This window comes from Rousettus aegyptiacus, unplaced genomic scaffold, assembly GCF_014176215.1.
Source record: "Rousettus aegyptiacus isolate mRouAeg1 unplaced genomic scaffold, mRouAeg1.p scaffold_m13_p_4, whole genome shotgun sequence".
Taxonomy (NCBI): Eukaryota; Metazoa; Chordata; class Mammalia; order Chiroptera; family Pteropodidae; genus Rousettus; species Rousettus aegyptiacus.
The window spans coordinates 4,230,879-4,302,967 of record NW_023416307.1 but is presented as its reverse complement, the minus strand read 5'-3'; the positions used below and the strand labels follow the sequence as shown (position 1 = coordinate 4,302,967).

At 46.9% G+C, this 72,089-nt stretch overlaps 3 long non-coding RNA genes across 4 annotated transcripts; all 3 read right to left on the bottom strand.

The window, feature by feature from the left end:
* Positions 1-5,332: 5,332 nt before the first annotated feature.
* Positions 5,333-8,876, bottom strand: LOC107499353. The gene is made up of 3 exons (XR_001594238.2): positions 7,548-8,876; positions 6,645-6,869; positions 5,333-6,069 (listed from the first exon to the last, which is right to left on the bottom strand). It is a non-coding gene; the product is annotated as an uncharacterized LOC107499353 (long non-coding RNA).
* A 6,180-nt stretch (positions 8,877-15,056) lies between these two features.
* On the bottom strand, positions 15,057-28,089 carry LOC118601764. Of its 2 annotated transcripts, none has more exons than XR_004950584.1 (3): positions 27,946-28,089; positions 16,231-16,381; positions 15,057-16,111 (listed from the first exon to the last, which is right to left on the bottom strand). It is a non-coding gene; the product is annotated as an uncharacterized LOC118601764 (long non-coding RNA). The 2 variants fall into 2 exon arrangements; XR_004950583.1 differs by lacking the exon at positions 27,946-28,089 and adding an exon at positions 16,473-16,605.
* A 12,214-nt stretch (positions 28,090-40,303) lies between these two features.
* Positions 40,304-69,457, bottom strand: LOC107499366. The gene is made up of 3 exons (XR_001594241.2): positions 69,169-69,457; positions 68,760-68,931; positions 40,304-41,841 (listed from the first exon to the last, which is right to left on the bottom strand). It is a non-coding gene; the product is annotated as an uncharacterized LOC107499366 (long non-coding RNA).
* Between the last annotated feature and the right edge of the window lie 2,632 nt (positions 69,458-72,089).

The window sequence follows — 72,089 nt, the reverse complement described above, 5'->3', positions numbered from 1 at the left end:
TTCCCTGAGTGAGGTTCCAACTGAGGGCCGGGAGGGGTGTCGGCCACTTCACATGGAACTCGGTACCTCATGCCTTCTCCCCCGAGCTCGCCCGACCCCTGTGACTCTGACGTTTGGGAGAGAAGCTCGGGTTCCCTTTTGGGGGAGATGGCCAAAAAAGCATATCTCTTCTTAGCCAAGCAAAGGCCTTGAAGTCACCAGTTCCTATTTGAAGCTTTTTAAATGGCTCAAATTCTTAAATGTCAAGGGCCATTGTTTAAAACTTTCTGACTTTAGGTTGTCACCTTAAAAACTGCAGGCTTGGCTTTCCTTTACGGGGAGAATATTCTGGATGTGCTTTTGTTTGCTTCAAACGAAGGCTCTGCATCTTTAGATTCATATCTTCACCAAAAAAAAAAAGAAAAAAAAAAAAAACATTTGCTGATGAGTCCGGGAACCTGGGGGACACTGAGCTGCAGTCCAGGTAGCCCTCCTGGAGGAGGAACTAGCAGTTGGCCGTCGCCTGTTTCTTTTAAGAGATTAAATCATAAATGCCCCCTAGGCTATCACAGTGACTTTAATAAAAGATCTCAGTAGAGAAATAAGGGGGAGACCTTGACCCAAAAATCTCTGGCTCACATATTAAGAATGGGACAGGGATAAGTGAGGATAAGATCGGACCTGGAGGCCAAGAACAAGACCCTTATTGCCTCTCTGAATCAAGTTCCCAAAGAATCAGAACCTTAAACTAGACAGTCTTTAAAAAAAAAAAAAAAAATCAGCTCTAAACTGGTTTATTTTAAAACCCAGAAAAACACAGATCATGGGTCATTTTCAAAGTCCAGTAAAAACAATTCAATCGTGAAGTTCCTGGGACTTAGATATGTGTACTTTTTTGAAATTCTCTTTTATTCTCCTCAGTACCGTGTATAAGATTCCTATGTTAACAAGCAAAAACGAACAAACAAACAAACAAAACACACAGAAATAAAATTGTCTATTCCCATGGTTTATACCCCACACACTGATACAGACCAGGGAGCTCTCTATTCCTTTCCCTTTCGGCATCACCTCACAGAACCTCACCGGCCAAAAGGCCCAGCAGGCAGGTGACAGTTATCAGGGGAAAGACACAAACAAGCCACAGCTGTGGTGGCCCCACCGCTGCAGCTCCACTCCACCCGCCCCCGACTCGGGTCCACGGCGCCGGCACTGTGCAGATGACCTCCTCCTTCCTTCTGTCTTCCCTCGTCCCTTCTGTGGACTGTGTCCTCGAGAGTCCCCCCTCCCTGATCTTAGAACCATCAACCGACTTACGATGAGGGAGCCGTCGGCGCAAATCCAAACTCCAACACGTAAAAGCTGTCGGACCCTGAACCAGCTACTCACCCTCTGAGCCTCAAGTTTCTTGTCTATCGCATGAGCTTATGACAAGCACAGCTCAGGGTTCCCATGAAGACAAAATGAGATCGTATATGGAGAGCACCGGGCATCAGGCGGTGGTGCTCCACAAACCTATATTCCTTTCCTTTCCTCCTCAATTTACTTATAAACTTATGCTAACTCAACACTCAAGGAAAAACTGCAAAGAGCTTAAGGTAGTTCTCGTCCCCCAAGAAATAGAGAATGAGTTACAGAATGTTACGGAAGGTTCAAAGGAGGAGAGGACAGTGCTCGAGGGGATGCAGAGGTTTTCACGAGGAATAAAGGGAACCATAAACGTCCAATCTGGAAGGTAAAGGAGAGTGCACGTGTGGACGTTACCAACATACGAAGACCAGGCACAGAGCAAACACAACGCCACCATCGAGTCCGAGTACACCAGAGCTTCCTCTCCCAAGCTGCTTCCTCCTCTGCAGAAGCAAAACAGTATCTGCCTCAAAAGACTGAACAGAGAAGATTAAACTTTAGATAATGTGTATAAAGAAAATAACACAATACGTGTGCCTTGGCGTCCTTTTGTTGCTGTAACGAATTACCACACACTCAGATGCTGAAACAACGCAGATGCGTGATCTTACAGTTCTGAAGATCAAAGCCCCAAAGGGGTCTCGCTGGGCTGAAGTCGAGCCATCAGGGCTGCGTCCCTTCTGGGATCTGTTCCCAGCTGCTAGAAGCACCTGCGCTCCTTGGCTCGTGGGCCCGTCCTCCGTCTCCAAATCCTGCAGTGCAGCATCTTCAAATCTCCCTGACTCTCCTCCTCCCGTTCCTCTCATAAGGACCCTTGTGGTTACACTGAGCCCACCTGGCTCACCGGGACAGTCTCCTCATCTCAAAGTCCTTGAATTAATCACATCTGCAGTCTTTTTTGCTATGTAAGGTGATGTGTTCACAAGTGCTGGGATTAGCATGCGGCCATCTCTGGGGGCCATCGTCCTGCCAACCCCAGCTGAGTATGTTCCCAACACGCAGAGGGTGCAACGCGGGGGCGGGGGGGAGGGGGGCTGGCCAGAGGCAGCGGAAGTGGCAGAAGGAACCTGGTTCAAAAGAGTTCAGATAAAACCACAAGTGACCCATTCGGAAAGGTCTGTAGAGGAAAGCTAGGGATGTTTGCTCTATGCCATCAACTTGTGAAGGAGGATGTTAGGGATGACAGACAACTCTTCAGTAACTATGTTGGTGCCATTTAAAATCATGAGAACCTTGAAAAGGTCAGTAAAGCTGAGGGGGGAGGGGTGGTCCTGGTTCAGGATGGCGACGTAAGAGGGTCCTCATCGCACCTGGCACGTCAAATCTACACACCAAATCTACTCACACGCATAAAACAACTTCTTCGGGGGGACGGGGCGGGCAGGGAAGGGTAGGTGACACCCAGACTCCGTCAAACTGGACGGATAAGAGGCGGTCCGCGTGGAAACAGCTGAGAGAGGCCGGGACCCGATCCCGCCACGAACTGGGCCCAGCGCGGCCCACCGTGTGGGGGAAACTCGAACCAGAGCCGCCTCCCGGGGAGCTAGGGCTCTGAAGCTCACATAGGGCACCCCGTTCTTTGAAGAACTGTGCCAGAGAGACGAGCCCCCAAAACCCCTAGCTGTGGAAACCGACAGCGACCGGCGCGCCCCCGGGGCGAGGACTCACCGGCGGGCGGGCGGCCGAGCGGCGCGGACGGAGGGGCGCCCGATGCGGGGGCGCCCGATGCGGGGGCGCCCGGGGCGCCCGCCGCCTCCAGGCCACAGCCAGACGCCACAGACCCGGAGGCTCAGCTTTTCCGGGAAAGAGGCCCCTTCGCTTGGGATCATGGCTGCAGCCTGGCGCGAAGCCTCTGATTAAACCCACCTGGGGTCCGACCTTAACCCCTCCGGAGACCTCACGGCGCAGGCGCGGCCCTCCCTGCCGCCCGCCCTAGGGGGCGCTGCGCTCCCGGGGCGCCGCAGAGGGAGGCTCCGGGGCGCCAGCTTTGGCACCAGTCTTTGCCGCTGTCGCCCAGCGGACACCCCTCAATCGCCTGTCTCCAGTGGCCAAAGGGCGCTTATTCCTGAGTCCCACAGGACTGTAACGACCCGAGAAAGTTCTCGGCCGGCGACCGCTCCCAGGACACAGGGAGCAGAAGGAGGCGCCTCCCAGTCTTCCTGTCAAAGAGCTTCAGCCTGAAGCAGCCTTCAGGTCTGGCGCATGTGGAGAGGCCCATGGATTTCAAATTATATCACAAATCTATAGCGATCAAAACAGTGTGGTATTGGCATAAAAACAAGACACCTAGGTCAATGGAACAGACCAGAGAGCCCAGAAATAACCCTGTGCATATATGGCCACCCGATTTATGACAAAGGAATCAAGAATATGCAATGGGAAAAGGACACGCTCTTCAATAAATGGTGTTGGGGAAACTTGACAGCCATATGAACAGCAAAAGAATGAAACTGGACCGCTATCTTACACCACACACAAAGATTAATGCAGAATGGATTAAAGATTTGAGTATAAGACTCAACCATAAAATTCCTAGAAGACAATAAAGGTGGTAAGCTCCTCAACATGGGTCTTGATTTTTGGGATTTGACACCAAAAGCAAAGGCAACAGAAGTAAAAATCAACAAGTGAGACTATATCGAACTCAATAGCTTCTGCACAGCAAAGAAAGCCATCAACAAAATTAAAAGCCTAATACATGGGAGAAAATGTCTGCAAATCATGTCTGATAAGAGAGTAATATCCAAAAATACATAAAGTACTCACATCTCTGTAGCAAAAAATAAGTAAGTAAATAAATAAAATCCAGTTAAAAAATGGGCAGAGGATCTGAACAGACGGTTTTTCAAAGAAAACATACAAATGGTCAACAAGTACATGAAAAGATGTTCAACATCACTTATCATCAGGCAAATGCAAATCCGAACTTCAGAAGCTATTCATTCTAAAACAAAAGTCATTCCCACTGGGCATAAATCATTAAACTTTATGAAACTTCATCTTTATTACTATCGATCATCCTCCATGTCTCGTGTCTATATTCATGTTCTGCAAGCTAGTTGTATGCTCAAGATGAATACAGAATAGTTTTTATACTTTTTAGGCCCAATTTGCATACATACTCTCATTTGTCATTTTCTTAAATGTAGAGTAAGAATAGTTAAAAATGAAAATAGAGAGTTTTCACATAAAAACCCACGTCCAAATAAATAAATTGAGAAACAAGAAAGAAAAAAAAAAAGACCAAAATAAAAAATAGCGACAACGCCAAATGCTGGCAAGGATGCAGAGGAACTGGATGCCTCATACATTTCTTGTGGGCATCTAAAATGGTACAAACACCTGAAAACAGTTTGGCAGTTGGTTACGAAAACTAAACATGCAATTACCGTACGACCCAGCAATTGCACTCTTGGATATTTATCCCAGAAAAATGAAAATTTATGTTCACGGATAAATGAAACTGTATGAAAACCTGTAGATGAATGTTCATAACAGCTCTATGAGTAATCACGAAAAGCCAGAAAGAACCCAAATGTTTTTCGGTGGATGAATGATTGAACAAGCTCTGGTATATCCATATCACAGAACACTATTTAGCAATAAAAAAAAAAGAGGGAATTATTGATACATACAACCTCAATGAATCTTCAGGGAATTATGCTGAATTTTTTAAAAGCGAAAAGGTTGCATACTGTATGATTCATTTACATAAGATTTTTGAAAAGACAAAGCTTAGAAATAAAGACCAGATTAGTGGTTACCAGGGCTGGATAGGAACTGGGAGATGGGAGGAAGATGGGCATGGTTACTTAAGGGCAACAGGAAGCATCCTTGTGGTTACAGAACTTGATTATGATGGTGAAGATGTGAACTGACATGTAATAAAATTGTATAGAACTGAATATACGCAAACACACATACACATAAGTACCAGCGAAAGTAGGGAAATATTCGCTTTTAAAAAGAAGTCAATATGCTGAGGATAGCAGAACAGGAAAATGGAAAGCGTGTGGGTCTTTGTTCATATTATTTAGCTGTTAATTAATTAGCCTTGGAAATGTCCTAACTGTACAACTCTCAATGTTACATGAGATAATAAATTTGCTTATATTTAAAGAAGTAAAAAATAAATAAAATCATGAGAATCTTAGGGGTGTTTTTCAGCTGACACTGGCATTTTTAACTAGAATATCAAGTGGTCTATGAGCCACAGATTGAGAAAACCTAGCCCATGGGCACCATCACTATTGCTTTAGGAAACATTCTGCCCATGCCTATAGGTTAAGAAATGCTCAAGGCATGGTTTCACATCAGGACAGCAGGAATGTAGTTTTTTCTGAGCTGAAGCAGGATGAGGTGGGTCTGGCACTCTGGCCTGACAGTGACTCAGGCTCTTGCCTGAATGCTTCTGGTGATGAGCGAGTCAGTTCTTTGGGAGTCAGCTCATTCCTTGATATGTGCTCTAGGTCCATCCGATAGTCACAGTCTCGGAGGAGGATTAGCACATACCTCAAATCGGCACTCACAGCTCCCGCGGTTGCTAGAAGGTCCACACTTGTGGAGAATTATAAAAGTTTATCTCTGCCAAAACTGATGACATGGGAAGCAAGATCTTAAAAGCTCCAGAGAATAATGGTTTTGCCATTTCTTTCATACCTTCGGAATTAAGGAGGGAATCTAAAAAAGATGACATAGAGGTGGGAGGAAGCAAGGTACAGGATAGTTAACAAGATGATGTGCTCCCCTGAGGATGGTTACACCTTCGAGGGTCTGGAAAAGAGGGTCACTCCTGGCATTTCAAAGGTGTGCTAACCTAGATGCCTAGGGTGGCTTAAGGCAAAGATCAGCCTTTTACTAAAGAAATTGTAGGCTTGGCATGACTACCCGCCATGACCTGTCCACTCAGGACTTTATGATCAGATCCCTCTGTGAGGTTACTTTTTGTCACCAAACTTGTCAGTTTTAATACAGTACCTGCTTTTATATCCACAGGCCCAATTTAACATTTGGCCAGTCCTCTGCCAAGATTAGGGGCACTAAAGAACAGCAGATGGGCAGGTTGTCTCGTTTCTTAAATTAAAACAAATCCATGTGCTTTGAATTCCCCAAATGCAGGTATAAAGTTAACTTTCAAAGTTATATTTGGTGATATAAATTTAAGAACCTGGGTGCCTGCTCTGTTGCTCCCATGGGTGTGTGCTAAAGCACATACTGCAGATCTGATCTCAGGATGTGACTTTGAATTTACTCACGTGTCAGTGATGAGCTCCAATACAATTGCCACGTTCTGCTCTGAAGACATAGGAAGGGGAGGTCTTAAATTAGAAAATGTTTGAAGGCAAATGGCCACGGCCACCAGCCACTACTACAGAGCTGTTTCGTGTGGCTCCCTGAGGACCGCTGAACTTGAGGAGTCCTGATGGGCTTCCAAGATAAGCCAGGGGCCAAGGTTCCCCCAGGAAACAAGATGCATTGACCTGTTGGATGGAAGTAATTAATATGTATCTCTCTCTTTGCTGAAGAAGCCTGGCTAAGAATTATCTGGGCTAGCTTTCCGACTAACATTCATTTGTAAGGAAAGATGATGATGATGTTGAATAAAAATAGCTAATATTTATTGAGCACTTACTTCCTGCCCTTTATTAATATTACATTAACTCATTTACTTCTCAATAATCAAATGAAGTGTTATTATTTTGCATCCCAGAGAACTGAAGAACACAGAAGTTAGAGTCCTTGCTCAAACTCTCGTAGCAAAACAAAGATTCAGCCCCAGTCTCTCCAGGGCCTAGGCCTAAACTCTTAACCACTCGACTCTATTCCTCTCCATAATTAACGGATCCATTTATAGTGGTCTTACTTACATTTCTATGCATAATCATTTTTTCCTGAGGTATTTTGACCCTGTTAAAGTTAACAGTACCATGCATGGGATTTTCTTATGATTTCTCTTTCAGAGCAAGGACACGGACTCATTCCATATTTTAGGTAGCATAATATAATGCTACCCAAAATCAAAGAAATAAGGTCTTATTCATTTTAACAAATGGCAATGCTTCACACTAGAAATAAAAAGTCGACTTGTTCATATACCGAACCACTGCTTTGCCAGTCTACGCATCACCGGCCCTGGGCCTCAGCCATACTGAGGTTACCTGAGAACACGAAGACAGCACCTTCGTCTTCTAGGTGTCTTTCCAAAATGCCTCCAGCATCTGACCTTGCTCAGGCTAGACTTCTCCAAAATATGCATGTTGGGAAATTTCCAGATATCTCATGGATTACATGTTTGGTGGGAGGAAAAAAAAAAAAGGAACTTTGATCATAGAACACACCCCAACAAAAAATTTTCATTCTAAACCCTCGGCTAGAATATCGTTAAAAACAAAACTATAAAAAGGGTTTCCTCTCACAATGTTAACCAAATGGAGGTTGAAGGAGAAGAAAACAGTTTTGGAAACTGGGCTGTAAGCCTGGGCCGCACAGCTAGGTTGGACTGGCACCAATTTACACGAAGGATTATATAAATCTTTGGAGACTGTTCCGGACAGTCTTGCCATGGTTTCAGTTGTCAGCATCTTAACTCTTTCTCCATGTTTGGAGACTTCAGCTCACAAATACTGCCCATCACGATAGCTTATCATGACAGAAGCTAAAAACACCCCCACCCAGGCTCACTCCTACACCTACTGAGAGGCTGATCACATGACCTCTTGTGGCCAATCGGAAGCTCTCACTGAGATTTTTGCCCCTAGACTGAGAGACCCAGCTTTATTTTTCACCTTTATTTTACCACTATATTTATGGGTTCATAGATTGCTTTTCCCTCAAATGACTATAAGGTTCCATGAGGGCAGTAAAATTTGTCCGCTGCTATATTCCTACAAAAAGAATACAGTGAATTTCTTATATGAATGATTAAATGGGTGGATATATAGATGTATATGCAAAGAACAGCTAATATCCTATTTCCTTTCTCATAGTGTCATGCATAATAAAGTCATTCGTGCCTTCCTTCATCCAATCATTGTTATTAAGACAAAGACACACTGGGGCGAAACAAGATCATTTTAGTGTTTCACGGAAGGGTGCATTCATTCCTTACAGATTCCAACCTGTTCTTCTGAGCAAAACTCTACCCCTCATCGTCATTCTCTATTATAGGTCCTACTTAAAAAGAGAAAAAAGAAATAAAAGGTATGAATGTGGACCAAAAACTTCCCTACACATATAGACAAATTTTTATCCCAAGAGCATTGACAGAAATAGTATTAAAAATAATATCAGATAAAAAACAATAACTTTCTTATGTGCAAGCAATAACAAATTGATACTTCTCATAGTTTCTTCTAAGACTTTTATAGTATAGTTTTTTATATATATTTAGTTCTTTAATCCATCTGGAATTCATTTTGGCATGAGGTATAAAGTAGGAGTCTAACAAACTTTTAATACTTTTAGGAATATTGTTATTCATAGCGAAAAACATACGTAATAGACCTAGAAATAAGCCTAATGAACTAATTTTATATATATATATATATATATATATATATATATATATATATATATATGTATATAGTTTTGTCCCCCGGGTGCATATTAGAATCACAACAAAACTAATTAAATCAGAGTTTGTAGGTGGTGAGACACAGAATTAAAAATCTCTATTTTAAAATGTAATGATCTATTTAAAAATAACACCAGAATGCAATAAAAGCAGTCATTATGGATGGGAAGATAAAAAGTTGTAAAGACGTCAGTTCTCCACAAATTAATTTACAAATTCAACACAATATAAATCAACATCCAGCAGAATTTTTTGTGAAACCGGCAAGTTGATTTCAAAGTTTATCATGAAGAGAAAATATATAAAAACAGTCAAATGTTTTGAAAAGATTAACAGGAACTACTATTAAACATCAAAACACACTTTGAATATGAGTTAATGAAAAGAGTGTGCTATTGGTGCAGGAATAGAAAAATAATTCAATAAAATAAAACACAATCCAGAAAAGTCCCAGATATATATGTCATTTTCAAAAAAGCTTCCATTCAGTGGGGGGAAAATGGATAACTAAATAAATGGTGTTAAGACAATAAAATATTTGTTAAGAAAAATTAAGTTTGACCTCCTTTCCTCATAGCATGCTCCAAAATAAATTCCAGATGGATTGAATAATTAAACTTTAAAAAAGGAAAAAAATACTATAAACACTAGAAGAAAGTACAGAGAATATGTAACCCTGGAGCAAGTCATTCTTAACCAAGACAACACCAGAGGCTCCAAAAAAACAAAATTAAAAGATTTGTTCTCTTGAAAATGTAATGCCTCCAAAAGAAGGCTCCTTAAGCAAAATTAAAATATAAGCTACAGTCTTGGAGAAAGCCTTTGCAACAATTAACAAGAATAATATCTATAATGTTTAAAGAATCATGCAGATCCATAAGAAAAAAAGATTTAAAAAAACAGAAAGCTGGAAAGGCTGTAAACCAGAAATTCTCAAATATATATATATTGGATATGTGTGTGTGTGTATCTATAGATACAGATATAGATATAGATCTATATATATCCAAAAGCCAGTCAAACGACCTCATAATCATGAAACTGCACATCGAAACAAGAATAACACGTGATTCTCCCATCGGCACGGCAGGACAGCCTGTAGCAGTCAGTGTTCACAAGGGTGCAGACAGGGGCAAACCTGGCCCTTTCACGTCTTCTTGGTAAAAGTAGAAATTGATAAAGCCTCTCTGGCAATAATTTTTAAAAATCGCCATCACAACCTTTGATCCAACAATTCCTAGAGAAATACTCACTCACACGTGTGCTACGTATAAAGATATCTGATGCGACAGTGCGAGCAATAGTAAAAAAAAAGAAAAAAAAAAGAAAAAATAGGGACAGCTGAGAGGGGAGTGGTTTAACAAGCTGCAGTCACCGATTTAAAATGGTAGCGCCTTGCATGTGATAGGCGAAGATGTGAAAACGGTAAGTCGTAGGATATACTTATCTTTTTTTTTTATTAAAATACGTACGATCTCTATGCAGGGAAACAATTCGCAGAGAAAGAGCTGGGAACAGCTGTGTCTCTTCGTTTTGGCTCTCGCAGGACATCGTACTGAACCGCGCTGACTCCCTTTCAGGGCTGTCTCCTCCCCTACACTGCCTCTTTGGGGCAGACTGTGTTTTGTTTGTTTTCTCTCTACGAAAGGTACTCCGTAGGTGTCTGTTAAACGGCTGTGTGGCTCTCTTACCCTCGGCCCTGTCCTCCTCGATGTTTCAGAGGCTCGAAGGATGATACGCTGTGGCCCATTTTCAATCCCAACGCTGCCATTCACTACCAGGCGTGTTACGAAGGTCGTGGGGCCTGGGCTTTCTCACCTGGCACGAAGAGAGATGGCGCCTCCATCGTGGTTTCGATGGGAGGAGTCAATCGCACAGTGCATGAGAAGTTGCTAGCACAGCGCCCCGTGTCGTTCTGTGACTGGCTACTGTGAAACGAATCGGCCCACACTGAGTGGCTTAAAACAACAGCAATGGTTTACCGTGAACATGAACCTGACTTTGAGCGGGGTGTGGTAGGGCCCCGTCGGCTCTGCCCCACGCGGTCTAAATGGGGCAGCGGCGCTGGGGCTGAACCATCACGTCCGCGGTGGCTCTCTCACGTGGCCGGTGACTCTTCTGGGCATTGGTGCCTCCCCCGCGAACGCCTCTGCCCAGGGCAGTTTGGGCCTCCTCGCAACGTGGTGGCTGGACTCCGGGAACCAGCATTAGACAGACAGGAAATAGAAGCTGCCGCTTCCTAAGGCCGGGGCCTGAAAACCCGCACGATCCCTTCACCGTACTCTGCTGGTCAAACGGTCACAAAGCCCAGGTACACCCTGCCTCTGGACACACGTGATTTACATCGCTTACACATGCAAAAGACACTCACCCCTCCTGAGACCCACCCGAAGTCCCGCCCCGATCCACGTCCAAGTATCACGTAAGCTCCCCGAGTGTGACTGTTTGGGTCCGACTCACTGAGTCCGGTCCATCACCATCTGAACACTGCGAACTCTGGAGACAAGTCATCCGCACCCCCCACAGGCACACACACACTACACACACACACACACACACACACACACACACACACACACACGCTGCTGCAGGCGCAGGATAACTGCAACAGACGCTTGCACTCAGAGAGGGGAGGACCGAGCCGCGCGCTCAGCCCTGGTCCAGCGCGACCCGCGCCCCGCCGCACCAGACTGGCGCGGGGCCCTCTGTCGCGCCATGCGGGCCGTTGGTTCTGCCTCGGAGCTCCCTTCCTTTTCTTTAAGAACAGCTGGTGATTCTGTGGCCTTCTCGGCCTATTTTCTGCCCATGGAAGCTAGGGCTCTATTTCTGTCCGTTTCAATCCGATTCTGTCAATACGTGTTTACAGTTCATCAATAGAGGCTGTTACTGTTACTGCTGCTCATAGCACGGGGAAAGACAGGAAGGCGCCGTACCAAACACGCAATCCTTACCAGCACTTGTGGAGGGCAGGACTAAATAGGTAAACCCAAGACGACGAAACTTTAATAAGGGTAAATAAAAGTCCTGCATTCAGACTTTAAAAATCAGTTTCATAATTACAGGATGGGGAAGCTTTGGTTTGCTGGCACGCGCGTCTCCCCGACTAAGCCGTAAGCTTTTTGCGGGAGAAAATTGAGGGGATGGAGCGGACGGCAAGCTCACGGTGAGACAAAAGCGTGAAGAGAGACTCACCGTCAGCGACATCCAGACAAGACAGCTTCTGATCAGGATGGTGAGGGGGAAAACCACATCACAGAAGTAACTTTCGAGAAAATGAGTGAATTTGCCTGGAGAAGAAAAAGCCTTAGGGAAGTGAGGGGCAGGTTATCAACTTCGGTATGTCTGAAAGGCTGTCACATAAAAGAGGAAATGGATTAGCTCCAGAGGACAGAATTGGCAGGGAGGGGCAGTGGCTCCAGGAGAGCTGACTTCCGTCAGGACAAAAAAAAAAAAAAAAAAAAAAGCATCTCTAACACCAGAACCACCCTTTCAGCCTCCGTTGCCCATTAATATCAGGTGAAGAGTTTTAAATAATAATAATAATGCCAGTACCCTGCCCCAGAACAATTCTATCAGAGCGGGTCCCAGGAAACAAAGATTTTGTAAACTTCTCCAGGCTACATTGTACAGCCGTGACAGTGACCATCGATTGGACCTAGAGCACACATCGAGGAATGAGCTGACTCCCAAAGAACTGACTCACTCATCGCCAGAAGCGTTCAGGCGAGAGCCTGAGTCACCGTCAGCATTATTGTTACGAGAGATCCTGCATCCGGTGAGAGAGGAGATGAGCTTTAAGATCCCACCGGGACCTGCAGACTCAAGGGTGGAGGACGACTCACTCCCATCAAACCACGGAAGAGGACTCAGAGAGTCCTAATAGCTGTGGGAGCTGTGTCCACATGTTCAGACCCTGGTCCTTTTCCTCTCGCCCTCCTGGGACAGACAGCTGGATCCCCTCCTCGCCACAGTGGGACGGTGGTGGGGGGTGGGGGAGGGGGATCTCTCAGCATGGACTTTCTTGCCCAAATGGCAGTTTGAATCAGTGAATAATCTGTTTGGAAGAGTCAAGAAAATGGAAAGTTTAGGGTCCAGAGAGAGGGAAAAGGATCTCTAAGCCCATGACTTGGGCCTTCTAATTTGAAATTCCATGACCTTATTTTCACAAGGAGGCTCTCCCATCACCCTAACTGCTACCCATTGAGTTCCCACCCCAATTCCAGCTCTCATGTCAAGCTAAATTGTTCTTTGTTTAAAAAAAAAAAAAAAGAAGAAATCTCATTCTTTTCAAGTATGTGCTGATAGCTAGTGTTTCCCATCATTTGCTGTTGGTAAGGCCAAGTCCTCAGAAGGTATTTAGTTCTCGTAAATAAAAATCAGAGCCCGAAGGCTCACATACCTGATTCTCTGCCCCCCTCTGAACTCTCTCCAGTTCTATTTCTACACCTTTCTATTACTAAAGTGCCAGCTGTGCTACCAGCTGCCCCAAAGAAGAAATAAACCACACTGATCTTACCCCGGCAAAATGGTGTTTCACAAACAGAATCCTTCCTCGTTTTCTTATACCTCCCGTCATGGGAAAAGACTTCACTGCGGCCCTGTATCCCACACACCAAGAGTCAATAACTAGCATATATCTGGTGGATATCTTGTTTTCCCACCTGAAATCATGTTTAATTGTTTAGTTCTTTGCAGATACAGGGTCTCCTTCACACCTGCCATGGATGAAGGCGTGTGACCAACAAGAGAGATTTTCTTGTAAGGCAAATACAGATTAAAGAGGAAAAAAATTGTTATAAATCACAACACTGTCTTCTGAAGGCCAAGGGCGCATTTCAAAACTTTCCTATTCGTTTCAAGCAACTGTTTAGTTCATCAATGCTTTATTTGTAAAAGTAAATGCTTGGCCTTACAAAACATCTATTCAGACATCAATGACTCAGAATTCTGGGACTTTCCTGCTTGTCTGGGAATTATGTTTATGATACAAATGCCTAGTTAATAAAAGCCTGCCTTCCACGCGTCAAAGACCTTTACGATCTTAAAGAAAGCGGGGAGAACAGCTGCCCTAGCCACTTCCCTTTGTTCTTCTGCTGTGTAACTGACATTTGTGAGGTTTCATTGTAACTTGAAAATAACCAATCAGAGGATTTTTAGGGTAGTGAAACCATTCTGCGTCCATTGTCATGGTAGATATATGTCATCATGCATTTGTCCAAAACCCACACAGAATGTACACCACCAAGAGTGACCCCTAATGTCAACCCTGGACTCTGGATGATGGTGACGTGTCACTGTAGGGTCACTGAGTGTAACAAATGGTGTGTGGGGAGGGGCTGTGCACGTGGGGACATTTGGGGAATCTCTACCATTTCTGCTCAACGTTGCTGTGTATCAAAACTGCTCTAGAAAAAGTAAAGTTGATTTTAAAATAAAGAAGTAACCCATCCTGGTGGAAGGAGGCCCTCCCCGGGCACTCATGGACTCTGAAAGAATTCTGAGAGAATGTTTTCCTTGGAAACACGAGAAGGTATGGGTGTGACATTAAAGGGCGCCCTTGGAAGTTGGAGTTTTTAAGGGAGATTGTTGCTCCCCGGGGATGTTCACACCTGAGGGTCCCCCGACCTGGAAAGCTCTTCCCCCAGGCTCCTGGATAACCGATTCCTCCCCATCGTGCAGAACTCAATTCAGTGTCACCTCCTCAGAGGAGCCCACCTCGCCCCTTCTAAAAGAGCTCGACGATCAGCGCGCACGTCCATCACTGCACTCCAGTTCTCCCTGTGCGTAGCAGTTCTGTATCTCTCTCCCCCACCAGAAAGCGTCCCCAGTGCTTAGAAAAGTGTCTCTCTGTTTCATACTGTTTACCCAGAGCCAACAAAGAGCTGTGCAGTGAGGAGGTGGCCCGCCTTGCCAGGACGCTGCGCGGCTGATGCCGAGGAAGACAGGCTGCGCTGGCTGCCACATGCTGCTCTCGTGGTGCCTCCAGGGTCCTCCTCGTTGCACGCTACCAACCGGGGCTCTGGCGAAAGAAAAGAGAGATGCCGGCAGCCCCGTCACTCCCGGAGGAGGTGGAGACAGAGATCGCTGGCCCAGCTGCAGTACTGTTTTCTACCTGGAAACAAAATGTCCTTACTTCGAAGAGTTCCAGTGAAAGACCCCCATCTCTAGCTTAAATGCAGGCTGGCTCCTCCAGCTCAAACCAGCAGGATCATACCTGAAAACCACCGAGGTTCCTGACCCAGGAAGCTGGCTGGCATGTGCTGGCAGCCAGAGAATCAAAAACAAATCACAATAGCAAAGGTTAAGATGCTGTTTCTTTCCCAAGGGAGATCATCATGTAACAGAGGAGCTATAAACACCGTAACCGTATCACAGCGGTAGAGCCAAAAAGAACTCTGAGAGAGCCAGACACGAGCCTCGCCACTGCAATCACACATACACGTATGTCGCAGAACCACATATGGAATCATACGTGTTTTATTATGTACCGTATACACTATGCACTATATTCATTATATACTATCCATGGTACATAATGTCATAAAGTGATTTACATTATTATATTATAAATTTCACATTTACAGAGATGTGATTTTATATGTAGAAAGTCATCTCTTGACGTATGTTAAGATCGGCCAGATCTTCACCCCTTTCCGCATCCACGCCCTTGCCCAGTCTCTTTGCGACCAGACTGTATTTTCTCACCTACTGGCTTTGTGCTCAGCCACGCGACTCTGCCCTGGCTGCGCCATCTGAGTGGCAGGAAAGTGTGCCACTTCCCGGCCTAGGCGGACTTGCTTGTTTCCGTCTCCCTGCTGCATCTCCGCCACTGCCCGGAGAACACGACCCAGCTAACCCCGTGGTTAACCTCCCAGCCCCAGGGGAGGGCGAGCGGTTCCTGAGACAGGACTGCCCTGGACACCCAGTCACACCCACGGACACATGAGCAGTCACGGCTCTCTGTAGCTTCTAGTCACTGAGCTTTGGGGTGCCACTACGCAAGATTATGCGGCAGAATAAAAACTAATACACGGGGAATGTGGCTATTTCTTTGTAAAGACCCGAAGACACCCAGCGTACATTCGCTGGAGCCGTTTCTTACGGCTCTCCACGTCGGCCTTCCAATCCCTCAACTGACATTCGTGTGTTCTGAAATTAAAGATGAGTACAGAGAATTAGCAAACAGCCATGTCCCCAATGTCCATAATTGCTTATTATTTTAAAATCTGTCACATTCACTTCAAATCATTCTTAATATACAAGATTACCCATGAATTTGAAGTCTGCGCCACGGTTGGGAGTGCCCCTCGAGACCACCGAACATGAACCAGCAAAGTCCAATGTCCACGCTTTCCCAACATGTCACGTGGTCCACGTCTTTCGTCTACATGAAGGAAGTTGGCAGGAGATGAAAAAGGACTGAAAAAGAGACAAAAAAGAAGGGGAAAATATTCAGAAATTAAGACCGCGTGCCGCCACTTGAGTCGGATCAATAGAATCTACTCCTTACAGAAACGTCACGTCCTGAGAAATCTGGGAAGGTTGCAAAAGGGCGTGAACACCCACACTCCCTTGCGAAAATGGCTTAAAACTCAGCGAGGCCGTTTATAAGCTCACAGGTTTCCCAACCAATCAGGGGACATTTCTTTGGAGGTTCCATGATTTGTTTGCCAACTCCCAAGAATAGACAGAGAGAGAGAGAGAGAGAGAGAGAGAGAGAGCTGCATCCACACCCACAGCTCTCGACTTTGTCATCTGAGGCAATCTGGGGCACGCTCACCAGCCCCTTGCTGAGATGGGCCTCACCTCTAACACGCTCCTTCCCGACATCCATTCTCAGTGTCCCCTCCCCTTCTCACATTCTACTCCTCACCACCAAGCTATCAACAAAGTATGCAGCGGCCGCAGCTGTGGTGGAGAAGCCAGCAGACTTACACATTCCCGGGGAATATATTCGGTTTCATTGATGCATTAGACGGCACACATGAGCAAGTGCAAGAGAAAGGGTTCTTTGATCCTAAGTCTAAAAACAAATCGTGTCGACATAAAGCAATGCAAAGCCAGAAACGGCAAACAAGAAACGACGGGTTGGCTCTCAGAATCAAACATCGTGATTGAGTTTTCGCATGTCCCCAATGGCTCCTGTATGCTTCATTTAAAAACACACCAAAACCACGGCTGGAGCCGACAAGCCTCCTGTAAACGCTGAGCCCAGGGCCTGGGCGAGAGCAGATCTCCCCTCCCGCTCCCCTCACCCAGGGGCACTAACACCTGCGAGCTCCGCGCGTGCACGACTCTGCAGCCGCCCTTTACATCTTGGCAGCCTCCGGGAGCTTCTCGCCAAGGTTCTGGGCTCTTTCAGTCAACATGACCAATTCCACATCCTTTTATTAATTGCTAACCATTTCCCCTTGTAGTCAGCCCCGAAATCCCAGCTTTGATCTGCTTGACACGGCACATGGTATGTGCTTCTGAAGGCCGCCCGTCCCGTGGCCGGCTTAGAACGGGCGAGCCTGGCAGACACACCACAGGCGAGGAAGACATTTCCTGTAGACGGCAGAAAAGGGGGAGCTCTACCAGGAAGTCGACGGCCGTAAGCGGAGAATTCGTTGTATTTATTCACTCGGCGGTTATTTATTGATAAATTATTGGTGTATACTGAAGATCAAAAAAAAAAAAAAAAGTGGCCTACATCCTGCCCGCTTTGAGGGACCATAACTTATTTAGCTCAAGAAAAGGCCATGATTCCAAAACCAGTAAATTCTGATGAGCCAAATTAAGTGCTTGACAGAGCAGACTCACAGACAGGCCTGCAGCTCCCATTAGCCCTTTCTGAAGGTGCCAAGTCATCCTCAGTCCTGATCAAGTCAGAGTGGCTGTGACGAGATGCTTGTCTTGTAACCAGAGCAAAGGACATGAGCAGATGCCCTCCCATCCAGGCTCACTTTCTGTACAAACCACTCTCTATATAAACAGCTTTCCCACTATTTCAAATTATCATAACGATAAGCCAGGATCATTTCCAAAGGCACACGGACAGATCTGTTCTCTCCCTAGAGATTGACAGTGGCTGCTTCGAGGGAAATCTGAAGGCAAACACTCTACTGATTCTGACAAAAATGACTGCATGCGAGCAGTCCATCCAAGGATCAAAAAGAAAATACCCATTACCATACTCGAGTTGCCTGGCAAGTATCCGATCGTACATGAGCTAAAATTGGCCACGTCATTAAAAACATGAAATAACAAACGATCGGCCTCTATTGAATATCCAGGCCATTTCTATTTATCAAAAACGTGAACCTTTTTCATTGCACAGCTTAAGATGCATGTAAGCCAAAAATCATCTCTACTTCCTCCTGGCAAATCGGTAATGCCCATCCCAAAAAAAAATACCATGTCAACTCTACTGCTGAAATTGCTGTCTGGTGCAAAGATCAAAGGGGCCTTTTCCCCGAGCAATCAGCAGATTACTCGTCTACAGGTCCCTAGCCGCTCAGCGTGGTCTCAACTGCTGCCACTTGTCCGCTCAGGAGTATGCAGCCCCCTGGATCTTCCAGCTATGTGATTGGGCTTGTAAATGACAGTTAATTGCCAGACTGTTAAGTCACTTTTAACCAGGGAGGGAAACGCCCTCCAGACACACTTCTCAGACACGCATAAAGAGATAAGAATGAATTCAGAAAATTATCCAGTCCGGTTTATATAATGCCACTAAAACCAACAGGCTTGTTTTTTCTTTTTTATTAATGGTTTTCCCATAAAACACTGCTGGGCCACAAAGTAGGGCAAAGGCCTTACGTCCGTTTCCTCAGATCTCTACGGTCTTGACTTGCTTGGACCACCAGCAGCCCACCGGGAGGCAAGAGGCTCTTGTAGCAATTCGCCCCTCTCCGGGGTATTTCTTGGGCCGGGTTTGCCTCTAGAACTATATCCGCCCAGGGAAGAGGCTGCCTGGCTTCTTCTCTGAAGCAGGAGTTATATGAGGTTTAAGCTGAGTTTCATCTCATTTCTTCACTACCATTTCTGTTTAAATTTGATCCTTTTCGTTATCGTAGACAGATAGGATTGGCACAGCCAAGGTGTAGGACGTAAATGACAGCTTTGGTCTTGTTTCGTACCAATAAAACCAGTCGGATAATTAGTCTGAACAAATATTAACATGAACATTTTGAATATAATACCCACGAACGTCCACGCAACTTCAGAACTGTGTATATATGCCAAATTATAATTTTATATGGATGTAATTTTACATGGATTTAAAGGGGTGATTATCTCATTCCGTAATCAAGCAATGAGCATCTACTTTAAGTTTATACAGCACATGTCCTTGAAAAGATTCGAGTGCTGCATAGTCTCTTGTTCTTCAGCTCCTTTCTAATCCTGGGGCGGATAGCCTGGAAACTACATTTCCCAGATTCCCTTGCCAACTGGACTCCTGCTGGGTTCTACCAATGGGAGCGTCGGCAGCAAATTGGAAGGTGGGAGTTAAGAGAGATGCTATTTTTCCACCTTCTACTGGTGCCTCTGGCGACGGCGGCGGCAGCAGCAAAGGCTGGCAATGTGGCTTCTAGGTTTCTGCAGAGTTACCTCCGTTTCAGTAGCAACGACTTTAATGGCTCAGCAAGCCTGCTCTTGGACTTCTTCCAGTGTGAAGGGGACAGTGGATCCCTGCGGTGACTAATCTTTGGGTAACGCTGCCTCCCCATTTTTACTCCCTCATCCTCTCAAATCAGGGACTGCGGCGTCTCTGTATTAAATTCCTTCTTTGAAATACCTACAGTGGTTTCTAAACAGAGGAATGCACTGATTGGGCACTGCCTGGTACGACTTGTCATACAAATAATTTATCCCCATAAGCTAGATTTGCACTGAAGCAAATTTCATCAGCTGGCTTAAAGATGATGCTAAAGTTATTTCATCACGTCTGCCATATCCGTGGCAGAATTAGGAATAAAGGTTAGTTATATAAAGTCTCCTTCTAAGACTCTACAAAAGATATAGTGAATAATGCAATCTCTTCTCCAAATACCTATGGTTTGCACTTCACATTTATTGGGTTTGGGTTTGTCTGTCTGGGTCATGTGGTGGCTCGGTGTGGGCTCTCGGGCATGTCACTGGGGTTGCACGACTGTTCCCTGACTTAACGAGGCAGGTATTGAATGATGGCATTTTGATCCATGCGCATGCACCGAATGTGGACATGAGAGCTTCCCAAACCAACTGGAGAGCGTCCCGGTGGGAATACTCCACGACGTATTAATCAAAGTCAAATGGCAGAGCAAATTGAACGGGTTCATTAATTATGAAAATTCTCTCACCAAGTGACATCTCGTTAACTCTATGGAAGCTTAGCACATTTTCGCATGGTCCTTTTTGTCTATTCAGATCTAAAATGTCACATTTAGTAATTGAACTGAGGTTTTTCTTTCCTTCATTTAGGAAGAAAAAGCTATTTTATGCCTAACTCACATCTAAGTATATACTTGTCTGTTTACATATGCCCGCTATGTGGATGGAGGTACCGTGTTGGTAAAATGACATTTATAATGTCAGGATTTGTTTTACAAAGATGTGTAGAAGGAATTAGAAACATAAATGTTGATTACTTTAAAGCCTTTGGATCCATATCAAGTGTCTGCACTCCCTGAGCTAACTGGGAAAATTCAGCCGTATAACTTAAAGCCGCCCTTATTTCTCTGTGTGTCAGCTAAAACAGCGAAGAGAATCGGTGCCTCTCTCTACTGTCACTTAAAGGAACTCCAGTCCCTTGGGTATTTTCTTCCTTCAGCATCTGAGAGTGAAAAGAGTAAGAAATCACTAACTGTTCCCTTGCTATATTCAGGCCTGTTACGTAAACAGAGATGGTCGTTCGGTACCACGTGACTTACAGAGTTCCTCCTACATGTGTCATGGACCCAGTCTTACGACAACCCCTGATAACTAGAAATCCTTCCTGGATCAGTGAGGTTAGTGGTTTAGCTGCCATAACAAAGGCCAAAGTGACAGCGACTTAAACTGATAGAAGTTTATTTCTTTCACACAATGGTCTAATTGTACATATTTAAAGTCTGTCGTGGCATTCCATAGCATCGAAGTCCCAGATTCTTTCTGTTTTGTTGCTCTGCCACTCGAAATACATGGCTCCCATTCTGCCGGCTGTTGACACGTGTACGCCTAGGCCAGAGCTCAGAGGCCCAAAAAAAGGCCCTCGAGGTCACAACCCACTGGCCAGAACTTAGTCACATGGCACACCTCACCGGAAGGGAAGTTGGGAAACAGTTTTTGTCCTAGATGGGCCCAACATTAGGATAAACTAACACCCTTTAGTGGGAAGGAGGCCGGTGACTAGCCACCTCTGCCACATTATCCGTTCTGTCAAGGTGCGCAGTATCTCCCCGAGTATTGGCACAGAGAAGGCACAAAACAGGCATCTGTTATATGAGCAAATAAACAAATGAGCAGACGACATTCTTAAGGGAGATCTGATTTCACAACAGAAATGAAGACCGGCCGCCAGGACGTTCGCGGTTGGCTTTTCTCATCGGTTTCTCAGAAGTGAAATTGAGTTTTAATTTAGACAACGTAAGTCCCAACCAGAATGGCGACATAAATGTCCTGTCGATGAGTCTGTCATTTCCTCAAGAGCGTTGCCCAAACCCAAATGGCCATGGAACCCTCTTATCAAAGAATTTACACTAACCATTCATGGGACAGTCATGAAAAACGTTCTCCTGCCTAAAATCTTAGCAGAAAAATAGAATGCGATCATTCATCTTCCCAGGTAGACCCTTAAAGAAATCAATCTACACAGAGGCAAAATATATTTCTTGTTAAAAGCAGCAACGCAGAATAAAGCTGCTCTGCGCGACACTGTAATGGAGGATACGTGTCATTACAGCTTTGCCCAAACCCACAGAATGTACAACATGAAGAATAAACTCTGGCGTAAACCGTAGACTTAGGGCGATAATGATGTGTCGATATGGGTTCCTCGGTTATAACAAATGCCCCACCTGGGGATGTCGATGAAGAGGGGGTCCGTGCCCATGTGGGGGTACGAGGTGTATGGGAAATCTCTCTATCTTCTGCTCGGTTTTGCTGAGCACTAAATCTTCTCTAAAATATAAAATCGATTTTTAAAAATGCAATGGTGGAAATGTTTTCAAAGCACCCTCATAAGCGCCCCCACGGTTCCTTCCCACGTCGGTGAATAACTGGACAGGTTGACCTGCCACCCTAAACGTCCTCATTTCTCTAGTGATTTCCCAACAACTACGGAAGGTGAGAAACGGCAGGGACCTCGAAACGTCATCAAAGCCATCCATCTGCTCCAGACCCTGGTGTCGCTACCCTTCCGAGACATCACAACATCTGGACGAAACCTCGTGATTCGACCTCGCTCATACCCAGGCCTGGATAACATCACTTCCGCTTTCTGTAAACAGTGAAAAGGGAAGATTATCCAGACAGACGGTCTCAGACGCACTGTATCTGTGGACCCGGGGGTCGTAACCGGCCGTCCCAGGAAATCTGGCATTTGTTCAGAAAACCTGTCTGGATTCTGAAAGGCCTCTGCCTGACACATTGGGGCTCGGTCCAGAGGTCTTTGAGGAAGTGCGCTCATAAAGAGGATACGACTGCGTTAGAAATTGTGACTGAAACTACCTTCATGCTACACCTCTTGCTTAAAAGGGAAATAAGTCCAGTTCCCCCTTTGAAACAGCTTCTCAGCGGCAGCCACTCAGAAAGCAGGCGAATGTAGCGGTCCTGAAATTCCACTCTTGTGTAATGATTCTCTCTTTATCCATTAAAAAGGGGTGAGAGCGAGGGCAAAGAGGGTAGAATTTTTAGTTTATAATAGACTCTGCAATTATAGAACTCAATACATTGCCAAGAGACTGACCCGTTTGTCCCATTTCGAAGAAATGTTGTAAAATATCAATTAAAAGCTCGATGTTGGAGACCAAGTCGCATGGTTTCAGGGCGGATCGCTGAGGGGGACATCAAAGGAAAATAGTTCACAGAAATCTATCAGCCAACTATCTACGCTTTCCCGCCATGGTTTTCATTATTTATCAATGAATTCTGAGACTTCAGAAATTAAAAAAGGCTATTTTTCAGTCTATCTAGGCAGGAATCCACTTTAATGAAGCTAAGTGCAAAGACAGAGGGAAACTAGATAATAATAGGAATAATAGTGCTAAATTTTTAAATAAAAGAAAAGGAGCAAGGTTAAGGTTAATAACAGTAAATATTAATGAAAATGTGTGTCATTCCGTGTAATCACTAAAAGGACAGAAATATTTTCCAATGTGACTCTTTCCATTTGAAACAGGAAGGGAGGTGAAAACATCAGCATCTGACAAGAGAGTTAAACTCACTGAGTCAGAGCCACCGTGTCCCTGGGGGAGGGAATCTGTCCTCTTTCCAGTGGGAGCTGAGCCAGCTCTGTCCAGCCAGAGAGAGTCATTGAATACACACACACACGCACACGCACACGCACACACACACGTACACAACAACAGCCAGCCAGAGAGTGAGAAAGAGGCAAGGCTATACCAACCTCTTAAGGACCAAGAGAGCCAAAAGACATCCTTCAAGAAGGAAAGGAGTCAAGAAAAAAAGTTGATGGATGACTTAGGTCAAAATTTTGTTGCGAGGAGGTTGCCCAGTTCCCTGGACTCAGAGGTCCTCAGACAAAGAGCCTAAATGTCATTAGTAGGCACTTCAAGTAGGGAAAGCAGAGTGGACTTGGAAGGAAAGGGAATGAGGCCTTGAAGGAATAATACACTACACCTGGTCAAATTTGCAGCTTGAAGAAAATGGCCAAAAGTTATTCCCAAAGGCTGGAAAAACATACAGAAACTGCATGTTTCTAAAAAAGAGTTGTAGAGTGAGAGAAAGAATGGCCTTGGCTTCTATGAATCTATGCTCCTACTTCAATTTCCTTAACTAGAAAAATATTTTTGTGCACTGATCCTTTTAAGATCCATAACCAGGAACCTAGCTGAGAAATAATCAGCATGAGCTAGCAGAGAATAAATACTCTCATAATTCACCTAACTTCCTTGTAGGAGCCATGGGCTCCACATGACAGAAGAGTAAAAGGGACACCAATCATTTTATATCTTTCAAGATATCTAATCAAGATATCAGGGGGGAGGGGCAACTACCCTAGGAAAGAAGATACAGGTACAGCCATGAGATGCAACACAAATCTAGACATTTGGCTTGCCCACCGTTCAGCCTCACCCATCCAGCTGCCCCTGGACACGCCACCAGGAGGCCCCATAGGTCCTCAATCTTAGCAGAGCCACGTGGAGCTCAGTACCTTCCTTTCCATCACTCTGTTTCCTCTTTCACGTTCATCTCCCCTTTTCCTCTCAATCTTCTCTGTCACTCTCTTCTAGATCTGTTAGTGACGTTGCCATTCATCCAAATTCCAACACTTGGACTATTTGGGCACACTGCTGCTTAAACTAACTCTGTAACCTCCTCACCTACAGGATGAAATTCAAACCTTTCCAGCTTGATGAGAAAAGCTTTTCATGTTCGAGTCTCCATCTACCTTTCAAACCCGTTTCCCCTCCCTGCCCTTTGCTCCCAACACACCGAACTATCCTGCCAGCCTCCACGCCCAGTCACGTTCTCGTGACCTTGGGCATATTCCTTCATCTAGGGAGCCCTCCTGCTCTTCTTTGCCTAGGGAACCACCGCCCCACTTTGAGGCTCTGTGGAAACATCACCTCTTCTGTGGAGACCTCCCTGACTCCCCAGGCAGTCAATCAGTCTCTCTTCCTTCCTCCCATGGCCTTAGATTTATACAACAACACTTACTCTGCTGCCTGGTCATGGTTTTGTTCTTAACACCCTCTTCCCCAATGAGCTACTGGAGGACAAGGGGGCATCAGTCTGTAGGTGAGCACTAGGCACTGCAGTTGCCCGACCTAAAACTGCAGCATACACATACACGCGAAACCCACTGCGATTTTTTCCAGAGCACTAAGATATACTCTGTCTGTTTATCTGTCTGTCGCCTGTCTCCCTCCATTAAAATATGAGCTCCACAAAAGTAGGTATGTTTGTCTATTCGGTTCTCCCCTGTATCACCAGTTCCCAGAATAATGCCTGGCATGTGGTGAGCACTTAATAAATATCTTAATGACTGTGCATCCAAAATGACTGGAACAGGATCTAGCACGTCCTACACATTAGCTGTCAAGTGAATGCTGGAGTCCCGCCTGCCCCTGAGAACCTTCTTGGTCTTCTTCCACCTTCTTTTCCACATCCTCTGAACTCCTACAATAGCTACAATGAGATTCCACAGCTCTCAGCAGCTTGTTCCATTAATGTGTTTTAATCTTATCTCTCTACGATTATAAAAATCCCTAGGTAAGGTGCCATGTCTTTTAAGAAAGATAATATTAGACAAAACCAGTTCCAGATGCTCCCAAACTTGTTGTATCACTTACTTTCCTCCCAAACATCCTACAGAATTATTTCATTATTCCAATTTGGCATATAAGGTAACTGAGGCAAGGACTTACCCAAGTTTACACAGTCAGGATTCACACCAGGTTTGATTCTAACTTCCATATTCGTTCTATTACCCCACACTGTCTCTTGGTTAATATAGCTCATTGTTAATTTTTCCAAAAATATAGACAACACAAAAGAAGAAAAAAAATCACCCACAAACTCATCACCCAAAGGCAATTGCTATTAACTTTTATCCCATGATCTGGTCTTTTTCACTCTATGTATTTTCAAATAATTGTAATCATATTATACACACAAATTGGTTATACCAATTTTTCATTAATATTTTAAGATTGTGTCCGAGGTTTAAAGTTAATATAATGATGTGATAGTCTGTTTACCCATGAAGATAAACCCTTCTTTCATGCATTTCTTAAATATGTATTTTTCCTTTGTGAATCGTTTGTTCTATCTCTACTCATCTATTTGAAGTCTTCATAATTTTCTTGTACATTTTATAAAAAATACTCTTTCTTACTCCTTTTCTGAATTATTTCCCATGCTACTTCTCACTTATCTCACCCAGTAAGTGCTTAGCATCGTGTTGCATACAAAATTGGTGTGACATAATACTGTTGATTAATTTCAGATTATTCGCCCAACCAAGTGGTCAAGGTTAATATTGCCATAAGTCATATCGACATCAAGTATTCCTAACATGAATACAATAAGGAAGGCACTTCGTCTCTGTGGTATTCTTCCCAAAAATACTTCACCGCATTCTAATCATGAGAAAACATCAGACAGACTCAAGTTGAGGGACAGTCTACGAAATACTTGACTGGTACTCTTCGGAAATGTCAGGGTCATAAAAGACGAGGAAAGGCTAAGAAGCTGCCATGGACTGGAGACTAAGAAGACGTGATGACTAAATGCAATGTGGCACCCTGGATTAGATTCTGGACGAGAAAGAGAACATTAGTGGATAAACTAGTAAGATCAGAATAACGCCTGTAGTAATAGCCAGCGTACCAACGCTATGTTCTTAGTTTTGATAAGTATTCCATGGTTAGATAAGATGTTGACCTTAAGAGAAGCAGGGTGAAGAGTTTATAGAAACTGTACTATCTTTCCAAGTCTTCCATAAATCAAAAGTTATTTCAACGTTAAAAGATTTTTTTTCTTTAAAGGATCCACTCTGGATACACGACTAGTGTCATTTCAGGGAAGATCACACCCTTACCCAACACAACATTAGCTCTTTCTTCGATGACCTTAAATGACAGAATAAAAGAACCGCTTATTGGCTTCATAATACATTAGAAGATAGCTAAGACCCAGAAATAGATATGATGTGCTGGACGTGAGTTTGCCAAGTTGGAAAAGAGGGCATCTACGACAAAATGAGGCCAGTACGACTGATCGAAACCACCTTTCTAAGGCAGAAAAAGGACCACGTGAATGACAGAGATGCGCGCTCCCTCAAAGCAGCGTGGTGCCCCGCAAACAGCCTGGTTCAAAGGTGAATCCTGGCGTTGACCGTCTCCAGCCGGCTGGGGACCACAGGAAAGGAGATACCCTTCCAGAGTCTTGGCTTCTTCCAATTTGAACTTGAAATAGTAAGATTTCTCCTATGAGGCTCTAGAACAAAGATCGTTTTCCGTAAGATAGGAAATATTTTCGATTTTGTGAATCGGACCGTCGGTTGCCGCTATTCGCCTCTGCCAGAGCAGCTTGACAGTGGCCACAGACGATACGCAAACTGGAGCCTTAAAGAAGAAGCCAGCTGGGGAGGAAGAAGGAGGAGGAAGAGAAGACGGAGACCTCCCGCATGCCGCGGCACTGTCTACACGGCAACACGGTCTACGGAGCCCTCTGTTTCCGAACGTAAATGTGACAAACATATTAGCACCCTGGGAACACAACAGCTGTAACGTGCATCTGCTGTATTATTCTTAAATATTCAGTGCAATTATAGAAGACAAGAAAAAGAAATGGAGTGGATAAAACTCAAAGGGCATCTTGCTTACACAGATAGTTAGTCAGCTAGTTAGTACCTTGTGCCATGCAGGTGAAATTCGCTGATGTGTTCGGTGAAGCAGTGTGTTCAGACAGAGAGTGAGTAAGCGTACAGCACAATCCAGAAGCTATGCTGTGTTGCACAGAAATAGTAAATTAACCACATAGGAGGAATAAAAGAGAGAACAAATTGAATTTATCATTTAAAAAAGCGATGCAACAAACAAGAGTGTTACTTATAGACAGAATGGAGCACAAAGATCGGTTCATAAGCTACATCTGCAACATGCAGGCCGATAGCTTTGTCATCCCTAAACTGGCCACGCATAGATGATCCCCATTATGGTCTCATTCTGCCCTCGCCTGTGCTCTGCCCTAATAAAACACACATAAAACCCCTGGCCACTGTATGAGCTTCCTATGATTTTTATAACAAATTACCACCTACTGAGTGACTTAAAAGAATATGAATTTATTACCTTACACTTCTGGAGGCCAGATGTCTGATGCAGGTCTCACTGGGCTGAAATCAAGGCGTCATCGGCATGGCCACATTCCTTTATGGGGCTCTAGGAAAGAATTTATTTCAGGGGGGGTGTCAGTTTGCTCAGGCTGTGATCACGAGCACCACAGACTGGAGGCTTAAACCATGGAAATGTGTGTATCTCACAGTTCTGGGGGCCGGGTGGGCAGGGAGGGCCCTTCTGAGGGCCTGAGGGAAGCACCTGCCCCAGGCCTCTCTCCCTGGCTTGCAGACGACCGTCTTCTTGTGTGTTCCCTCTGTCCATGCTTGTGTCCAAATCTTCCTCCTCCTATAAGGACACCCGTCATGTTGGGTCAGGGTCCACTATTGACCTCGGTTTAACCTAATGATGTTTATGAAGAGCCAATCTCCAAACGTGGTCGCATTCTGAGGTGCTGGAGGTTCGGGGTTCAGCAGGGAGGGGACACAAGTCAGCTCATAACACTTGGATTTGCCAGTTTCTAGAGGCCCCTAGTGAATTCAGGTTCATGGCCCCATCGCCCATCTTCAGCACCAGTGGTAAAGAATCTTCCAGCAGGCATCTATCGACCTCTGCCGTCATCTTCACATCGTCCCTAACTCGGACTCCCCCTGCCTCCCACCTTCTTCAAAGGACTTTGTGATTACACTGGGCCACCAGATAACCCGGGATTATCTCCCCATCTCAAGGTCCTCGATCAGAACTGCAAAGTTCCTTTCGTCAAGCAAGTTCACATAGACGCATCCTAGGGACTAAGATGGCATCTTTGGAAGCCATTGTTCTGCCTGCCACGGCCCCTCGGCTGGTGAACTGGTGACCCAAAGCTACTGACTGGCCCTCTCTACACTAAAGCGGGTGTGTGTTGGTTACAGGCACCTTTCATCTGCCAAGCCCCTTGCTTCACCTCTAGATCTTGTATGACTGGCAGTGAAGGCTAATGCAGCAGATAGACAGACAGGTCATAGGCAGCCCAGGATTCTAGAAACCTGGAAGTACGGTCCTCCCACCCAGCAGGCACCCGAAGTGCATTCATTACCCCTCAATCTCTTACTGCTTTCCATGGTAGGATCCGAACCGATTGCATCAGCTGTGTGATTTGAGCATTTTAACTTGGCCAGTGAGACTTCCTGTGCCACGGCGGCTGAGATGTCCTGGCTGCTGGGACACTGGAAGCTACCCTTGCCTCGGAGTCATTTTCCACACATCTGCTATCGGACAGAGATTTTTGAGTCAACAGAACACAGTGAAATTTGATGGAGGAGGATAAGGTCCAGGACATGGGACTGAGGCCCAGGGAAGGCAGACTAGGGCGGAACCCAGCCAGGAGCAGCCCGGAGTCCCACAAAGTCCTCAGCATCTGAGGGCTGGGAAGTGACAGAACATTCGCCATCAATCAAAGAGGAGGACACTGCAGGCCACCGTCCCCCTCGTCCCCCTCCAGCACTGCCTAGACCAGCCCTGTCTGCTAAGTGCCTAAGGTGTGTGGCAGGACACATTCCAGGAGCATCGTGTCAGCTGGCCTTGAGCCAGGGAGCCACACCGATGAACTTGGAATAACGCAGGAGACCTGACAGTCGGGACATGAGTTGGAGGGCCGGAAAAGGACCAACAAACCAAATTCTTGTTTCCTCTTTTGGCTTGTTTCGGAGCTATGACTTCCATCATTTGTGAAATCCAAGGCATAAAAAGAATGTTAAAGACTGTGTACGCATAGCTTTAAAAAATATTCTGCCCTTTTCCCAAAATACCAAAAATAGAAGCATTCCAGATTTTAGGAAGGAAATACATATTTAATTTTTAAAAAAGAAACACCATGCGAAAAACCTTAAGAGGTCCTCTTACATACCAAAAGCTGACTTCTAGAAATAGGTTTTTACTTCGAGAAGCCCGTAAAATGCTAAATTAATATCCTTTTAATGCAATGCCAATCTTTTGAAAATTAAAAAAGGAGCTTTTCTCAATAGTAATTGTCACTGAAATGCTTTCAAACCCCTGCATTTTGGATCTTATGAGGATGAGAATAAAACGTGCCCTGCCTGGGAAAAGACTGTAGGGAGCTACGAGGAAATGCCAAAACCTCTTCCGTTTGGATCCCAAATTCTAAACCAGGACAGTAAGGTTCATGTGGGTCGTCTACATAAGCTCGCCACAGTGACTGAAATAGAATGTTTTCTCGAGCAATGGGTGTTCTTAATAATGCACAGGTGACCACTCACAGGTCTTTCCAGGTAATAGAAGAACCTATTCAGGGATCCCCAACCCCCTAGGCTATGGACCGGTGCTGGTCCATGGCCTGTTTAGAGCAGGGCCACACAGCAGGAGGTGAGCGGCAGGTGAGTGAGCAAAGCTTCATCTGTATCTGCAGCTGCTCCCCAGCACCAGCATCACCGCCTCAGCTCTGCCTCAGATCGTCAGGCGTTAGATTCTCACAGGAACACCGGTCCCTGGTGCCAAGAAGGTTGGGGACCACTGCAATAAATGGCCAATAATTGAGCTTCAGACACCAGGGTTATTAAAAGCAGCCTTTTCTGATGGAGTTAAAATTTAGAGTTAAAATTTCAGGATATAAGTGATACTGGTCTAAGAAAAGGAGAAAATAAGCTCGTTTGGAAAGCAGAATAATCTGGGATTCATACCACTTGACATTGTCTTCTATGAAAAGATGCTATGGGAAAAATACTTCCCGAAACTCTGATACTCTCCTAGTTGCAGAGTCTCCTGCTCTATCCCTGAATTTATAACTATAAGGGTGAAGAATTCTTCCTGGGAAAGGCTGCATTTTACTTCCAATATCAAGAATACATTGTCCTCCCATTAATTCCAATTACAGAAATTTATCCTAAGGAATTAGTCAGAGATGTCAGAAAAATGAATATATAACTATATTTATTTCAGCACCATTTCTGAAAGTAAGAAATTTCAAAGAACCTAAGTGCCCATCAATAGGGAAATGAGTAAATAAAGTGAAGCTCAGACAAAAGATGGAGCAGCACGCTGCCGTTAAAAATGGTTTTTGGAGAGCGACAGTATGGCGTGTGCTCATGGTATGATGTAATACGAAAAGAAGGGCATAAAATTATATATGCATCATGATTTCAGTGGTGTTTCTAAAATGGTAAGAATGATTATTTTCATGATACTTTTCCATATTTTCCAACTTTTCTACGATGGAAACATACCGCTTCCAAAATCAGGGGAAAGAAAAATAGTTTTCAAAGAAATGACTTTGTCCCAAAGGAAACGCCGCCGTCTCCGTGCTGCCGTTTCTGCGGGAGCCCCGCAGAGGGGTGTGAGAAGAGGCTACAGTGAAGGCTACGGAGTCCACAACCGTCTACACCGCTGTCTTCCACGCCCCAGCAACGTCCCCCCAGTCTGAGACTGCGTCCACACCCCAGGGGAGACGCTGCTGCGGACACGCTGAGAACCAGCCCAGCCACAGCTGTCCCCTTACACGGATGGGTCACTCTAACGCAGCGGCAGCAGAGCGGGTTCCGTGGATTCGGCAGCAGATGGTCCTGCCCCGCCGCCCCGCCCCCACCCAGCGCCACAATCACAGAGCAGCAGCTCGGCGAACCGACCATCGGCCTAAACGACGCTTGCGGGGTTCTAGATCTCCTCCAGGATGGCGCATGGAGTGCTGTCAAAGTGTGTGTCCGGCACGTGTGGGCGAGAGAGAAGGGGGGGGAGGGGAAAGAGAAGGGAGCGAGCGTGGGGGAGGGGAAGGGAAGGCAGAGGGAAGAGAAGGGGAGGGGAGGGTGGAGAAACGGGGAGGAGGGCAAGGGAGGGAAAGAGAGGGAGAGTAGTCGCACAAATAACTGAAGTCTGTGTTGGCTAATTTAAAAATTCGCCGACTATAACGTTTTTCTAGCATTTCCAGGACAGGGGAGAACACATCTCTATTCTTGGATAAAGGAGAATAGCCCGTCTGTTTCTTCTTCCAAAGATTTCACACGGACATCACCAGCTTTGTCTTATTGATGCCTCTGTGTACGCAAGTAGGCTAGAGTCCCTGAAACTGGTGAAAAGAAAGAATGGAGCTGGTCGAGCCTGGACTGATCTGCGCACAGGGACGAGGATGCGCGTTACTGGAGATTTAGACTGGATACAGAGAGACACCTAGTGGCCAACTGAGTGAAAGACAGAGCGACACAGACTACGAGGAGGAAGCAGCGTGTTATCCACCTGCAGTTGTACTTTATTTGATAAATAATAACTGAATATCCAATGTGTCCTAGGCACCAAACTAAGCTCAGGGAGCTACAAAGAAAAAGACCAAAAAAAAAAGGAAGAATTTTCCATAATTTGTATCATCTTTGTATCAGAACATTCCATAATTTGTAAATAATCTCATTAGAAAATGTCTGTCTTCTCTTGGCTCTATTTGTGAAAGACAGAATGAAATCCCACGTTTAAAACAGAGGAGCCCTCAAAGAAAAAACAAATTGTGCGCTTTCCTATTATAAGACGATGATTTTCCAAAAGCTCGAGAAATAAAATAGTATCCAGTCAGCAATTCCAAGTTTACGATACTTACAACAGACTATTTTCCTTCTTTGATTTTTGTAACGATTTCCACATATTCCCTCTCTGAACCCGGAGGGCTGAGCAATATAAAAATAGTACTTTTAAAGTGAGTTCAAATGAATTTGGTTCTAACAATGTCAAATATCCTTTTCATGGCCTGCTTCATATTAATCAGTTCCAACCTCAGGCTCACAAACTAACCAGAAGCAAATAAAAAACTGCAGAATTCTAAATTCACTATCAAAAACTTACATACAAAACTCTCTTTTTTATGCTAGCAATGGAAATCAGTCTGTGTGTGTCTGTGTCTGTTTAAAACTTGACTACTACCGCCACTAAGAAAGGACAATAAGTGGGAATTTTGGATTGCATTTTACTTTGAATTGTACCCTAATATATGGCATGTGTAAAAGGGCACATTGCAAATCACATCGCTGCATGTGTCCTTTCTATCGTAAGGGAAGGAAAACACTTAGATACTTACGCACACCGAGCGCTAGAGAGGTGTGCGAGCCATCATTCATTCGTCGGGAGGGTCGGCGCCTTTCCTCCAGGGAGGGCCCAAGGCAACCCAAATCACCAGATCTCAGAAGATCTATTTGAGTCAAAGCATCCCGACTTAGAGTTTCTGTTATTAGGGTTTTCGGTGAATAAGAAATACAGGATTTATTTTGAAAGAGAAGACTAAGGAACAAGAAATTATTCCGTGAACGCGATAAGTGAAAATAAGCTTCGGTTCTATGCTACGTACGTACATTTCAGGAAAAGCGACGTGGGAATGCGGAAGTCAGAAAAGAGAGACAGACAGACAGACAGACAGACTGTGGGGCCAACAGGGCCTTACCATTTGCCACATGCCCTAAAGGCAGAGTGGCTTCCTTTGGGAAAATCTCAACCCTTTATCTTAAAAGGATGAGTAAATATTTCCAAAATTTTTAATTTAAAAACGTGTTTAACTGTCGTCATTGATACTTTTGATCTCCTCGCCTCCTCCCCAAATCGCCAGAGCTCAGCTCCGCGCAAACGCCTCCGGCCCCAGCACTGAGTCCCCTGGGCTGGCCAAGCCTCGGTGAGCTGTCCCACAGCCCTGCTTCTCCACCCCGATGGCCCCATGACGCACCCCTGTAGTCCAGACCTGCACCGCAGCAAGCCAATGCTCAATGTCCGCCTACAGAAAAGTCAGGGTGGGGAGCACCCCAGAACTCCCGCCAGTCACAGCTCGCCCCTTTTCCACTCATCTCTTACACAGGGCTCTGAAACAGCTGGTCCAGGTCCATCTCCTTCTCCACGCATACCTTCCTCTTGGCTTCGAAAACCAGCGCCATGCCAGGCTGAGCCCACACAGGTGAGGAAGCGGACGGGCCGCCGAGATGGGGCTCAGGTCAGACCTATTCAACGCCACGCACGCTGCATATACTGTGTACACACGAGCACACTTGTGCACGCACACACACTCCTACTCGTACACCTCCCCATTTCAGTATACACACGCACACCTGCCCGCCTGTCTCCCGTTACATCGCACACCCACACACGCGCGAACATGTACTCAGTCTTTGATAATGCTGTGATGCTAATGGTAATTTTATGAGATAAATGGATAACTGGTGACCACGATCATAAAGCCTATCTTGTTCACTCCTGATTTTGAAAGTCTTGGCTGCCCAAAAAGGAGGCCAGGTCAACACCGCTATGTCGGAAGAAGAAAGGACTGTGTCTTTGTGAAATACGCCCAGAAAAAATAAGATGGTTATAGTAAAGATAGTTATAGGAATTAATTGCACTGGAAGATTTAGAATTGGCCTTCGAACAAGATTTCTCCCATGCCTCCCAAAACAACAGCATCTTCGGGACAGACCAGTGGCCTTGCAACACCTGCCTTCAGACAGCCGCAGCGTGCCCCGTGGCAACGGCCCTCAGTAAGGACGGTGGTGCTTCCGGTGCCCCCGGGTCTGCACCCAGGCGCCTCTCGGCCGTACGGCCCGATATGGGGTCCCCATCGCCCCGTTCACCCAGGCCATCCCCAGTGTACTCCTCCTGGTGACCTGGCGTGATATTGATTAGAGTCCTGGATTGGATAATAAATTCCACGGCCACCTCCCTGCCGGGGACCTTCTTCCACCAACACACCTTCCCTGTCTGCTCAGTCGCAGAGTCAGCAACGGGATCCCTGTGCCCTCCACTCTCCTTCCCACCTTCCAACGGGTTCAGCTCTGCCCACATCCGATACACGTGTGTATGCACGTTCAGTAACAGCACAGATGCTAACATACTGGGGCCTGCCAACTGGTCCACATCAGAGAATAATTATTTGTAAGCTAGGGAAGACACTCGGCTGTAAGAAATCACTTGCGAAACCTGTTACGGAGGCTTCGTACAAACTTTAAACTGGATAAATTCACACAAACATCATTATTTGCTCATAGTCACTAGTGAGTCTAAATAAGGTAGCAGAGCATAGTTCGAATGAATTGTTAGCACTGACATACAAGTCCGTAATTTAGAAACATCACCTGGTACTAGAAAGTGGGCAGAGACAAGGAGCCTGTGCCCCAGATGGGTCCAGCAGATTCCCATCCTCTGGGGCCTGGGGAGGTGGTGTCCACATGCCCCCAACACTGACGGGAGCCTGCCCAGTGGGGCCAGGATCAGCTCATTCTTGTTCCCATCCCGCTGAGCAGGATCAGCCCAGGGCAGGCAAGCCCTTGGCTCCAGCCCCTTACGTGAATCCTGTCCCCTTCACGTTGACAGCCATCTCTACCGACCTGTGGGTCTCTTCTTGATGCCTATTTGATTATGACCTGAGACAGCCTCAGGTCTGAGAAGACAGAATGGGCAGATGTCAATGTGGGGTCCCCTCTGCTTAGATTAACTCTTTGTCTCGTTGACAGAGGTGTAGCAGATGAAGATAGCCAAGCACAGGGGCGTTACCTGGTAAAAGCTCCTAGCACGTTACTTATCAGTCTCTGACCCCAAAACCCCTGACCACCTGTCCGGTGAACACACACGCAGCCCTGTTAAACCCTAACCCTTCCGCATCCTTAGTGATTGCTGTGCTGGTCCAGCACCACGTAAAGGAGGCATACAGGAGTGATGGAGAGGGGATGAGCTCCGTGAACTCTCACGTCTGCACCCAACACCAGCTCGAGCTGAACCCTCCAGATTTAAAGGGACCTCCCATCTCTACCGGGGTCAAACGAGAAGGGACAGAATGCCAGTGAGGAACAGAGGGGCAGCACCGGAGAGCTGACTTATAGGTCCCTTCATAGAAAACACATAGACCCTAATTCCCTTCAGTCACCTCTCTCCCTGCAGACGAAATATGAATACCTTTATTTTTAATAAGCAAGGGAGAAAAGGACCCTTTGGGCAATGTTGTCTTCGAAGCACCAAACATCAAACCACGCCCAGAATTGAAGACTCTAAAATTAACCAATTAAAGCCCTAACCATTCCTGGTGTGGTCAAAGAATATCCGATAACATGGAGGAAATATTTATACATCGACATTAAAGGGAAAAAAGCAGAATTCAGAATTATATACTGTGATTTATATATATATATATAGTCATATTCATGTGCAATGATTCTATATGTGCAAAGGAAAAAGGAAAAAAGGAAAATAACTTCAAATAAGAGTAGTTGTAGCTGAGTGATGGATTTCAGGTGATTTCTGTACCTTCAGGTATTTTCCAAATCTACTAAAATAAAGTTTGCATTACATTTTCAATCAGAGAAAAATGTTATATTTTATCCTGACCCTTTTTTCATAATACACATACTTTATATGCATATGAATGTCTGATTGCTTTTGGCATACAAGCAATGTTAGCCCATCAGGTAAAATTTTATAACCAAACTCAAAGGTCATTACGAATGTGTCTTGGAACCCATAGACGTTCAAGACATACACCTGTAAACAAAAATTAAAGAAAATAGATGGGGTTGTTATCACTTGAGCAAGGATAGTTTTTGGTGAGACTGTTACTGATTCTGTTTCCATCGGCCAACTGGAAATATATCCTCTTCATTACGTCCTCCCTTGCTTTCTGTAGGTGTATAAAATGACAGCTTATGTGGAAACCGAATCAAGGTCGAATTTCCAATATTCTGTGTGGCTGGAGGTCAGAATTACCTTCGCGAAGAGCCCTGAGGCCCAGAATCAATTTCTATTTATTCAGCATTCTACCTCCCAACCTCGGCTAAGAGAGAGAGAGAGAGAGAGAGAGAGAGAGAGAGAGAGGTGGAGAGAAGGGGAGAGACAGACAGACAGACAGACAGAAGGGCAAAAAGGTTCCCAAGCTCAGGGTTCAGCCTGTGTTTGCAAATGACCAAGAAACAGAAAAAGAAATCCATACGCAGGCACAACCGGACCAGAGTATGGGGTAGAAGTTCCCAGCATTTGTAAAGGCAAATATTTGATGAGTTTAATGCAGCTTGACTAATGCCATTTGTGTGATCGTTAGAGAGAAGACAAAACTGAACGCCGGCGGAGGTTGCAGAAACCCTGACGTGTTCTGTGGGCTCCCTGTATTGTGCTTAATTTAATGGGCATGTGCAGTGTGCTGGGTACAGCACTGGGGTCCCCGGCTGCGTGACAAGTAACTGTGGCCCTAGACCCTGGGGAGGATACGGTGATGTTTTTGGTCACTCGTTGACCATATTCTCTAACTATTTTCAGTTTTAACACATGTTAGGGAAGCATAATTTCCCTTCCAGAAGTACCTGGTAACTAACATTGGTTTAATTGTATGTAACGCTAATTTTGACTTCAGCAAAAAGGTATCTGGACTGCGGATTCCTCTAAGGACTGAGCAGTCGGGACCCGCCCGGTGCAGATGGCCCGGGCCCTGCCTTTTCCATCATCACCCATTTCTCTCTCTCCTGCTTTTATCTGATTGGCGGTTCACATCTCTGAAAGCCGGATGAAAACAGAAATGTGACGTGAGACACAGAACGGTCTAAAACCCCGCGACTCAAGCTCAGATGGCGCTCTGGCTCTCCGCACCTGCTTCCCGCGTCTGCCCGCCGTTCTCCCGCACCCTCCGCCTCAACTCGCTCCGCCCCTCCTCCACCGAAGGGCCCTTTCCAAAATTCAGTCCGATCACGGTATTTCCCTGCAGAGCCCTCTCCACTGGCTCCACGTCGCCGGCCAGAACGGTCAGAGCCGCTCAGTGGGTCCGCCGGGCCTCGCTGGCCACTGCTCCCGGCGGCTTCCCTGCTGCTGTGGCCGGCGGTCCGTCCGCGTCCAGGCCCGGCACGCGGACGCCCGCCACCCTCGCCACACCCCGCTGCCAGGCGCGCGGCTCCTACTCACCCGCCAGGCGTCACCACGGGGGCCCCACTTGCCGTGATTAAGAAATAAATTTGAATCAGCACCTTCGTTGGAGGAGACGGGAAGCGTGGCCTTGACCCTGGAGACAGTTACGTCCAGCCTTAGGGAACATGTGTCTCTGCCTTTCCTTTCGCCCAGTCACAGTGACTCCTGGTGAAGTGGGGCTCTGTGTCCGGGGTCGGAAATCCTGTTGATTTCACTGCTAAGGCCCCAGGAAAATCGACAACTCATGGAACCAGCCAGAGCTGGCAAGGTCCCAGGGAGAATGTGCAGAGAAACAAAAAAATACAATTTGGTGTTTTCCACCCCGAAAAAATGCACTTTCACACCAGTGTCCTCCACTTTCGTCACTATCCCCAAGAACGCTGGGGGAATCGGGTGGCTGCCCTCCAAAAGCCATCGGATCATGACTGCAAGGGCAAGTTCATGAGGAAAAGCAGTTCCCAGGGCAGCGAGACCTCTGCAGCTACATGAGTAGATGTGGAGACCAAATGCATCCCTTGCACGGGACGCGGTCAGCCTTGGAAGCCACCCGCCACCGTGCACTGGGGCCGGCTTTAGCCTCGGCCTTCACATGGCCATTTTTCCTGTCTTCTCCCCTTCTCTTCTAAGACTTCTTGTCATTTTGATACTTATTGTTGCCTTTATGGGCACCCCCCGCCCCAATCCACAGTGATTTCATCTTGAGATTCTCAATTAAATTACAACAGCAAAGACCCTTTTTCCAAAGAAGGCCACGCTCACAGGTTCCAGGCGACGACACACATTCTGGGAGCCACCATTCAACTCACTGCTGAGAGTGCACATAGCTCCGACGGAAAACGTACCATTCACACGCCCAGTTCTGATTCCTGGCTGACCATACTTACTTTTTCCCGATTGTGATTTCACTCCACAAGCAGCATGAACTCTCTGGAGTTCTTGAAACTCCAGCCGTTCTGCAGTTATATTTCTTGTAGAAAATCAGTGGATTAGAATTCTGTTTCTATACCTGAGTCTTGTGAGTGAAGTATTTTGTATCTGTGCTCGAGAGAGACGGGCCCGTCTCTTGATACGTTGACCCAATAGTCCTCCCGAGCCTACTGACCTGGGGCCAAATTCAAGGCTGGTGAATTCCCTGTGGTCAGCCATCCGGGGAGGCTCCTGGAGAGAATGCCACCAGCCGTTTGGCAGATGACCCTCTCCTATGCCTGGCCAAACAAGGATGGAGAAGCAGAGAGGATCGAAGGCCCTCAGTGAGCCAGTGATCATTCCAGATCCTTCCAGCCAGTTTCCGTGCTGACCAGTGATTTGGCCCTTTGAGCCCATCGACATGGCAGGAGCAGAGAAGAACCTTGAAGACCATCCTGAGCCCTAATAAATGTCTCAGAGTGAGCAATGCCCACTGTCCAGACACAAGTGTGACTCGTGGCCAGGTGGCCTCTTCCGGAGAAGCGCGAACCCCCTGCATGGGAACGTGACATGTGGCCTCTCCTCCCTTGACACGCTATGCCCTGTGTCACCGAAACTGAAATCAGACTCATCCTTTCAAACCCCTCTCCCGGCTACTGTCAAATAAGCCGACAGAAGGACGTCTACACAGAGACGAGTTAGCTTATCTTGTGTTTCTAGCTTTGTTGTTGCTTTCGGTGTCTTTTTGTACAACCCTTAAAGGATCCGGCTTCTTGGAGAAGCTTGTCGTTTCCCACTGATTGAAACTATTCTCTGTAATAAGAACGAGATTCAAAATTAAAATCTTAAGGGTCATGATGACACTATGTGTGTGTGTGTCCTCGGAAAGATATTTCAGCTGAGAGATAAAAAGCTTCCGGATACTTTAATCTATGAGCTTCTAGAAATTCTTGGATCAAGGCTCATTACCAGACCCAGGACCCTGAAACAGCCGAGAGGGACCCCATAAGAAAGGATGGCGATGAGGGCGGGCTTCGGGAACCAGACTCTGACCGAGAACGTGACGGTGCTCCAGCTGAAGTCATCCTGGCTTTTGCTTCCAAAGTCCGTTTAACTGAAAACTGTGTTTTTCTTCGTGTGTGAAGTACATGAGTCTATACTGAGTGTTCCGCCTGGTTCCCCTCCATTTTCTGTAGCCAAAAAAAAAAAAAAAATCAGCCTAAATGCTGTATCTGCCCAGGTCCTAATCAATTCCGGCCCACCGAGTGGAGGTTCAGGATCAAGGACACCCAGGGCATCCCCGCCCAGTCTCCTCCGGGTCTCCTGTGTCGCCAGGCATCAACGGCAGATGGTCAAAAGTAGCGGTGGTTCTGGAGGGGACATGGGGACATGGCTCGCTAGTAGAACGGTCCACAGAGAAGGCTGTGCATGTTTTGTGTTTCATTTCAGACTGTGGTTTCTCTATTAAGAAACGAAAAAAGGAAATATTCTGGAAAACGTAAGCAGCGGAAGCATTAAGTGAATACTCTTAGGAACGGTGTTCTAGAGACACCCACCTCCCCCCCACCACCACCACCATGGTTTTTCAAACAGAAAATAACAATATCGTTTCAGGAAAGAGCAATAAACTTAATAACTTAGCATCTCCTATAAAGAAGGAGTCGAGAAAAAGGAAAAAATGACAGAGCTTGCAGCTACGGCGTCTAACACATGCTAATGCTTACTTGCCTAAAGCCTTCCTAAGTCAACCCCGGCGTGAACACAGAAACCTCAGTGGCTGAAACGACTGTGGTTACTAAATATACTTCTCTCATATCGACCCTCCAAATGCTATCTAAGTTGCCTACAAGGGTTTTGGAATACATCATAAAAACCAACAACTAAGGTCTACACTTTTGTTACATGGAAGGGTTTTTCATCTTCAGGTAAGGAGCGGACAGGTGACAGCCCGAAGTGACAACTTTCTCAAACCCGTCCGCCTCTTTGTTTTCATCGAAGTATTCTTTTTCAAAGATGAGGTATGCTTTGTTTCAGGACAGCTGTATTACCGCCAACAGGCATGCAGATGAGAACTCGAGGTGAATCAGGTAGGATTACCTGCACGCTTCTAGGAGAACTGTCAACTATTTTTATACTCCATTTTCCAGGAAAATATAGTTCACGTTCGACAGAAGCCTATTAAACTCCAAAGCAGCCAGTGGACAAAGCGGTCCCTGTCTCCAGGTGAGACGCGGCTACACCAAGCCAACATCTCGGAGAAACACACTGTCCACGTGCAAACACGAAGCGTTCCAGGGAGGAGGTCTTCGCATTCCTGCCTCGCGCTTCACTGAAACCCAGACACGGAGCACACACTTCCAGACGAAAGTCACGTCCGCTTCGAGCCCTGCTTTTAACCGAGTTCACGGACACTCCAGAAAAGCAGAGAGTTGCCTGGATGAAAGCAAAGAGTCTTCTGGCAACCCCTACACAGAGTGAGTGGGAGAAACAGAATATGCCTTAGGAATGCACCTGGAATACAGCAGTATTATGCCCGCCAGGGAAAAGTCTGCCTGGGGGTCAGCGTGGGCTCTGAAACCTGAGGCTTCTCGAGCTTGCGTAGTCATTGTCCTAGTGGATGTAACAGCAGCCACCGGTCTGCTCCTAGGTACAACCGCGTCCGTTCCTCTGAGCTCTCAGAGCCATCCGCCTCCACGCGTGCCTCGGGGAGGCTGGCGGCCTCCCCGCAGGCCTCTCCTCTGCCCACCGCGCCGTGCCTTCTCTTCGCGTTTCAGTCCCGCTGACCTTGCCGAGGACGACAGGAAGGGGAGTGCCTGATTAACTCTCCATTTATAAAACAATTATTTTACTATTGGCACCTTCGTTCTGCAATCGCTGACATAAAATCTTTTTCAAAACAAAATGTTATAAATGAGAAATCGATTGGGTATTTCCAAGTGTGCTCTGAACCCGGCCGTTAATAAGAGATGTCCTTTAATAAGAAATGTCTGTCTGCAGAAGTCACTCCGCCTCGGAGCCCAGCTGCGCTGCTTCTGGACCAGACGTGGCCGCGTCCAGTCAGGGCACAGAAACTCTCTCTTATTCCTCTTTAACCAAATTGACAGAGAAGTACTGTTTTTCTACCTAAAAAGAGGAAAAAGAATGCTTTAGATCTGCACGAACTAAAATTACGCCAAAGGCTCGTACAAGTTCAACAAAGAACACGGTTTTCTGTTTTCGCCGCAGACTCTTCGCCCGGACTGTGACTCTCTGAGGTTCTCGTCCCCAGAAGCTGCCTCCGCTCTCCTTCTCCTCTTCCTGTCTTCTTTCCAACGCTACCTTCTAGGTAAGGCCTTGCCTAACCACCCCGTGGGCTAGAGTAAAGCCTCAGCCCCACCTCGCCCATCGGCATCCTCTACCCAACTTCCCTTCCTCGTGCTCCTATCCTTGAAGTTCTTTACATTTCGTCTCTTCCTTTATGTTGTTCAGTATACGTCTCCCTCTCCCCCGACCATGAAAATGGAGGCTCCATGAGCACGGGGAGATGTCCACCACACCTAAACGGAAATCGGCATAGGGCAGGCACTCAGTGAATGTAGCGATATAAAATGGTTAAAGTGGAATGTCAAAATAAAATCGCCCACCGTGAACGAGCAGCCACCTTTCCCTCCGTGAAGGCAGACAGTATGGTGAGGCGTCGTCCAGGCGGGACAAGGACAAACCAGGAGGAGAAAAACCGCTCCCGCCTTCGCGTAGCAGATGCGAAGCCTGTGCCTTCGCCCCGGAGCCCTGACTTCAGCAACAGCCACGACCCCCGAGAGACCCGAGAGAGAGGAAGGGGAATGTCCCCTCTGGCTTCTTGCTGATCAGCTCGCTGTCGAGTTCTATCCTCAGCTGCTTCGTGAATGTGCAGCCTGGGTGGTCATACAGGGCCACACCCCCGGGGCCCCACACCCACGGGCCCCACACCCACGGGCCCCACACCCACGGGGCCACGCGTTTGGTTTAATGCTCTGCTGTCTCTGTCTCGAAATTCTTAATTTTACCTTTGACCCTGTGTCATGTAAGTGAAGTTCAACGGGACATGGAGCGTGCACACGAGCAGAAGAGATACATTAAATAATAAAAAAAAAAAGCTTCGTCTTTGAGTTCCTTCCACAGCGCTCCTCCCCTACTTTTTCGACAAGCAGCCCCCTTTTCACGTTGCACGGGGACCCCAAAATTACATCGTCGATCTCGATTATGTCCACGTTATTTCTAGAGGGAAAAACTTTTCAAGGTAGGGAAAAGTCCAGTCTGTCTTGGTCTATTCCCCCAACTTGAAAGAAATGTGGTCTTCTTTTTGGCAAACCACAACCGCCGCAGAGCTTAGATTCGATTAAACCAGGAATGAAAGCGAGCGACTGAAGCCGCGAAGGAACGAAAAATGGAGGAGATTCTTTTCTAAAAAAATAATAATCACTGGAAATGTTAATAGAAGTAGCTTGGAAACTATTTTTGCTGCTTGGAAACTTTTCAGAAAGTTATTTATTGAAATCATATGATAATATCTACTACACGTGCACCCTGAACTAAAAGAGAATTATTTAGCCCGCCTCCTCCCAAGCAAAGGGTCGGGATTAGTGGACATAAACCCAGACTTCTCAAATGCTGGAGAGAATCGGCCACTTCGTAATTATGCAGATTAATACAAGGGAAAATGCATCCTTTATCCCACAACTTTCTAATGTTGAGAAAACTTGATGGGCTCACAGGTTAAAGCGAAAGAGAGACATTTCAAACAAATTACTGAAAAACGAAAGTTAGATGGGTCGTTTGACACATTGTCACATCCAAATTTGGTGACTTTTAAGAAATCAAATACTTTAACCGCATACACACGACTGAGTGACATTTTCCTCCTTGGCTGGCCCTCCCCTCTTTTCCTATCTCCATTATTCTATAAAAGCGGATGTGTGACCCGGGAAGTAAAATCAAACACCCAGAGGGTGTGAATCAAGCTGGCTACAAGGTCATGGGACAGTGGGAACTGCGTGTGTCCCTTCTAAGGAGTTGTTTAAAAACGAAAAAAAATGGGGCCTGGCTTAGTCTGGGTTTTCTGAAAAGCAAAGACCAAGCGCAAGTAATTTATTAGGAGGACGCGGGGCAGGCGCACCGTGCACGCGAGGGGCCTAGGAGAGGAGCTGACCCGCGAGGCAGGCCCGGCCTGAGCGCAGGGGAGGAGGAAGGGAGGGGGTCGGGGCCGATGTCTCCTGGACGGCGGTGCAGTTCTCCAGAAAGCTCGGCAAGCCACTGGGGACGCCCGAAGCCACCGTCGGAGGCGTCCATCTCTCCAAGTAACAGACCCGCATCAGTGACCCACTCGGCCTCGTTGCGGGAAGCCCCGCCTCGGCACCACCCGGTGATGAACGTCATAGCACAGCACCCGGGGCTGTCAGTCAAGTATGAGCCACGACACTGGAGATCTGAGGCCATTCTCAGGGCCACCATGGTGCCCAACCCAACACGCCCGAAGGCCGGCGGTTTGAGACTCTTGCTGGGCCCTCGCCAAAGGCATATTCTTCATTCTCTTGATACCTCTTCCTCGATGAACTGACCATCTTCCTACATTGACGTGTCGCTACCAACAAAATGAGAGTTGACTCACCCACCACCCAGCTCAGAGACATTGAAAGGATGTTTTGTTAAAAAAAAACGGGCCTCACCCTGCTGGGGACAAACACATTTTCATGACAGATCTGTCGAAAGTTAGTCACTTCAGTTGCCCTCAGGCCAGAAAGTTCGGATCAGGTGTTTTCATGGCTCCATTTCTCTCGGAGGTCACGGTGCCCTGTCCTGAATGTGACTCCACGGCCAGATACGTAACAAACAGCATTCTTCAAACTAGCCCGTTCTGTAGCCATCTTTGAAGCATAAAGGAAGCTCCCATTGTCTCCTTTTTTATACAGAAAAATTTTTCCTTTGGGAAACTTGCAGCGATCTCACTGTCCTTCCCGGATACCAGAAACGGCGTCCGTGTTATATTTTAAAAAGTCGGGAGGACGAAAACCTCAGCCCTACCACCCCCGGGGCTGTGAAACCTCAGCGGCAATTGCCTCGCAGCCGGGCTGGAGGATAATGGCTGCGTCCCCCCAGGTCGTCTCGAGTTACCAAAATCACTCTGTTGAAGGCTCAAAGGAAATCAAGAAGAAAGGGCCCTGTAAATACAGCACCAGGGAAGAGAACAACAATGAAACGGTGTCCTTTTAAACACACAAATGAAATATGAAACGCAGAGGAAGATTAACAGCTAAGCCTTCACGGGAGGAACCAGAAGGAGAAAGGGAACTTGTTGAAATGTACAAAAACGCCACCTGAGAAAGCCCAAGGACAGTGGGCTCCTGAAACGGAAACAATGATCTCCCCCTTCCAAAGAAAGGATCCGATAAAACCCCACGCTCCTAAAATGTGTGGGATGTTTCTGGAAAGAGAGCAGTGGAATACTACTTGGTCAAGAACTAAATGCAGGGCCTAGAAAAATAAAGAACATTAGACTAATGAGTGAGCAACGTTTTACTGATACTGTTCACCAAGTGTGAAGTTATACCATTCGCTCTAAAAGCGGAGGCATGACATAATCTGTGTGTTGCCTTTCCGGGTCATGAGTCGGCCACTAGGAAGTCCAAGAATGCTCAAATCCAACACGTCCCCCAACAAACACCCTGCCCTGACATTTTCTTCAAAGTGTCAGCCTCGAGTGCTCAGGCGCACTCACCAAAAACCTATCCGTTTGGACAACTCCTCTCCTTGACCCTTACACAGCTCATCACCGAGAACGTCCGTTTTTATCTTCTCTTGAATCCATCTCCTTCTCTTAACGCCAACCTCCACGCTGGTCTAAACGAAGGTCACCTTTGGCCTACTCTCCGGCGATAGCCATCCAACTGGTCTCCTTGAGTCAACTCTTGGTCCCAACACACACATCATTCTCCGAGGAGCACCCAGTGATTTTCTTAAGACTTGAATGGGACCAGGCTGTCCTACTGTAGGCTGAACCTCTACAGTGGCTTCCAGCTCTGCTTTGTTCACAAAGATCCGCATCCTCAAGGTGGCCCACAAGATCTGGAAGTATGTACCCTGCTTCTCTCTCACACATCCACCCCATCTCCTCAGCCCCTATATAGTAGCAACACTGGTTCCTTTGGGTTCTTCAAATACTGTGTCTTCCTTGTCTCGGAACTTTAGCAAAAACTATTAATTCACTCTGCTTTTGCTCCCTCCCTCCAGCTCCCACCTCCTGCATCTCCTGAAGTTCAGACGCCATTTCCTCAGGAGATCCTTCCATCATACACACGCACCTGCCCTAACCCGGAACAACTTAGTCATGTGTTCACTTTTTGGAGAAGGGTTACCACTTTAGTGCATTTGTAAGGTGATCTCTGTCTTTGTGTCTAGAATGAGGGCAGGAACTAAGTCTGTTTTCTCAATTATTTCCCTTGTGGCTAGCTAGCCCAGCACCTGAAACATCGATAAATAACTATGTTAATGGATGGATGGATGGATGGATGGATGGATGGATGGATGGATGACTAAGTACAGGAATATTATAAATCCATAAGCCAAATCCATCTTTCCATGCGCGGAAATAAATTTCAAATCTAGATAGAGGCTAATGGGTAGGTATATCACATTTTCTACACTTCGATTGTTTTGAATAGATAATACCTTCACATGCTTCAAACCTAAAAGATATCCACCGATAAGATTTATTCCCACCCTGGATCCTTCCCCTCCATTCCCACTGCTCTTCTAAGGCACCCTACTTTTATTAGTATCTGATATCCTTTGTGTTTCTTTATGTAGATGGAAGCAAATGCGTGTTCTTATTTTTACCCTTTCTTACACAAAACGGAGCACAGTATACCATACACACTGCTGGGCACCTCGTTGTTGCTATCGTTGTGGCTGCTGCTGTTGTAGTCTGGCTTTGTGCGTCCCAAAGCTCTCTCTGAACCAGTCCGCTGCCAGCTCCTTACTCCTCCGTACCGCTGCGTGAGAGTCCGTCGATGGGTGCACCGCAGGTCATCTAACCCTGCCCTTCCTGCTGCTTCCGGTCTTTGGCAAGACTGCGGCGAGTGACATTGTGCCTGTGTTATCTTGTACGTGTTCGGGTATGACTGTAAGATCAATTCCTACAGAAGTGGGATAACTGGGTTGAAGTGTAACTACACTGGTGATTTTGGTCAATTGTCATCCATCTGCACTTTAAAGTAAAGCCTCAGTTTGGAAATGTAAAATTTGGTGGGGGGAAGGGGAGACTAAGTTAGGTGTTGGTGGGGTAAGTCTTAGAGCCAGACATGCCTGGGTTTGAATCTTGGCTCTGTTATTTATCAACCATGTCAATACAGGTTAGAGAAGCTCTCTGGGCCTCAGTTTCATGGTTTGAAACAACTCCCAAGCCCCATCTTCAGCTGAGACTCTCCTCACTCTCATATGCGCCACGTCTTTAAATTGCAAATATACAAAATAAAACTCACGATCTGTCGCTTAAAACTGGATTATATCCCTGGACTCTCCAGTCACCCAAGGACATCAAGACCTGAGAGTTTCCTCCTACCTTTGCCCACATTTCCAATTTAGTCACCAAATCCTGATCATTTTTCCTCCTGAATCTTTCTGGAATCTATTTCTTCCTTCACTCTATTTCCCCTCTGTCCCAGCACAGGTGTTCGTAGGTCTCCAACTGGCTTTTTACCACAAGGGGACCAGGCTAGCTCTGGTCTCGTGACCTTCCAAGACAACCTCCCTAACCAGCCATAAAGCGATCATTGTAGAACACAAACCAGGCCTCGCTTGTCCCTTGACGAATGCCACTTGCTTGTCCTCCACCTTCTGGGGGGCAGGTGCCTAAATAACGAGCATGGAAACCAGACAAACCACCGCCTTCCCCCAGCCCCACCTCCGGCCACTCTCCTGGCCTCTGGCCACAGCAAACCTGCCTTCCTCTGGGAAACTCTCCCTCCAGCAACCTTCTCTTTGCACAGGGAACTCTGTCATTCATTTATGCATTCAGCAAATATTTTCAAATGCCTAATATGTGACATTTATCCTTTAACTTAAAAGAAAAAAAAAAAGATATCTGATAGTGAACTCCTAGAAACCTCACCGATGTGACAGACCTCCCCCCCACTCCCCAGAATTTTCATCTTCCCCCTCTGGTCACAGGTATCTTACTAGGTCAATGTCGCTCAGCCTTTGCGCTGTTGAAAACTGGGGCCATATAATTCTTTGTTGGGGGGGTGGGGAGCTGTCCTAAGTACTATCATATGGATGATTGGCCAAACGAACTGCACGAATTCTGCACCTCTGTTTGTACTTAACTGTGGCCAAACCACCTTTTCAGCTTCTTAAAGCCTCAGCCACTCTTCGGCGGATGGACATCTGAGTTTACGGCAATCCTAAAGGCGTGCTGAGACAGGAGTTTATCTTGGCAAAATATAAGACAAACGAATATACCAGTTTGGTAAAATATAAGACAAAGGAAACGAGAGAAAGAAAGGAATAAGAGAGTCTCCCATTTGCACTGACTGTGAGCCAGGTTGAGTCGGAAGGACTCGGGATATTTTCACTGTACAATGGACTATACTGACTTCGCTACAGACGCTGCTCTTAAAGAAGCAGAAAAATCGACTACCTCACATTTTATCTCACTTAGGAAAATTGCTCTTCAAAGAAATGGCAATGGATATCTTTATTGCTAAGTGCCATTTTGAGATATGAATAATCACAACTTACTTTGTTTTATATGTTCAAATCTATAAACGAAAATCTTTCGAGAGCATGTCTCTGTATTTCATACATTCGAATTTCGGACTCGGCAGCCAAAGAATGCTTCACTTTTGTATTAAATAACTAATGCAATGTAATATAATTCCACAGAGACCAAAAACAGGAACAAAAACAAAAATGCACTCGATGGCTTGAGAGCACATTTGTGAAGCCTGCGAAATCCGCTTTTCCTGTTAGACCAGACCCAAGACAAGGTCGCCATGCTATTCTGGTCTTGCATTCAGTAAACCCACGTTCACGCGGCATTTGAACGCCAAGACAGGGCAAGGTTTAGAGAGTAATCTTTCATGTTCATCTTTCCTGATGATGAGGTTTGACACACATCCAGCTACCTTTGAAGGGTATGATATGAGTGAGCCTCCTTAACTCCCTGATTTGCCGAAGGCCTATGGAGGCGCAGGAGAGACCGCTCTGAGGAAGAGACAGCCAACACAACGTTAACCCGTAATGTGGCCACGGAGGGTTTGGGGGTGGGTTTTTTTTTTCCCCCCAATAAAAATACTCTCTCTTCCAAAATGAATCTTTAGACGGGATTAGAAAGGGACTTTCTTAGATATCCAAGCAAACGACTGGCCAACACTCAGTTGCCAGCCACCCTGGTATAAGAAAGTGTCCCTGACAAGCATAAATTGCTTTAGCGTCTTACATGTTTTCCAATTTATTTATTTTCTAGAGTAATCGAGGAAAGAAAATTACATAGATGAGAGCCACATAGGAAAAGAGACTTTGCATACCAAAAGTATCCACCAAATGCTTGATGAATGAATGGATGGATGGATGGATGGATGGATGAACGTATCTGAGTACGACATGGCACATTACGTATTTTTCTGTACCTAGACTCTCCTCTAACTAGCCAAAGCTTTAGTAAGATCAACTAAACAGTGTCTTTTAATGTCTTTTTAAAAGTAATGTAAATGAGTTATCATACTTATTTTTTAAAAAATACTAAAATATAGCAAATAAGAAATGGAAGCTCCTGATGCCCTAGCCCTTAGAATTTACAGTTTTCATTAACAGTTTTCCACATAGTCTACCAGGCTTGTTCTCATGCATATATAAAATATATGTACATACTTTTAACGAAATGAGATTATACACTGCACACTATTCTGTAAATCACTTTTTAAATCCAATTCTCTATTATAGGACGTTTCCATGTCAGAATATATAGTAAATATACCTCACTCCTCTAAATATTGAAAATTCCATAAGTCACTTAACCAATCCCCTCTATCTGCAGTAGTATGACTCTAAGGTAAAAATGTAGGAGGTTTTATCTTTTCAATAGATACTGTGAAGTTTGTCTCTAAAGTATTATGCCATCGTCAACACTGAGCATCATTATTATTAATAATGCTTGGGATCTCATGGAGGGAATTCCGTTTCATTGCTCAGGGCCTCACCTTCCTTTTGATTCATTTGCCTCTTGGTACTTTCAACCCTGGCCTTTTTCCTATTGTCCTCCAGCAGCGAGATGGTCTTCGTGCATAACTCAAAGGCGGCCATGTGACTACTACAGCCACAAACAGTGTGTTCACTTCCAGCCGCTCTGCACATTCCTGGGGAGTAGACAGGCTCCTTAACACTTCCGCTCCTGCAAGCAGAGGGACCTGAGTTTAAACCCTGCCTGGTCTCTTCTTCTTCATATGAACTTTGAAAATGTCCTTAAGTTCTATGAGACTGTAGATTCCTATTCTGCAAAACTAGGATAATAATACTTACTTAAAAGTCTTCCTATAATCGTGATAACAAGTGTAAAGTTCCCAGCACAGTGCTTGGCACAGAATGTGACTCTCCTCAAAGTCAGCTTTCCTTTTTCTCTGGCCCTTTCTTCTAAGGGAGAAAACGACTCAACTCAGATCTCTGTAGTTTAATTCCACGTCTATTTATCTTGGCCTTTGATGCAGAAAAACCCCATATATAAGTCCGTGGAGGATATAAACAATCAGATAAACAGTCAGGGAAGCAAAAGGTACTCTTGGGGAAAAGTTAACAGGGTGATTAATAAAATTCGTAAATGCCCAAGAGTTTAATATAAGCCATAAGTGCTAAAGAAATCCAAGAAACAGGCTTCTGGGATTTAGGCTACGATTCAGCGCAGGGCTGGGGGTGGCGGGGGGGTAGTGGGGGAGAACAAAGCTACTCTGACTTTCCCAAAGGCCAGGTCCCCACTGCCTGGCCGGCCATCCTCTATAGTCTGTGATGGTCATGAGATTGACATTTGTCCCAACAACGAGAAACATGGAGAGAGATTTCTGGACAGGTTCTGTCCACTCCAAGCAGAGATGTCATTAGTGATGATACACGGATTCCGGAAGATGTACCACATATGCTTTTGAATGAATGTACCCACCCAACAAATGGCTGTGCAAGGCCCGCTCTGGGTAAGGGACGCAGCAGCTACTACAGAGTCTCTACTTGACCTTGAAGGCTGGGACTGCGCCTGGTACCACTTTGTTAAGCTTGAACCTGACGCCAGCCCCAGACACACGAAGGGTGTTTGCAGAATGTCAGTAGAGGATCCCATGGCTCTGTAAACACTGCCCACGAGTGCCCCCAAACTTCTAAATGGGGCGGGTCAGCACCGTATTGAGACCACCACCTCTCTCGCTGGTCAACTGCTCACATGGCTGTGGCCTGTACATTCGGTTCCTTCAGGATGTAGCAGAGATCCAGCCACCATTCCCAAAGGAGGACATGAATTTTGATGTGATTCTATGATGTTAAATACTACACACACACACACGCGCGCGCGCACACACACACACACATATGCAAACTTGCATATGAACAAAATATAACCACTAACCTAAGATTCTAATATCGAATGCCGCATTTAAAGCCCTTGGTAAAAACAAGACCAGTCCTTAGCGACCAGATCAAAATGCTTGCTTCTGCTTCGTTTGCAAACCCTCTGGGCGCATGGAAATTTACAGGGATAGGAAGTGATCGCTCTTCAGGCTTTAAAGTAAACACAAGCCGGCGGTGTGACAAGACGCCCAGAAATAAAGAGCGAGATCTAAGGACGGAGCGATGGATGGACGCGCAGTGTCGCCAACGAAGGAGGCAACAGGCCTCAGACGCGCACGGCGTATGGTCCCCCTGTGATCAGGACTGGGGGGCGCCTGCAGGAGCTGGCGGGGTGGTGACCGGCATTCTCCCCTAGAACGGGAAAGCAGCGAGTACGTTGGGCAGGAGACGATGAGACAGCACGCACCCCTCCGAATGTCGCTAGAGCCTCGGTGAGAGTTGCGAGAGCTCGAGTTTTTGGACACGGCCCAAGGGCGGCACCGTGGGCCACAGGCGAAAGTGACGGGGACACGATCTTCAAGCAAGCGGGAGGGAGACCTTTCGAACCGTCGAAGCCGCCGAAAGCCTGGAACAGTCTCATGAGGCGGCGAGGGCCCGGTCGCCAGCGTATTTTCACGGTGACGTGTCCTTCCACTTTCTCGGCTGCGTGGACGTTTAAGAGGACAGGACGTCCTTTGGGCTTCGAGTCAGGTTTTGTGGAAAGTGTCCCACAGGACGGAGAGGTCAGGCTGTGCGGCCTCAAATGGCTCCATATAAGCGAAACGAGAATTCCCGCTTCCTCGGGTAACTGTTTCCTCCCACTGCCAAGGTCAAGAATGTCGCCGGGTCAGATTTTAAACGGGTGCCCTAACCCCATCATTAACATTAACGGCGACCGTCCCTTTCCTGAGTGGGGGATCCCACGCTCGGGGGCGCTTGTGCGGTTCCTTCCACCCCTGGCTACAGTCACACCCCTACTCTCGCTGAAAGCTGTTGACTACAAACCTCGTCGTTTATAATGCAGAAAGGGAATCATTGATTTTGTCCCAGTGAGTCATCATCATGCTTTTCTCTTAGATGTACTTAATCGCTGCGTTTGCTCCAAGAATGCAAAGCTTTTCTTTCTATGGGGGGATCTAAATAGCTCTCTAAACAGACACCAGCTGGGCAAACTGGGGCGGAGAGTTTCGGCGGAAGGAGGGTGGGGGCAAGCAACCACACTCACGGCCAAGGCCAGGCAGCCAAATTACAAACAGCGACTGGGCGGCGCCTTCTGATCCCACTGTAGGACGCTGCTATTTCTTAAGAGAAAGTTCCGCCCAGTTTCAGAGTTAGTCGCAAAGCCTGAAAGGGACCAATGGACTGCAGAATCGGCCAGCGCGTCCCGTCCAGGACCAGAACCAGACCCAAACCCCTGCAGCGGCCGTGCAGGCGGGACGTGAGGATGGCAGGGGGCAGCCTGGCCAAGGGCCATGACGAAATGCCTCCGTCCTCCCGCGTCCAGCAGCCTTGTCGTCCTGCCCAGCCCCGCCTCGCCACGCAGGGCAGGTCTCCGCACAGGGACCAGGCTCCGCGGCCACGGCAGAGGGCAGAGGGCAGAGGGCAGCAGGGTCGTCTGCAGCCTTAAACACGGAAACTCAGGCGTCCGCGTCCGCCCGGGAAAGCACGCAACGCCTCCAGCTCCAGGGAGGATTCCCAGCTCTGTTTAACTGGAGTGCTCCCCACCCACCATTATGTAACTGTCTGCGGCAGGATGAGACAGAGTGAAAAAATGAATGAATGAGTGAATGAATGAATGGCTCCTGCGAGAGTGCAGACTGTTGAATCACCTGGTATCATCCTTCCCTTACAAACAGGGTTGGGGAGCCTATGGGTGTGGGCGATGTCGCAGCCTCTTCCTGTCCTAGGGGAGTGAGGACTGGCCGGGGGCTTAGCTAAGCAGAGCGGTTCCTGGGGGCCGGAGCTGGCGAGAGCATCTCCAGCTCAAAGCGCCAGGGGACACTGCGGCAGACGGAAGGAACAGAAAGGAACAGGGTCTTCTAATGCCAAGGCCACTCAGGGTCTGACTTTGGCATGGTCGGCCTCCAGGGCAGGCCACCAAAAACCCGGAACCTGTCCCGGATGTGGAAAAAGGGAACCCTCGTACATGGCTGATTAAATTGGTGCAGCCACTAGGGAAAATAGGACAGAGGTTCCTCAAAAAATTAAGAATGTGTCTATGGCCATGTTGCCCTGAACAAGCCTGATCCTGTCTGATCTCGGAAGCTAAGCAGGCTCGGGCCTGGTTAGTACTTGGATGGGAGACCATCTAGGAAGACCACTACTGTAGGTGTAAAAAATAAAAAATAAGGGATTGTAAGCTGACAAGGTCCTTGCAATCTGTGAGGTCAACTGAGGGTTGCCTCACCTAAAAAAAAAAAAAAAAAACATAATACATTTAAAATTTTTTTAAAAATTAAGAATAGAATTAACATGTGCCCCAGCAATCCTTCTTCTAGGTACCTATGCAGGAAATTTGAAAATACATATCCGTAAAGATATATGTATCCTTACGTTCATTGCAGCATGATTCACAGTGGCCAAGACAGGGATACAACTCAAGCGCCCTCTAACAAATGATTGGATAAAGCCGCCGTGGTACATATACAATGGAATACTACTCAGCCATAAAAAAAAATGATGAAATATTGCCATTTGCAACCACAGGAGTGGACCTGGAGAGTGTCATGCTCAGCAAAAATCAGTCAGATGGAAAAGGACGAGCAGCATCTGATTTCACTCATGTGGCTATGAAACAGAAAGCAGCGAACAAACAAAACAAGCGGAAAAAACTCACAGGCGCAGACAACAGTATGGCGGCCGCCCGAGGAGCCGGAGGCAGGAGAGGGTGAAGAGGGGGAAGGGGGCCAACGAGATGGTGACAGAAGGGACTAGTCTCTGGGTGGCGAGCACACGATAGAACATACAGATGTTCTATGCCGTACAACATAAAGCCGTGCACCGGAAACCTATACAATGTTGTTTACCAATGATACCCCAATAAATTTAATTTTTTTAGATGGTGTCATGTTACAGTGGTTCTCTGGGAATGTTTGTCACTCGCTTCCGACATGCAGGAAGCGAGTCCCCATCTTCGTCTTCGCTTTCGACTCTGCAGGGGGCTGTGGAAGGCTTTGGACTGCAACTCCCAGCATCCTTTGCCAGCAGGGCTGCGGTTCGGACAGTAGCAGGGGAAGGTGGCCGGTGGGACCCAGGTGGTTTCCCCAGTCCTCGGGCGGCGGCGGCGGCAGGATGACACGGGCTTCCTGCAACTTTCTGATTTCCGGGGAGCACTCCCACCCCTGGATCGTGCCCCCTCCTCCCCTCCTAGCCCTTCCGACAATTTCGGAGGACCCGATTTCCTGTATTAAACCCTTCCTGCTGGAAATATGTAGAATGGTTCCTGGCTTTCGGATTAAAAGACTGGGATTCATCCGTGTGGATACGCGAGGCCTCGTCCCACCCTGGGCGCCGGGGTGTAATTGTCCATGCCCTGAGGGTATCACAGAGGGTCTCGGTGGTCAGGCCCCACCTCACCCCGTGCCTGCCGAGGCCCTGATGCTGCCATTAGAGCCAACGTGCCCAGATTACACAGCCGGGGGCAGCAAGAGACTGCGCCCCGGTGTTTACGCGAACGGTTCCCGTGTTTACCCACTAGCTCATCGCCTCCTCTGCCTCCTTCTGTCAGGGGTCCAGGGGATCCTGCTCGCTAATCTGTCAGTCTCACCCGACAGGCTATCACGTCAAAGGAGGATCTATTGATGGTAGAGAAGACTGGTTCCCATGAGTTAGGACAAGCCCACAGATGCCCACATAATAAAAATGTAGCTTGTCTGTAAACTATTATTCAATATAGATTTATAAGAGCATGACAAAATTGGCATCAGTCCGCATGTGCTCACTAGTTGACCAGACTTAGCCAGGACTTTTCCAGAGAGCCCTGGCCGCGGCCCTACATGACTTCTGCCGAGATGCTCAGGAGAGAAGTTAATGTATTGCTAGGAAGAAAAGAGAAAACTTTCCTCCCCTGGTCTGTGGGCTGAAGCCCTGTTCGCACTGCAAAACCCAGTTCAGATACCTCCTCCTCCGTGAAGCAGTTCTCAGTCTGAAATACCCTGTTCTATATCTTCCAGACCTTGTATACAACTATCTGTATGCCGGTAAGTTTGCTTACCACTTACTCTAAGAGCAGTGGATCCCCCAGGCTTGATATTCCTTAGGCCTGATGCACACCCACTGCCTGCTTCACATCTACTTGGCCCCTCTCTGCTGCCCCCGTGGGACTTGGGGGAGAGGGGGGGCCCATGCCAACATGATACTCACTCAGCTTACTGTGCCAAGAATACCAAAGTCCTCTGTTTCTGACCCAAGAGTCTGTGTCTTCTGCCAGCATCCATAAAACAATAACAGGATAATTTATGAACTTCTAAGCAGAGTAAGATCCCAGGCCCCTTATAGCTCCTGCATTGAGACTGTGTTCTTCCATCTTTGGGGCTCCCGAGTCTAGCACGGGTCCTGATTAGTGTATGTCAGGAAGTTAATCAAGTTGCCGTGACTAGACGAAAGACAGGAACTTTTCTTCTGTGGGTGTTACAGATGCCCGTAATACCCACTCCCCAACAATGTCCCCAGACGTCGCCAACTGTCCCCCTGGAGAGGCATATGCTCCCCTCCCCCGCCACTGAGAACCACCACCGGAAAGCCTCTCCAAAGGGTGGGCCTCGGAGTGGGAAAAGCAAGCAGATGGGCCATAAATAAATTACAATTTAGCAGAGTCTGAGGTTCTAATGTGTTGGAGATACAAAACACTGTACTTACCTGGGTTTTTCACGGCTAACAGTAAACACGACTGGCTGAGCACCCACGGCCCAGGTGCCCAGAGGGCCTTCAGCCTGCTGGCCCCACGCACATCCCCGGCATTTCATCGGTAGGAACCTCGGGTAAGTGGCTCACCCTAGTGGACTAGCTTGGACTACCTGACCTACAGGTAGTCGCCAACACTCTTGTTCTAAATTATTAACCTCATGTTATTATTCCACAAAGAAAGAGGAGACAGCCTGGGACTCAGAAATGAGAAATCAAAATTTACCTTAAGGGAAAAAAAAAAATCCAACCTACACATCAATACCAGTCTCCAAAGGGTTAAAAAATACATAACCCTTTAGATATTTTAAGCGGGCAAATGAGTGCCAGAATCTGTAATAGCGTGTACTTTAATTCCGACATAAAATGCTAAAATACAAGTCCTCGTGAGTTGCTCTCTCTTCTGGGGAAAAAAAAAAAAAGCTGATATCCAATCCAGAAAGGAGGTAAGTGCCAAAACCTGTTCTAACAGAGACCACGCTGAACTTCGACGGAGCACCTTCGCCACCTGGTGGTGAGTCAAAGAACTGCCCCTAAAACACAAAGCTGCTGGGTCCTTTGCAAAGAATGCTTTCAGTAAGCCGCCACCCAGTTTCCAACTGAGTCAGACACCTGTTGATGCTCCAAATGGACTACTGGCCAATATTACATTTTGATAACTTAAAGAGCAGAAAAAGTTACGAATTACCAATGGAATTAAAAAGTTTGAACAACTCCTAAAGAAAAACACGATTTTGACTTTATGTAAAACTTTCCCTGAAAAGCTAACACCCTCCCCCACATTCTTAATTCTCAGAAATATTTTAAATGCACTATAGCTTTTTGTCTCGGAGGCAGAAGAAGATGGCAAGAAAGGGGGGAGAAAAAGAAGAAATAGAAGAGAGGGGACATCATCGCCATATTCGGTGACAAAAAAATATGATTCTATCTAATATATGTTTATTGGTCAAAGATTTAAAGATGTATAATTTCTCTCAGGAATGCTGAAGAACACCATCTAGAAAAATAAACGATGACTTAGCTGAAATCATAAATTCACTTAAAAGCGCAATTAATGCCCAACGCTAAGCTACATCTAGATAACTCATGCTGATAAAAATACCTTTCTCCAATTATTTTGTTTCCAGCATAATTACCTCGTGTCTTCATTCCTCAAATCTTTAAACTGTACTCTTCCTCTCTGCAGTAATGTCATAGAAAAACCTATAACACATTTTTATTAACCTGACAGGTCTTTCACTAGACACCTACTGTGTGCCGCGGGATATGGCAGTGGCTGGGACATAGATCTGCCCCCATGGGGCTTACACTCTGACGGGGGAGACAGGCAATCCACAGGTTCTATTGAAAAGTGCTAAATAAGCAACATCTGATTTAATCGTCACAACTCCATGTGAGGAAACGAAGGCTTGGAGAGAGAGAATGGTGTCTACCCAAGGACTTGGGAGAGTCGAGGGCAGAAACAGGATTCGGAGTCAGATATGTCTTCTCTTAACACTTGTGTCACCCAGCTACAGGTTTTCAACAGCGAAGCAGGCGGTGTGCACTGAGGGGTCATCTGTGTGGGGCCGGGAGGGGACATGGCTCAGCTCTGCCCCTGAGAGTTAGAACGGCATCTGCCTACGGGGATTAGCGCGTGAGGCTCCCAGGTCCAAGAGCACACCCAGCCACCCACCGGCATTCATTATGACGAACACATTCTCCCAAACTCAACTCTGACATTCCGGGGGGGGGGGGGAATCATTACTAAAAATCATAATTAGATCATGATAATAAAAGTGAAATTCCACAAAAAGATGAACATCACCAGTCTACGGCCACGCCACCCCGAACACGCTCCTCCCCGTCTGATCTCTGAAGCTAAGCAGGGTTGGGCCTGGTTAGTACTTGGACCACCTAGGAAGACCGGGTGCTACGGCCATAAAAAATTTTTTTTTTTAAATTAAAAAAAAAAAAAGATCATCACCAGATCCTGTGATTTCCTCGTGGAGGGAAGAAAAGTTAGGTTTGGGATGATGGATTCCGGGGGTGTTTCCCCGACCCTTTTTATGTAGAGTGCCCATGGAGGCCGATTACTGGAATTTTCGGGTGGCCATGGAACTGGGGGTCTTGTTTCTTTATCGAGAGTGGAGCTGGCAAGGCTCAATGATGCGGAACGTGGAGTGAGGAATGAAAAGGCATGAAAGACACTTTGCTCGAACAAACGTCAAGTCAGCACTTCTGTCCTAACTCAAGGCAGCATCTAACAGAAACCAGAGCTACGTCAGGCCAGGGGCGAAGGCGCTGCCCGCGGCACGGCTGAGGCCCCCGCTCTCCGGCCTCTCCTGGCGAGACTTTGTTTCCCGCTTCTCTGAAACACGCTGTTCGTTTGGCAACAGCCAGGAGACAGGAGAACCTCCCACCGCAAATGTTGATGTAAAGAAAATGTCCTCAGCGACCGGTGTTTATCCGGGTATTATTTCCTCCACCTGGGTCAAGTTCACCAAGTGGGCGGGAAGGGCCGTTCTCTTGCGGGAGCTCAGCTTGCGTTGCCCAGATACGGCTCTGGTAGTCAAGAGAGAATATAAATCTCATTGTTCCTCTCTGCGCTCAAACCGGAAAAATTCCAAATTGCATCCTATCGCCGAAACCCCATGAACGAACCGTGTGCACTTGACCTCGGTGTGGCTTGCCGAAGCTTCCTCCGACACTGGAGGCAGCAATCAGGAAGATGCCTCAGGGTCTCTCGACCTTGTCCAGCGTTCGATGAGCCCTCGGACCCCGCCTCTCGGCGGGCGTCCGTCGTGGAGCTATCACTCCTCATTGCTGGGGACAGGAGGGGCAGACTTCCGCCTCCCTCTTTGCAGTCGAATGGCTGGCGTGCGTTCACCCCACCCTCATAAACTGACATCTGGGGGTGCGACCTTCAGTGTCCCCTCATTCCAGGACACGTTTGGCTTCCACGGACCAAAAATGAAGAGGAAATTCAAAAAAATAACAATAAGCACGTCTACCGTCTCACGCCCACACTGGCACAATGTCCTCTGCTTGCTGGATGTCGCCGGTGTTTACTGGGTTTCGCCGGCTCTGGTGCCAACGATCTGACATCTTGACAACCTAAGAACTGCTAAGAGCTCGTTATTATTTCTCTCCGACCCATGATAGAGCGGATCACTTTCTACAACAGCTACCCTTCTGAGGCAGCCAGCCAAAATGCCAAGTGCGATGGCCGTTTTCATATAATTGATCCCCTTCTGTCTTCTCCACACAAGACTACCAGAATGCCATCGCATGGTAGCAATTTTCAAAAACAGCTAGCTGGAAAAGGGTCAGGGAGGGATGTCATGTTGATGAGCCAGTCCTTCCCTCCGGGTTGCTGGTTGGCAGTAAAATCCAGAACATGCGTGCCCGGGTGCCCAGCCTACGAGCCTCACACTGCTAAGTGTTATCTAGCCACATCCGTGGCAGCCTCGTATTACACAAAGAATCAGGCCACCACCTAGCTGCCAAGAAGAGCCTTGGAAAAGTGCACAAAGTACATTAAAATCAACAAAAAGTCCTCCCATGTCACAATATTTGGATAGCTTCTCACTTCTCCAAGCTCCCCTCAAAAGCCACCCCTGGCTAAGATCCGATACTCCTGGCTTGAATCACACAAGCAGATTCAAACTTTTGAATGAACCACTGAACAGATACTAAGCTCCCTGCAGGCCTGGGAACACCGCCCGGCCCCGTGAAGACAGAGCCCGGATCTAGGGGCAAAGCTTAGTCAGGACGGTCACCAGAAAGTGGGTTTACCAGCCGCCCACACCAGACCTGCTCTGTGGTTCTTTGTCCTCCTAGCTGATGCCCTTATCCAAGGAAAAAAACAATTCCCACCTTCACATCTACGCCAGTCTCTGGGGGTCTGAAGACAAAGGCTGTCCAGCCCTCCAACACCTTCCCAGGCTCGAAGCATCACCTTTACCTGACTCCTGTCATGAAAGCAGGTGGCCACAGCAGAAATTCAAGGGCATCACCATTGAGAGCCTCTCCAGACAGTGAGGCCCGGCTACCAGGAAGGAGAAAAAGGAATAAAAACCTGTTTTCATTACTTTCTGGACCAAAATGAGAGAGAGGGGAAGCGAGCCCTAGAAGAGAAATGGTCTTCATCATCAAAATGTGTTAACAAGGCAGCACCATGAGACTTCTCCTCGCCGCCAGGCAGGGAGTCCATAGAGGGGCAAATGGCCATCCTCCTATAGGTTTCAGAGCAGAGGAGTCGTGTGCATTTGTGCGGCATTTTTAAATCAGTGAAGCACCTTCACATACAGAAGTTCATCTAAACTCTCACAACCCTGAGCTGTTACACCCACTTCGCAGATGAGGAAACCGAGCCCCCGAGGGAGAGACGGCTCGGAGTCCGAGGCTGGACCAGGGTACCAGTGGGCCCCGCTGCGGGCACTTCAGTAGAGAGGTGAAAGCCGCAGGTGAGACATAAACAAAGCATCCGCCCCCCACCCAGAAGCGGGGGTGGGGCCCAGGACTGTGGAAACAGGACTTCAGAGAGTGATGTTTACTCTTCCTCTGACCATTCAAAGAGAACAGTCCCTAAGCTGACGAATTCTCATTTTCAAAGGTGATTCATAAAACATTGTCTCCAAAGAGAAATCCACCCAGAAATGTGAGATGAGAGAGTTGCAGACAAAGGGCCCAGCTGTTCCTTGAATGGGTCTGCGGCTCGGCTCCCCACAGGACGGCAGCTTCAGCCAAAATATCAAAGGACTTTAAAGGCAGCAGCTCACCTTGAAGTGACTGCAACAGGACCCAGGCTGCAGATGGAGACAGGGCGGTGGCAGCCGGAGGTCAAGTCCACCACTCAGACGCAAGACTGCCTTCTGACTTTGCCACAAGGCTCGCAGGGCCACCCCTGTGGTGCTGACAGCAGCCCCCCGCCCCCAGGCTTCACGGCAGGGGGGCCCCCATTCTTTTAAATACAAATATGTTCCCATTAGATTTTCATAGTTCCAGGGGAAGTGGCCTTCGGGGACAGAGCCATAGAGTGAGGGATGAAAACGGAGCCAGGAAGGAAGGGGGTGCTGGACGCCCACCTACTCTGCCCCCACGTTCCCCCTTACCTCTTCACCGCTTGGGGGTAAAAAGCACATGGCCCCCAACCTCACAGGGCTGGCATGCGGACCTAGTCTTCGCCAGCGCCGGCCGGCCTGGGAGGAGGACTCGCCAGTCACTGCGCTGGTAGGTAACCCGCCCTTCACACTTCAGCCTTGGGAAGCATCTGGTGGTCAAAGCCGAGAGGGGGTGGTGGGGAAGCCCTTCTGCTAACAACACACACCTACTCAGAGGCTTGCCCAGCCTGTGGATAGTTATAGCCGCCACACATCGAGACAAGACGCACAAGACAAGATCATCAGCCATCAGAGACCAGGTCTGCTTCTCGGCAGGGCGCCGAGGAAGCAAATTGAGTGACCGAGCAAGTTTCTGATGAAAACATCTGGTCAGAAGCAGCGGGAAAGACCCCTTTCGGCCATCTCCACGAAAGGGGCCTTTTTCTGCGACAGGCCTGCAGTTTTTGTCATTTGAACCAGTGCATTTAATGGTATCCCACAAGCCTCCTGGCTCTGGGTTCAGCATGCTTGAACTTGAGACAGGAAGACTGGAACCCATCCTACCAGGATCCGGGAGGACAGGGAACCCACCAGGAGATACGCTGTCGACCCGCCTTTGGTAGAAAAGGTTGCCCTCATGTATTAAAAACAGCAGGGCGACTGCAGAAATAGCTACATCCAGTAAACATACTGCTCCCCACTCCAAGCGACCTCCTCGCAGCCACTGAGACCCAGGACAGTCTGTCACGTAGGTCCCTAAAGCAAAGAAAGGCATAGCGACATTGAGGTTTTGTGGTGAGCCCAGAGGACGTCCGTCTAGAGCCTGCTTGTTCTGTCTCACCCGGTGGCTTTATCCCAACATGGCTGTGGTTTGGGCTTCAAACAAGCTGAGAGATAAGCAAATACCCTCCCTCCGAGGTTAGATTTGACTGCCGCCAGCATCCAGTGTGCTTCATGAACACCAGCGGTATAGCAGAAAGCCACATTTCACCCACACTCAACCACAGAACCCCTGTCTAGACTAAACCAGAATTGAGGCAGAGGATCCCATCCAAAGAACAAAACTAAATTGGCTTAAAAGACGATACGACCAACCTCTCAGCCACTGACCCTTTCGAAGACGGAAATGTGAGGGTTAGGGAAATCAGATGGGTAATTCAAACCACTATAAACGCAACCAGACATCACAAATGATGTCTTAACAATACCGGAAACAAAAGTTACAGGATGGGTGGATTGACTAAATCGGCGCCATGTCTAATTCAGTAGTCACTAGCAACATGTTGCTATTTACATATAACTTTTAATTCATTAAAATGAAATCAAGTGTAAAGTTGGGCTCCTCAGTCACACTAACCACACATTTCAAGTGCTCAGTAGTCACGTGTGGTTTGTTGGTGGCTGCCATATTGGACGACGCGGGTATAAAACATTTCCATCATCACGCAAAGTTCTCTTGTACAGCACGGAACTAAATGCTAAGACAGAGAGAAGGATGGGAGTTTAAAAAGAAATCAAAGGGTTTGTTTGTTTGTTTGTTTGTTTCATTCATAACGTAAGTATCTACTGTGTACTGTCTGGGAGCTTGTTGAAGGTATGACTCAAACGCAATAAACACGTAGATGACCTGATATGAGACTCCAGGAGTACGCAGGCCAAGGATGTCCCATAAAAAGGCAGTACTATGTACATGTGCCATGGGTAATTATTTTTGTAATTGTCATGGCTTTTTTAAAATAAGCTGAATGCAAACCTTTCCAGGAAAGTTTAGCTGGTGGACTCACGTGCATTTAGATAACCTGTTTTCCTGATTTCTGGTGAAATGATTTTGGACCTTCCTGAAAAGGAACAGGAATACAGCCCACTTCCCAGTTTTAGAATATATTTATTTGTTGGCCCTCTTCTGCCTGTAATTGCTCATCGTCTACTAAAACTCGAATCTTCTAATAACGTAGTTACTCTCTTAGCACTATAATGACAAACGTCAGATTCCTGAATGTCATGTGAAGGGTTTCCATAAAGTCTGGGAACAAGTGAATGAACACACTTGTTGTCAAGGCCATCTTTAAACTCTTAGAAATAGCAGTAGCTACATTTCCAGATGTTATCAACACCTCGCATTATGATATTTGGGGGTATTAGAATATCTCTCTTAGATGGCCTGTTAGTGTCTTAAAATTATGGCTTCTTCCCTTACATCCTTCACACCGCTGCCTGGAGGGTGGCGCCTTCCTCTCTCTGAGAGCCGTGTGCTCGCTCCTCTTCTGTACCTAACGTGTGAGCTGCTGCCGACAAGTTTCCTGCAGACGGTGCCACCCGAGGTCCATTGATTGTGTGGACCATTGAGAGACAAACTAGGCCAATCAGCTCCCCTGGGCACTTGGAATTGAATCACAGAAATTCTGAGTACTGACAGACATGGGAAAACCCAAGAAGCCTAACGCTTTAGCAGACACATTTTTTTCCCAGTATGCTTGAAAAGCTGAGGTCATTTTTATGCTTAAATTTCTGGATATGCATGCTTTCTTTACAATAAAAATAGGCAAATTTTGGGGAAGTAAAGTCGTTTTTCACAGTGTAAGTTAGTACTGTTTCTGCCTTTATTTTAGACACATTCCGTTAAATTGATTTTGTTACCAATTACCTCCCTACCAGAGAGAAGACAGAGTAATTAGGGGGATCATTTAATAAACTATATGAATGTCTAACCAATGTATGGTATACTTGAAACTAATAACAAAGTAAAATTTTTAAAAAAGGATTAAGAATGAAAAATAGAAATATATAGATCCCTAATTTAAAAGATAAAAAACCATAAATAATTTTGTCAATAATTTGAGACCTTAACTGAAATACATAAATACCCAGAAAAATATTAATTGTCAAAAATGACTATAAAAAAATAGAAACTTGAATGGTCCTATAAATATTTACAAAATTTAGTCGCTAATTTAAAATCTTTCCTCGGTTGGATGACAAGTACATGGGGTTTATTATACTATCCACTTCATTATTTGCTATGGAAAATGTCAAGTTGATGCAAAAGTAATCGTAATTATTATTATTATTATTATTTTCCATAAAGAAATGTTTTAGCAGGTAAGTTTTATCAAACACTCAAGAAAGAAAGATTCTAATCTCTCATAAAATTTTTCTGATACTAGCAAAAGAGGAAACAGCACTCTGTCTTATGCTAATGTAGTCTTGATCATCGGAAGCAGATAAGGATAAAATGAAAAAGGAAATTTTAGGTCAGAGGAGCTATACTGGGAGCTGTGGCATATCTGTGTAGAGGGGAAACTCCATGGTGACTTTGCCCTTCACCTAAAAGAAAAGCCATACTTCACATACAACGTTTTATCATTCGTCCGCTTTTACACTTAATTAAACTCCAATCCTTGCACCGTCACCTGATAAATCCACACTTTCGGGATGTCGTTGTGGATGAAAGTGAAGACTAAGGCCTGTCCTACACCTACTGTCCTGGCTCCCAGAGGCCCAGGGAGCACATGGCGGGGAGGGTGCCTCTGGCTCATGTGTTCCAAGCAGAAATCCTAAGCAGAGCGAGCAGTGAGTACGTAGGTAGCTCCTAATGGCTTTGCTGCTGCTCAGTCCCCACCCCCAGGCGACTATGCAAAGACACTATTGGGTCTGAACAAATCTCATAATCAGCCAGGTTCGCCCCACAGCAACCCTCAGGACAAGCTGATGCCTTTCCCCTGCTCCTCTCATCAGAAGGAAGCCTGCCCCTCACCGCCCCTCCCCCCAAAGGCGTTACATCAGAAACACATGGGGGGTTGGGAGGTGCGAGCTGTCAACTGCTTTACCCCTGCGTCCCTCCTGTTAGCAGTGTGGCCTGTCCTACACCTACTGCATCGTTAGCCCAACCATATACTATCTTGCTAAGTGAGACCAGTCTTAGTAACCTCGGGAACTAAAACGTTGTTGGAGGCAGTGATTTCTCATCACCCAAGGCTCGATTGTGAGCAGGGACAGGTACGAAGTATCTAAGGGGCTGTGAGGTGGCCAGCCCGAGAGTGAACAAGTAAGTCTGGCCACACCAAGTTAGACCAAGATGAGGACGGTTTTACTTGAATAGGCCAGGGGTTTTTCTAGCACTTTTTTTTTTAGCAGCAGTGCCATTTTTTTCTTTATTTAGGTATAGCCGGTATACAATGTTATATTAATTATATTAGCTGCAAGTGTACGATACAGTGATTTGACATTTTTATACCTTACAACGTGATCACTCCACTAATTCTAGTTGTCATCTGTCATTTTGATGAATAAAACTTTACGTAGGTCTTCAGTACATAAAATCGACCCAATCGGAGCTGGTCTTCCTGAGGCAGGAGGATGGAGATCCTGAGGTTCACCCACTTGCCTCCTCTTATCCTCTGCGTCCACGCCTCCAGACCCTAGGCCCAAGCCCTCAGCACGGTGGGCCCTGGGCACACAGCTCAAAATCCACTGCCACACGCCCTAAAGTTCCACTTAAAAACCTTTGTCACAGAGTCATGCATAGTTTAGGGAAGGAGGTTTATGTAAACCAAACACTCTATTTGCCAATGAGAATGTGGAGGGAAGAAGAATCTTCCTGGCTTGTTTGAAGTTCACAGTCACCCAGTGGCAGATGCAGAAGTGTCGTATGTGTATCTTGACTCCTACCTCCTCCTGTATCCACCGCACCCTCCTGAAGCTTTCATCAATCAAATAGAAACTCCTGAACCTGTGTCTCCTGATGACCCCTGTATCATTAACTACTCCCATACGTGACTGCCGTGTGTCCACATTTTGCACAACTGTAAGGCCACGTTAGCGGAAGCGATGAAGCCCGTGGAGATAAGTGGCCTGCCCACACGCACGTCCTCCACCAAGCGTCACCGAGGTCAGAACCCTCCCAGAAATTACATGAACATCTGTTGAGCCTGGGGGCAGGTAAAACAGGGCCAAGTAAAGGGAATCAACAGAAGGTCGGAACAAGGGAGGTTGTGGGGGTCCTAGGAAAGAGCCCCCTGTGCTGGAGAAGGGTTAACTGATGGGCAATCTCACCAGCAGGACCCAAGGGCCGGAGGAGGATGACGACTCCAGCTATAACAAACGCCTCTGCCTCGAAGCTGCCCCGAGCTCGCCCGCATGGCAGTGTGCACATGACTTGGGAAAGAAAAGGGGTGTGGAAAGCAAAGCATTAAGAAAGCAGTGGGCCCTAGAGGAGCCGGCACCCTGCACCTCTGCAGAGGTCTCATCTCCCCGCAAAAGACAGAGCTTGGAAAGGCAAGAGGAGGCTGAGCCTCAGACACCACGAGACCAGGAGGCGGCGGGCACCGTCTCCTCCTCCACCCCCATTCTCCAGCCCCCAAGCAAGTGTCAGCAGCCCCCGGGAGGCAGACCCTGCAGTTCCAAAAGCAGAGCAAGCTCTCCTTGCACGTCCAGTGTAGAAAACAGCAGAAAATCACACTGATTGGCCCTGCTGTGTCACCTGACAACTCCTGGGACCAATTACCATGGTGGGAAGGACATGGTACCATGAGTGGCACACCCTGAATCAGGATGCCCATTGGCCCTGAATCAGGGCGCCCATTGGGCCAGCCGGCCCCCCACGACCAAACATGATGGGGGAGGAATGGCAGGACCCCAAAGATGAAGAGAGGTTCAGTTATGGAGGGAACCAAGCTAAACAGACCAAACAGCAGACACCTTAGCTTGAGAAATTCCTAGACTGTTACCTAAAAAAGGTAAAGAATAAAACATCAGAATTAGCCGATATCATCTTAGAGAGGAGCATCTGAAAAGAATATGCGAAGCCGAGAATTTAAGAAGGTGTTGTCACATCCAAGCAGTTGATAAGGAAAAAAAGGAAGGAGCTAAGACACCCAAAGAATGAATTACAGGGATGAAGATGACGGGACTAAGCCAACGGCCAATAAAGCTACCCCCTGGTCCCGCCTCCCAGCGCTACATACGTTAATTCATTGTATCGTCCTGAACCGCCCTGCATGACGGATGATTATCTCCCGGCAAGAGCTGCGAGATCTGGGTTTCACAGGGTCAGATAAACCAAGGTTATTCCCATAGTTACGGGAGAACTGGAATCAAACCCAGGCCTGAAGGACCTCAAACCCTGTCCCTTTTACATCCCTCTGGTCCTCGCCCCCTCCTACGCCACACTGTCTCCACGTTCTGCAGAGTTTCAAAGCCAAATTGCGAGGGTTCGGGAGCCGGTGCATTTCTGAAAACACAATAATAGCCATATTGGAGGTTAATATTCAGTAACTACTTAGAGCGTAGCTGGGATGGAGAGAAGAAAACACCGGAAAGCCAGGAAGGTGGAAGGCAGCGCTTCCCGGGCATCAATGCCGAGAGCTTCTCTGGGCGCTTGTTCGAGCTGAGCCTGGTAGCTTCTCATCCCCAGGGGTTCGGGCTCCTGGTCCGGGGCGAGGCCTGGGGATGACAGCTTCAGCAAGCACCAGGGATTCTGAGTGAGGCCCCTGACACAGCGGCGTTCAGAAACACTAGACATACACCGGGGAGGATTCCTGACAACTGAGCATGATAAAAACAGAAGGAGATGCACATGTTCCGATGCTCTGAGGACTGGAGAAGAAAAAGAAATGTGTCCAAGGCCACCACTGAAGCGACCGATCCACTTTTGAAGATGGAGATCGTCTTTGTCCCCGAAAGAGAATATTCTGGAAGAGCTAGGCAACTGGTAAAGGGAGAGGAGAGGGGGAGGTGCCTCCTGCATCGTTAAGTGGCAAAGTACCAGCCCTAAGCTAAGCCTTAAAATAATTATTAATACTTGATCTGAGGTTATAAAAGAGTAGAGAAAGAAAATAAGAGGAAAGAATGCGCTAAGTCAACGTTATTGATTTACACTCTGAAAGAAATGCCAGAACTATTATTTAGATGTCAAAATAACTCTGAGAAGACTCCAAGGCTGTTTTGATCATTTGAAACCGAATCCCTGCCTTCTCTGAGATGGGGCTTTCAGACACCGAGCCTCCTTAAATACCACCGCGATGCTCCAAACAGCTCAGATTTCCCCTTCAAAGGTTATACCGTGTTAAATTATATGCAATTTCAAAAAGAACAAGTCGTTGTCCTCCTTTGTCCCCTTCTCTTAAAAGCATGTTTTGACTAAGATTAATTTATAGCCCGAGGAGATTTGGGGAAAGGAAAAAGCCTTGAAACTGCAAGTAAAAATAACTAAGAAATTTGGCCGCTTCTTAAGTATCAAGTGGCACTGTTTGGGGAATAGGACCAGATCTGCACAGGGCTGCAGGTAAATGGACTTACTGTGGGATTTGCAGATCCAGTAGACACTTTGGGGGAGAAAGTCCTACCTAAGTGCCGCAGGCCAGGAGCCCAGCGTGTGGCCATCGGCTCAGCCTCGTGGCCGTTCATCCAAGAGAAGGTGGTCGAGTAGGCAAAGGGCCCTCATAGGACGCTTCTCACCTCACCGGGGTGTCAAGGCCAATTAGCTGCCCCTGAAGGAACTGAGATGGGACGGGGTTGGGGGGAAGCGTGGGCATTCTGCTTTCGGTTTCTGGAACGCAGGCTCGTGTCCCGTGAAGAGTTGCACCTGGACCGCTCCTATCACAGCGACCGAAGACGTGCTCATCTGTTTCTATACCAAATAAGAAAATTATTTACCTAGTAAGATTTTTTCCGTAATAACTTATCTTTTTTTTTTTTAAGTATCACCTTCTGCTTTTTTTTTTTTATGTTTTCTTTATACATTAAGGAATCTCTTCATCAGTCATTTACCTAACACTTGCTTTACCAAACCAACATAGCTGATTAGTAAGTGAGGGCGCCCCAGGAGAGCGCTCGCGGCGGATGGTGCCGGGGTTCACGCACCCACCTGAGGAAGACGCACATCCTCTCACATGCGGTCACTTTGGTCCTTCTGCCTCCAGCGCTTTTTGATGGTTCAGATGCACAGTCCTGAAAGGAAAAGATGCTCTTGGTGGAACAGGGGATGGATTAAGCGGTTGCGCTGAGGCTGTCAGCTGCTGGGGCACCCCCTCCCCCGCAAGTCCTTGCGTTTCAGACTGTCAGGGCCACCCTAACAACATGCGCCAGTCCGGAAGTGGCTTAAATGACAGACATCTATCTGCTCACGGTCCTGGAGGCTGGAAGCCCAAGATTAAGGTGTTGGCAGGTTGGGTTTCCGTGAGGCCTCTCTCCTTGACTTGCAGAAGGCCACCTTCTCGCTGTCCCCACATGGCCTTTCCTTTGTACACACATCCCTGGTGTCTCTTCTAAAAAGAAAACCAGCCCTAGTGGATTAGGGCCCACTGTTGTGATTTCATGGGATTAGACAGAGTTTTCCACAGAAACAGAACCAATAGGATGCAAGTAGATACGTAAGAGGAACCTCACTTTAGGAACTGGCTCACGTGGTTATGGAAGCCGAGAAGTCCCACATCTGCTAGCCTCAAGCAGGAGAACGAGGAAAGCTAGGGCATCATCCAGTCCACGCTGAAAGCCCTGAGAACCGAGGGCTGATGATGCAAGTCCAGTCTGAGTCCGAGAGCCCCAACACCAGGAGCGTCAGCGCCCGAGGGCTGGGGCTTTCTCGGCTCAAGCAGAGAAAGTGAATTCGCCTTTCCTCTGTCTTTGTATTTGAAGGGGGCCCTCAGTGGGTTGATGATGCCCACACATGTGGGGGGTGGGGGGGAGGGGCAGGGATTCTGCTTTATCCAGTTCACCAATTCAAATGCCAGTATCTTCCAGAAATGCTCTCGGATGCACTCGGAAATGATGTTTTACTAACCATGTGGGCATCACTGAGCCCGGAAAAGCCGACACGTGAAGTGAACCATCATCACCATTTAACTGTAATCATTACCTTACAGGCCCGGCCTCTAAACACGGCCACACTGAGGGTTAGGGCCGCAACACGTGGATTTGCAGGGAACACAACTCGGTCCGTGACAGAGGATACACCAGAAACGTTCCCAGAGCCAATTATTAAAACCCTTCAGAAGGGTGGAGACATTCCCGGTACCACTCTGTTTGAAGTTGTCCCATAACACCATCGATGCGCATATGCCACGGGATGAACCATCCCCCTGAAATCAACTACATATAAAAGCACTGTATTCGTGGGAAGGCAGCAATTGGTCCTATCTATACCCTCTATTTTTAAGGTAACTAAAAGGAGCTTCCACTCAACCAGAAACCCTTGGACATTCATTTAAAATTCAAGTGATAAAATATATTAAAAATACGCGTCTTGGAAACCAACTGTATTTACCTTTTCACGGGGAAAAACGCTGTGGATTTGTCATTTAATAGATAAGAGACGAAGGCTTTTCCCTCAATAGCGTCATGATCTGAAAACCCGCCGCTGTTAAACCCTAACAGGTGTTACTGTTTCAGTAAATGATGAGACACAACCCAGAAGGCACTTAACCCAAGACGTATGAAATCCATGCAAATCGTCCAACACGACTTGCGGGTGAAGGAGGTACAGCTTCCGGCACTGAATCGCCGTGGGCCCGTGGTACTCGTCCTCTTTCCTCGTCAAGAGACGTACGTGACTGCACAGCTTCATAGCTACCTGCTCTCAAACGGGATTACCATGCTGAGGGCCAGGGTATAACACGGGGTCCCTCAGAGGAGGGGTTAGGTCCCGGATACAGCCCTAGGTTGTACTACACAGCATCTTAAACACGGACTTAATCAAGACCTACGGACAGATGCTTCTGAACCTCGGAGCGCCCAACCTTCCGTGGCAGCGCATGACATTTCCATCAGCTGCGCCACACCGGACCTCGTCGAGGGGAAAAAGTGCTGCCTTCTTAGCCTAACCAGTACTTTCAACTTAAATTCCCCATGTATCGTTTAATTCTTCATTATTTTCAGCTTGTTCCCAGATTTGGGGCTACTTTCTTTTAAGTCTCAAATCCACGCTACTTGATGTGATTCTAGCTTTATCCAATACATCCAACCTCCCGTGGAAGTCTTCTCTACAGACTTCTCTAATGCTGGAGACGTACGGCGATGAAGACCTACTAATAATAAGCGGGTGGCAGGGGAAAACGTAAAAGATGTGAGGCCGACACAAGAAGGAAGAACCCAGAGAACAGACTTCTTCGCGGCGAACGTTTTTGCATATCCGTGACATATTTCACCGAGGTATCTGATCCAACACAAATATGGCTGATAATGGCATCAGATGTGGGGAAACACACTCGCTCACTCTAAAGTGGGAAGAACCAAGGCCAAGTTCTTTCTGTCGGTGGCGCGCGAGTTCTGAACTTCCACAGACGGAACCTACGCTGTCCAGCTTCTCCTCCGACTGCCAGTCCCAAATCATTAACCCCGAAAGCATAATATAGGAATGGCAGCTACATCCCCCTGTTGCTAATTCGACAGCAACGTGTGTTTTAGTCCAGTAAGAAGTATTTAGAGCGAGCCTTATGAAACATTACGATCACTTTAAAATCCCGAGGAGAAACCACCTGCTCGCTTGGTTTCCCTCCGCGTTTCCCTCCGCTTGTCTAAATTTCAGACAGAGCCGGGCTTGGAGTGTGAATGCGGGAAGCCCAGAGAGGACCTGCCCCCTCACAGCCCTGGGCAAACTGGGGTGAGACGAGGACCCAGAGGCAGGAGATGAAAACGGGTATTTTAGTCCATTCTGGACGCTGTGACAAAAAAAACCATCGACCGGGCATCGTAGACAACACGCGGTTATTTCTCACAGTTCTCACGGAAGCCTCGGCACGGCCCGGTCCTGGTGAGCACCCTTCATGGTTGGCGGACCTCATCTTCTAG